Below are 72089 nucleotides of genomic sequence, written 5' to 3'. Positions count from 1 at the left end.
AAAAAAAAAAAAAAAAACCAACTATATGAAATACCTAGATAAATGGATGGAACTTGAAGCTATTATACTGAGTGAGGTAACCCAGTCACAAAGATCACTTACAGTATGTACTCACTGATAAGCAGATATTATTCCAAAAAGCTCTGAATACCCAAGAAACAATTCACAGACCTTATGTAGGTCAAAGAGAAGAAAGGCCAGAATGTGGATGCCTCAGTTCTTCTTAGAAGGGAGAACAAAAGACTCATGGGAGGAAATAAAGGGACAAATAGAAAAGCAGAAATTGGAGAAAAGATCATCCAGGGACTGCCTCACCTGGGGATCCACTCCATATGCAGCTACCAAACCCATGCACTATTGTTGATGCCAAGGAGTGTTTACTGGCAGGAACCAGGTATGGATGTCTCCTCAGAGGCTCTCCCAGAGTCATATAGATACAAATGAGGATGCTTGCAGCTAAACATCAGATTGAACATGGGGTCAAGGAGCTAGAGAAAGGACTGAAAGAGCTGAAAAGTTTACCACCTCATAGGAAGAACAACATCATCAACCAGGCAAGGCACTGAGGTGGAGAGGGTGATTGGTAGAGGGAGCACCTTCATGGAAACAAGTTGAGGGAGAGGATGGAGGGGAGTGGGGGGGTGAAGGGTATAACATTTTAAATGTAAATACAGAGACTATCCAATAAAATTGAAAGAAAAAAAACAACAAATGTTCAAAACAAAGCAAGAATACTAAGAGAAGTAAGGGGGAAAGTACAAGGAACATGACTGCCCACTGTCCCCCTACCTATTCAATATAGTACTGGAAGTCCTGACCAGAGCAATTAGGCAGCAAAAGGAAGTCAATGGGATACATATTGGCAGGAAAGAAGTCAAAACATCACTATTTCCAGATGATATGAAAGTATACATAAGTGACCCCAATATTTGCACCAGAGAACTGCTACAGCTGATAAACAACTTCAGCAAAGTGGATGGATATAAAATTAACTCAAAAAAAAAAAGGACCCTTACTCTACTCAAAAGATAAACAGGCTGAGATCAAAATTAGGGAAATAACACCCTTCACAATCGTCACAAACAATATAAAATTCCTTAGTATGACTCTAATCAAGCAAGTGAAAGATCTATATGACAAGAAATTCAAGTCTCTGAAGAAGGAAATTTAAGAAGATTTCAGAAAGTGGAACGATATCCCATGCTCATGGATTGGAAGAATCAACATAGTAAAAATGGCCATCTTGTCAAAAGCAAGCTACAGATTCAATCAAAATTCCATCAAAATTCCAACTCAATTCTTCATAGAGTTAGAAAGAGCTACTTTTAAACTTAGAATAAAAAAAAAAACCCAATATAGCAAAATCTATTCTCAACAACAAAAGAACTTTTGGGGGAATCACCATCCCTGACCTCAAACTGTATTTAGAACAATCGTTTAAAAAGAAAGACTGCATAGTATTGTTGCATAGATAAGCAGATAAATCAAGAGAAAGAACTAAAGACACATAAATAAACCCAAAAACCTAAAGTCAGTTGATCTTTGACAAAGGAGCTAAAAACATTCAATGGAAAAAGGAAAACATCTTCAACAAATAGTGCTGATTCAACTGGCAGTCAGCATGCTGAAGAATGCAAATTGATCTATTCTTATCTCCTGCACAAAGCTCAAGTCCAAGTTGATCAAAGACCTCCACATAAAACCAGGTACACTGAAACTAATAGAGGAGAAAGTGGGAAAGAGCTTAGAACACATAGGCACAGGGGAAATTTTCCTGAATAGAACACCCATGCCTTATGCTCTAAGATCAAGAATCAACAAATGGGACCTCATGAAATTGCAAAGTTTCTGGAAGGAAAAGGACACTGTCAAGAGAACAAAATGGCAACAAACAGATTTGGAAAGTATATTAACCAATCCTACATCTGATAGAGGGCTAATATGCAATATATACAAAGAACTCAAGAAGTTAGACTCTAGAAAATCAAATAATCCTATTGAAAAATGGGATACAGAACTTAACAAAATCTCAACTGGGGAATACCAAATAGCTAAGAAGCACCTAAAGAAATGTTCAACATCATTAGTTATCAGGAAAATGCAAATCAAAACAACACTGAGATTCTACCTCATACCAATCAAAATAGCTAAGATCAAAAACCTAGATGGCAGCAGATGCTGACAAGGATGTGGAGAAAAAAGAGGAACACTCCTCCACTGTTGGTGGAATTACAAGCTGGTACAACCACATTGGAAATCAGTCTGGCAGTTTCTCAGATAATTGGACATAGTACTAACTGACAACCAAGCTATACCACTCCTGGGCATATACCCAACAGAAGCTCCAACATCTAACAAAGACACATACTCCGCCATGTTCATAGCAGCCTTATTTATAATAGCCAGAAGCTGGAAAGAACCCAGATGTCCTTCAACAGAGGAATGGGTACAGAAATGTGGCAAATTCACACAATGGTGTACTACCCAGCTATTAAAAAACAATGACTACCTTAAATTCTTAGGCAAATGGATGGAACTAGAAAATGGCATGCTGAGTGAGGTAACCTAGTCACAAAAGAACACACAAGGTATGCACTCACTGATAAGTGTATATTAGCCCTAAAGCATGGATTACCCAAGATACAATACACAGACTACATGAAGCTAAAGAAGGAAGACCAAAGTGCAGTTTTTTCAGTCCTTAGAAGGCAGATCAAAATACTCACAGGAGAAAATATGGAGACAAAGTTTGAAGCAGAGACTATAAGGAAAGGCCATCCAGAAACTTCTTGACCTGAGTATTAAACACATATACAGTCACCAAACACAGACAATATTGCTAGTGCCAAGAAGTGCTTGCTGACAGGAGCCTGATATTAATGTTGTGAGAGAAGCTCTCCCAGAGCCTTACTGATACAGATTAAGATACTTGCAGCTAACGATCAGATTGAGCACAGGGATTCCATAGAATAGTTGGAGAAAGAACTGAAGGAGCTTAAGAGATTTGCAAACCCATAGGAAGTACAACAATATCAACCAGTCAGACCCCCTCGGAGCTCCCATAGTATTTGTTCAGTCATATCCACAAAAAGTCAAAGAGGTACCAAAATCTTGAGATTCACTTGAGGGTTTTGTTATAAAACAGCATAATCTCTTATATTTTACAGCTTTTTTAAAAATTTTTAATCATTTTTTACAGTCCAGACTTTGTCCCCTTCTCTGTCCACTTTCTGACTATTCTATAACCCACACCTCCTCCACCATCCCATCTCCAAAAGTATGTCCTCACACCCTTACACCACCAGACCTCCCCATTCTCTGGGGCCTCAAGTCTCTTGAAGGTTAGGTACATCTTTTCTGACTGAGTCAAGACCCTGCAATCCTGTGCTGTACATGTATTGGGGGCCTCATATCAGCTTGTATATGCTGACTGATTAGTGACCCAGTGTCTGAGAGATCCTGGGGGTCCAGGTCAGTTGAGACTACTGGTCTTCCTATGGGGTCACCCTCCTCCTCAGCTTCTTCCAGATTTTTCCTAATTCAGCCACAGTGGCCACCAGTTTCTGTCCATTGGTTGTATGTAAATATCTGCATCTGACTCTTTCAGCTGCTTGTTGGGCCTTTCGGAGGGCAGTCATGATAGGCCTCTATATGTAAATACAGCATAGCATCATTGGTATTAGTGTCAGGCCTTGGGGCCCAAGAAGGCTAACAAGCAGAAGGACTCAAGTGAGGATGCCTCCATCCCACTTGGGAGGGAGAAAAAAGCAATCATAGGAGGGGGAAAAGAGAAGGAGGGACTTGGGTGGGAAAGTCCACGGGAGGGAAAAAGGGAAATATGATCTGGTATTGGGTGTGTGGGAACAGAACTGAAGCCCTCAGGGCTAGCAGAAAGAATGGGAACAGGCAACCTTAGGAGGTAGGAGGTAGGGTGACCCCCTAGAATATACCTGGGAGGTGAGAGAGTCTCAGAACTCAAAGGGAGGGACTTTAGATGAAATGCCCTATGGTAAGGAGAGGGAACTTGTAGAGCTCACCTCCAATAGAAAGACAGGGCATCAAGTGAAGGATGGGGTTGCCATCCCACAGTCAATAACTCTGACCCAGAATTGTTCCTGTCTGAAAGAACTACAGAAAGAAAAATGGAGAAGAGCCTGGGGAAAAGGAGGTCTAGTGACAGGCCCAAATTGAGATAAAACAGCATAATCTTTTAAGGTATCAAATTCTTTTAAACTACAGATACTTTCCCACCTGCGTCTCTCCTGCCCATTCCTATCATTTCACTACAACATCACATTCCAGGGTTTGAAAGATCATTCCATCTTCCAGCCTAGGACTCTTTGTCACTGTGTTATATACAGTTTGCTTTGCAAGACATTATCAACTGGAAAACTGAGTTTCCAGCAGTACAACTGACCTTTCCTACTGAAACTGGAGCTGTGTTGCTTCTGAAATTTTAAACTTTATTTATTTATAACTCTGTTCACATCACTTTCATGTAGACTTTAATATTTTTAAAGATTTGCTTCATTTTTAAATGTGTGTGTGCTTGTGCCAGTGCATGTGTGTGAATTTGCATGTCTGAGGGCAGGTGCCTATGGAAACAAGAAAACATCCTGGAGCTGAAGTCACAGCTTTTGTGATTCACCAGACTTGAATACTGAAAACAGAATCCTGGTCCTGTATGAGAACAGCAAGAGTTCTTAAGTGTTGAGCTAACCCTAGACTGCAGTAGTTAGGAAGAATTTCACCAGGATAAAAATCAGTTTTCTCTTCAAAGTGTCCAGGCATTTATTTAATAGTCTGATATTCAAATATATTACAGTGGCTATAAGATATTTTAAACCCAAATGTATATCAGTTGATTAATACATAAGCAAAATGCAGTGTGTGCATATATTGGGTTATACAAATGTAAAACAATATAAATACTGTCACAGCATGAGAAACTTTTAAAAACACCATGCTAAATAAAGAAAAGAAAAAGCCACATATATAATAGCCAAATGTGACAGCACCTGCCTCCAATCCTATTACTCGGGAAGATGAGACAGGACGATCACAAGTTTGAAGACAGCATGAACTAAACAGCAAGCTCTTATCTCAAACAAATAAACAGAAATTTATTGCTTGGTTTCACTTAAATGAATCTGTCAGAGCATAAAAATCCATAGAAATAGAAAGTGGACTTGTGTTTGTCTGGTGTTGGAGCAAGGAACAAACAAGGAGCTGAGATCTTGTGCAATAATGAAAATTATTCCAGAACTTGATCAAAGTGGTGGCTAGTACCTTTTGGCTATACTAAACTTAAACTTAAAAAAAATAATACTGTGGTATGTGAATTATATTCCAATTGAAAAAATCCTAATGAAATGGTCCTTAATATTTTTTGAAATAACACATACACATCAAGCAATTACACATTTAATCTCAACTAATAATACCTTGGATGGTTTATAACTAAGCAAATAATTAGCCAGCATTATCAAATGCATGGTATTATCCTAGACACAGAAATATAGATTGATGAAATAAAATAGAGTGAATCTACAAACAGCTTGATAAAATAAAACAGAACTAATCTATCAACCAATGCATAAGTAGAAAACTGATGTAAGTAAAGGGTATACTTGACACTATTGCAAAAAATAAATGTTATTCAGAAGTGGCATAAGACTAGCAATTGTTCATTTTGAGAAAAAAGATCTCTATCTTATATCATAGCTTAAGACAAAAATTCTTTTAAAATTATGTCAAAACTAAAATTCACATGGGAACATAATATAAATGGTTCAAGTACTTACATGATATGTAGAAAAAACAGTAAAAGCGTGTAAATAAAATATATCTATGTATTCATATATATCAACAAATACATGCATCTGTATGTATGTATATGTAATATTTATTAGTCTGATTGTTCAAATATATTAGTGAGTGAAGTACAGGATATCATATATTTTAAAACCCAAATATGTATCAGTTGATCAATACATAAGCAAAATGCAGTGTGTCTATATAGTGGGTTATTCAGATGTAAAACAATATTAAATCCTGTCACAACATGGCATGGGGAACTTTTGAAAACACTATACTAAATTTAAACACAAAAACAAGTGTGTGTCTGTGTGTCTGTGTGTGTGTGTGTGTGTGTGTGTGTGTGTGTGTGTGTGTATCATAGAATGAAGATATGTAAACATACTTTTCTAAAGAGTTATATGGCAACCTTTATCAAAGTTAAAATATAATTTCTTTTTACGCAAAAAATATTTAACTTCTTTTTCTGAGGAAATGAATTATACAACTTAAAGAATATTCATCTCATGATACTATCTATCAGTGTGGAAAACTAAAACCCACTAATTTTTCATCAAAAGAAAGACATATAAATAAATTCAATGCCATCATACATTGAAATATTTTCTGTGTTTACATAAAAATGTCCATGGTTTTAAATAAAATATAAAGAAGGAATTCTTAGCGGCACACATGAAAAGATTTATGTAGACAAACCTGTGTGAATAAGATCTAATATTATAAACAAAATAGGCATGGTGGCCACTTGAAGGAAGTGCAGAAATTCCTGATGTACTTGTTACTAATCTTCACATCATAGCTTTTAAAAATAATCTATACATAGTTCTCTGTTAACTTTAAAAGATACAATTTTAAGTAGTAAAAATAGTCAATGGAATAATTTCCCTTGTGAGATTCAGGATACATCATAATAGCAATGCAGCAGTTAAAATAATATATTGCAATAATACTAAATAAATGAAAAAACATAAACCTATGTTATATACACACATACACATACACATTTGGCTGTAGTGGGTTATCTAAAGAAACAGAACTAATATAATGAATATATGTGGGTGGGGGTATAAACGCACATACATGTCTACATGTATGTATTATGTAAAAAAGGGACGTTCAGGTTGCAGTGCAGCTAGTCCAACAATGTCTAGTAGTTGTTCAGCCCATAAAACTGGATGTCTCAGCCAGGGTGTGTGTCAGATCCCTGAGAAGTAGACTCTAATGCCAGTGCAGGAATGAATTTTTCAGAGTGAGGACAAGCAGGTAAAGGGTGACGAAAGCTTCCTTCTTCCGTGTCCTTTTTTTTTTTTTTTTTTTTTTGTAAAAAGGTTTTTTTTTAATTTTTTTTTAACAACTTTATTTTACAAAACAAAGATAAATGTACAGATTTTAAGCATTTTTGCATAAAATTATACAATACATTTTTGTCAGTACTTTTTTTCAGATTTTAAAATAATTTTTACATAAAACTGTTCCGTGTCCTTTATACAGAAGATATGGTCCAGATTAATGGTAGATCTTCCCATCTCTGACTATCAGGAAAAAAAGGTGAATCTTCCCACTTAAAATAAATTATACAACTTAAAGGATATTCATCTCATGATACTATCTAACAGTGAGGGAAACTAAAAACCACTAATTGTTCATCAAAAGAAAGAAAATTAATTAGTTGAGGAAATTCCCTCACAAGTGTGCACAGCCATTTGAGTTTTAGCAGTCAGGCTGACACCAAAGAATAGCTATCTGAAGTCCACCACTTGTCAACTTGACACTCAATCATATCTCCTTATGTCATGCTTAATTTCCATGTCCATAACTAGGTCACAATTACCCTTAACATGATGTGACTAGGTCATACCCTACCACAAACAAATTTTAAAATAGGGACATTCTGTTTTAGTCTCTCAGACTTACTATGATAACCAATGATATTTTCCTAATTGGTGCTACATTTCAAGATAAAGAAATTGAGAAAAAGAATCACAAATGTCTGCACAAACACATTACTCATAAAATATGACAGAAACACTCCTGTCAATTATAATCCTCATTCCAACAATTTAGCATGGCCTTGGCTAGTACCTTCTTCTACTTCCCATTCTGTTTTTCCTCTACCCTCAGCAAGTACCTCAGATCTTGATTCTTTTCCCAGAAGAGTGACCCATCTAGATTAGGTTGCTGTAGTTTCCTATTGACTTTAATCATGGGATGTGGTGGTACCATGAGACACACTAAAGGACCTCTTACTTCAGATGTAATCTTCCTTACCTCCGTTGTGGAGAAGCAGTGCAACTCCTCTACGTAATTTGGATCAGCACTTATTTTTTTCTTAGCTATATGGTTGAAGGGCATCAGAAAGCCAGGTGGAATCTGAGCTCTCGTTTCAATGGACTGCTTATTGTGTATACACACACACACATAGAAATATATAGACATTTCTATTCAGTAAATGTTATTTTCAGAAAACCTATTGTCCTACTCAGGGTTTCTATTCCTGCACAAACATCACAACCAAGAAGTTGGGAAGAAAAGGATTTATTCAGGTTACATTTCTATATCACTGTTCATCACCTAAAGAAGTCAGGACTGGAACACAAGCAGGTCAGGAAGCAGGAGCTGATGCAGAGGCCATGGAGGGATGCTGCTTACTGGCTTGTTTCCCCTGACTTGCTCAGCTTTCTTTCTTCTAGAACCCAGGTCTACCAGCCCAGGGATGGCACCACCTACAATGGGCTGCCCACCCCCTTGATCACTAGTCGAGAAAAATGCCTTACAGCATGGAGGCATTTTTTCAACTGAGGCTCTTTTCTCTGTGATAACTCCAGCTTGTGTCAAGTTGACATAAAACCAGCCAGTACACCCATGTAATGCCAGATCATTCATTAAAACTTAAATCACTAAGGGCAAGAGAATTTTTGATCACGGCTTCAGAGACATTGTCAGCAAAGGAAATTATTACAAATCTGATAGCACAATTTAAAACATTCTGTATGCTAAATAATGAAAAGTGTAAATGCCTTCAAAATGCAGAGTCCTCACAAAATATAAGTACAACTAAGATTGTATTTCTAGTAGCCAGTGCTGTTCATTCCAACAATTCCACAGGCCAGCTCTTCCTGGTTGATTCTTCTGCTATGATTTTAAAACTCACCTCGTACCTGGCTTCAGTGGTTTAGAACAGATCTTCGGCATGCGCTCCTTATTCCTTGGAACTCAAGTTTTCTTTGCCCTTCTTTGTCTTCCTCTGGCAAATTCTATTCTGTGTCACTATGGTTTGTGAGGAAATAAATGCATATACACTCACATGTACTCACATATGTGTTTGTATGTATACCAAGAGTGCCACGTAGGCTCCTAAGTCTCTACCTGCTGGATGCATTCATCACACTTATGACACCTACAGGAGATTAGAGGGAGGACAGAGGTCAACGTAAGAGTTAGTTCACTGGCTTCCTCCCTGTCCCTGCACCATGGTTCCAGCAGGGGCTGGCTTCTCTACCACGGCCAATCTTGTCAGGCAATCCTCTGCTGTGACTCTTTACCTGTATAACATTCATTCCTCTTTTCCATTTCAGATCAAGTGAGTTAACATTCACTTTTGGCTAATGCTGTTTCTAGCTTCTGAGTGCCTCTACCTCCCCTCTGAATCCCCCTCAGAAGATGGTAACTGTGCCCTGATGAAAAGAATTGTCATAAGTATTATCTCCAAAATTCCTGTGAATGTGCCTTTATTTTTAGTGTCTTTTCTTTCTATTTATCCTTCTCTCATACAGTGTATCCTGACCACAATCTTCCCTCCCTCTACTTCTCCCAGCTACCCCCTTGTCTCCTCCTCATTAGATTCACTTCTCTTTGGAAAAGAGCAGGTCTCCCAGGGATACCAACCAAATATGGCATAACCAGATGCAATAAGACTAGGCATAAACCCTCATATTAAGGCTGGATGAAGCAACTCAGTAGGAGGAAAAAGTTCCCGAGAGCAGGCAAAAGAGTCAGAGACAGCACCCACTCCCACTGTTAGGAGTCCCCCAAAAATATCAAGCTAAACAACCACAGTATGTAAGGAGGGGTCATTGGTCAGACCCATGCAGGCTCCGTGATTGCCACTTCAGTATCTGTGAACCCATATGAGCTCTGCTTAGCTGATTCTGTGGTCTGAGTTCTTCTATTAGCCTTGGTTTCTTTGGCTCCTACGATCTTTGCAAGTGTGCTTTCTATTTCCTGCAGTTTCTGACTGAGAGTAGAGAAACAAAAGAGACCACACCCTCTCAAGAAGCTTAGTAAGAAATACCACCAATCCAGAGTGACCTTTGAGAGAAGTACCATGTCAGTCTCCCCATTTCCATCTCTTTTAGAAGTGATCAATGTGCACCAAACATATCCGAATGATAATGAACTGTTGTATTCATACTGTAGTCCCAGTGCACAGGAAACTCTGGGACACTGTAGGGCTTGCTTTTGTAAACTGAGTCTCAATTCAACATTCCTAAATCCTTGATAATGTCACTGAAATTATGGCCATCAACAGACTTAAGAGGCTATAAATATAAAAAAGGAACAAAGTTATGGTGCATTAATGCCCATGAAAATTAATTTTAAACTTTTAGAAGTAGTGTTTTCGTGAGTTGTCAGGATTCATAATAGTAATTTATTATTTTTAGTCACCCTTCTGAAAGTTCCATGCCTATTAAATCTTAAGTTTTACCAATTGTAACATTGCTTGAATGTCTGTATGACATTTGTTTGTTTGTTTGTTTGTTTTGAATCACCCAGACTCTCCAGGTTTCAGCAAGAGTCAGACCTTCCTGGGTGGAAGCAGTCAGGGATGACATCCTGGAATCAGTCAAGAGGAGCAGATAGACTGGAGGTCTACAGCCAGGAGAGACTGAGCTACTGCCTGACCAGATGATCGAGTGCACTGATGGACCCTGTGATAAAGCAGAAAGTACATGAAGTCTGTGTGTGTGCATGTGCTCAGCTTAAGGTACCACACATGCAGAAATAATCACACATTAGGCTACAGAGAAGATCACACTAAATTTCAGATGACAGCACTCAGTACTTACTGAGAAGCCAGAGGTTAATGTAGCCTGTAAGCACAAGGTTGACATGAAAATTCATGAAGCATCCTGTGTTTCTGTAAGATGTTACCAGCTACAGGAGGAAACCCCACTAAACTGAGCATTTACCTTCTGTCTTAAAGGAAGTCAGTTAGGGACCAAACCCAGAAACCATCCCAGGTAGAGACAGAGCAAAGGAAAAACACTTCCTTTTTTCATGGCACCTTCTAGGTGACCCATTAATATAGTATATGTATAATATATGTGTATTATATATATGTATGTATTCTCAATTTTCCTAATGCTGCAGCATTAGAAAAGTTCAGATTTATATATATATATACACACACACACATTTCCAAATATATATATATATATATTTCATTAAAGTGTATATACAATATATTATGCTATATAATATAGTATATTATACATATAGTAATTAAGTATATTATATATAATATAGTATCCATATATAATACTTATAATATGTATTATAATACTGTATAATATATAAAATAGTGTATATAATGTATAATAATATAAATTTATATACTATATCCTATATTACACATAATATAGGGTATATATATATATATACTATATTATATGTAATTATATATATATATATATATACTGTATTAAAGGGTCACAGTATTAGAAAAGTTGAGAACCACTCAATAAATATAATATATATTTGGTGACACTCTTGACACCATAAAATTATTTTCATTGCTACTTCATGACTGTAATTTTGCTATCATTATAAATTGTAATGCAAATATCTGTGTTTTCTGATGGTCTTGATCAACTCCTATAATAGGGTCATCATGAGCCACAGGTTGAGAGCCGCTGTTCTAGGTGGTTGTCCATGTCAAGATGAAGCAGAATATCTCATTCTCAGCTGCTAGCTGTCAGAAACTCATCAAAGTAGATGATGAACACAAGCTTCCTACTTTCTACAAGAAGCCATGGCCACAGAAGTTGCTGTTGAAGAAATGACATGCTAAGAAAAATGAGGCAGAGGCTACAGAATATTCTAAACTTTGGTCCAGAAGAATGAAGAAAACCAAAGAAAACTACCAGTAACAAGTTGCCTAAAGATATTGGCTGTCTTCACTGAGAACTTCTACCTCTAAATTTTTGTCCAGCCAAAACTGTCTTTAAGAATAACAAAAAATCAAATCTTGAATGTGAAAAAAGAAAAACATTTTGTCTTCAAACTTTCAAATGATGAGGTGGCAGAGAATATACACCTTTATCCACACTAAACATGAAAATGTAGAAATCACATAGAGTAATGTTTTACCAAAGTAGACAAAAACATAAATTAAAATAACAGAAAGTACAAAGAACCTTAATCACTTGAAAATCAATATTTCTTAAAAATAGAAAACCAACATACCTCTTATAAATATCTTGACTTTTAATGGTTTTAAGAGTTATTTATTTTATTTATATGAATATACTGTTGCTGTCTTCAAATATACCAGAAGAGGGCATCAGATCCCATTACAGATGGTTGTGAGCCACCATGTGGCTGTAGGAAATTGAACTCAGGACCTCTGGAAGAGCAGTCAATGCTCTTAACAGCTGAGCTATTTTTCAAGCATAATATCTCAACTTTTTAATATAACCTCCTTTCGTGGCATAGTTAGAAATAAGTTACTGTCATCAAATAAAGGCATTTCATTTTTCCTATTTGAGGAGATTGAAATTTTGTATCCTTGTTGTTTGTGTTTAAATGAGAATGATTTACATAATTAAACATTTAATCAAAACACAGAAAATTTTGATTAAATACATTACAAATAATATGGCCTTTTGTAAGTTTTTTTGTAAGTATGCAGCAAAGTAGGCATTAGACTTTGGATCCCCTGGAGCTGGAGTTAGGAGTAGTTGTAAGCAATATGACATAGGTGCTGAGAATTATACCCCAGTCATCTGCAATATGACTGCACTCTTAATCACCCTTTCTTAGGTTCTCCATGTAATGTTTACTGTAGTTCCCATAATGACTTACTAAGATTTGACACATCTGGTTGTTATGCCTCTCTGGTGCCATACTCTAACCAAGTTTTCTCTCTTGGATTTCTTTCTTTTCATCATGAAGTCAGGACTTTGCCACCAACTCTCTGTGAACCTTGTATTCAAATTACAAGAATTAATATAAATACTACTTTTCTAGGCATTCTTCTCTTAACCTCTCAAGCCTAAGGCCAAAATAGATTGGGTAGATGGATAGATAGATAGATAAATAGATAGATAGATAGATAGATAGATAGATAGATAGATAGATGATAGATGGATAGATAGATAGATGATAGATAGATAGATAAATAGATAGATAGATAGATAGATGATAGATGGATAGATAGATAGATAGATAGATAGATGATAGATAGATAGATAGATGATAGATGGATAGATAGATAGATGATAGATAGATAGATAGATAGATAGATAGATAGATAGATAGATGATAGATGGATAGATAGATAGATGATAGATAGATAGATAGATAGATAGATAGATGATAGATGGATAGATAGATAGATAGATAGATAGATGATAGATAGATAGATAGATGATAGATGGATAGATAGATAGATGATAGATAGATAGATAGATAGATAGATAGATAGATAGATAGATAGATAGATAGATGATAGATAGATGATAGATGGATAGATAGATGATAGATAGATAGATAGATAGATAGATAGATAGATAGATAGATAGATAGATAGAGGCATACAGATAATAAATAGTACATAGGTACATTGATAGAACCATTGATTTATGATATACTTTCAAACACACTATCTTGAGTGCTTGTTTACATGATTTTTGCTCTTTATGTGCTTTTGTTCTTTGCCAAGAGTCCATATAGGTTAATATCAATGTCCATTCTTAGACCCTTCTTTTAGGGTCTAACATAAAGTGAAGAAAAAACTAATACTTGGTGAGCACCAGCTGTGGCAAGGGGAGGCTTGGGAAAAATGGGCCTATATTAATTTGTCATTTCAATTCATAGGTTTCCTCATGCTGAAAAGGAACAGTCTCCGGACTATAACACTGAGTTGGGACACGAGGTGCCCAGCCAAGTGCTCCCTCATCGAAGGTGCTCAGAGGCCCTGTCATTTAATTTCTATGCTTTTGCATTTTCTCTTTTTTTTTACAGAATTTTCCCACATAAGCATTTCCTGCATCTGCCTGTGCTCTTCTGGATGTGCTTACACTTCAGAGAGAACTGCTGTTTGCCATTTGAAATGCATAAGAGATTGGAGCATCAACACCCTGTCTGACAAACCAACCAGTTTACAAGGGCTAGGTTTAGCCTACTGTAGAGCTGGGATCCAGATTGTCATGCTGGGTAGAGTTTACCTATGGCCTGTGTGGTGCACCAATATGGTAGAAACTTCTGGCTTGGATACTCTTTCGTCTCTCCCTCTCTCTCTCTCTCTCTCTCTCTCTCTCTCTCTCTCTCTCTCTCTCTCTCTCTCTCTCTCTCTCTCTCAAGTTCTCAGTGTTTTTATTTTCAGAAAAAAAGTGTAATATATTCTGACCTTGTTTATAGATTTGTTTTGTTTTACTTTAGATTCACATATTAATATTACTCAAAGCTTAGAGCAAAAAATCTATTGCCTTTGTTGAGTTGAGACTGCTGAAGGTGTTAGACATTCCCAACTGGCTGAGACTATAAGTCTGACCTACTTCTCCAGGCTTGGCAAGCCTTTGTAAATATTACTGTGGTCAAGGAAACTCCATGAACATATGGATTTAACATGGACCTTAATTACATCTCTTGCCCTTATTCTAGACCCATATTAGTCCCAGGGAGAAACTTGAGAGTGTGTCTTTGTTAAAAATTCAGACATCGTTTTTAACTAATTGCTCCCTCACCATAACTTAAAGATGATGTCTAAACCTTTAAGAATAAACTATGAGTCCCTAATTCCTGACACTGTTTGCTCTTGGTAAGTGTCCCCAAATGACTTGAACACTATTGTTAATTCCAGTAAGTGTTTTCATGATCTTGGCTGTGGAGTTAATGTTTAACAAGTTCCAGAGGAACCAATTTCCTGCTCAAGGAAACTTCCTTGCCAACTTCCCTAATTATTCCCAGATGCTCATTGCCCTATGGAATTGCTAGAGCTAAGGAAGGTTGTTAATAGGCCACAGGTGTCAGCTAAGTTTAGTTACCATGGAAACATGTGCAATAGCAGTACTCAACATCAGGAGACCAAGGAGCCCACAAACATGAATTTCTAGTGTACCTGTTTTCTTTTCCCTTTTTTCTTTCTGAAAATATGGCCAGGAACACAGGTATATCAGAATATATATCTCTTCTGTTAAGCTCAATGAGAAAATTGTCTACAGTGAATTCCCTAAACCACCATCCCAAACATGTTAACCTCAAAACTCTGTTATGTTCTCATCATTTCTAAGGAACCCAAATAAACTTTTTATGCAGGTTATAGTAATTAATAACTGTTAAATTTATTAAGTTATTAAATTTCTACATTAAGAATTTAAATAAGTACTTTATACTGTAACATGATTGTTAGTAGCAATAATCATTGTAGTAAAATTTTGTTATATTTTTTAAAAGCTTAGAAGAGTGTGATTGTATTATATTTCTGTGAATTTCTTTAGCATATGATTTAGTACCTAACAAAATTCTTGTCTCCACTTCTGAATTCAATCTCTTATGACATAGGGGATTATATAGTTTCTGGAAAAATATACTGTATACTCCTCAAAGAATGGAGTGCATAAAGCAAATAATATTTTGATAGTATAAAAGTAATATTGATATTATGGAAGAAAAAAACTCAGGGTGTCCAATGGGGCCCCCAAACCAACTTTGAGAACAATGACTCAAAACACAACGGTGATGAACCATTAAATAATAAATAACTTAATCTGAATGAAAGAAGAAGCCAGACTAAGAGAAAGGCTTTCAAATATTAAGGTTAGACTTTCTGTGCTGTGACCTTCAAATGTCAACTACATTAAGACATCCTTACAGACAAAGGGCTCCAGTCTTCTGTGGAAGCATCGTTTAATGACATCAGAAATGGTCTGCCCTAGTATCAGTTAAAAATTAGAAAAACAGGAGCCAAGCATGATGACACACATCTTTAATCCCAGCACTTGGGAGGAAGAGGCAGCCTGATCTCTGTGAGTTCAAGGCCCTGTTGATCTACATAGTGAGTTCAAGACCAGCCAAGGCAAATCATAATAGTAATAGAAAATAATAAGTAACACAACTTGAGGACTTAAAACAAGATCTACTACAGTTTTATTTTAAAACAGTGATTTAGAACTCTGTAAATGGACAAATATTAAAGTCCACAGAATTTATTGGCAAAGAATTTAATATTAGAAAAAAAATTGTCAAACTTGACAACAATAATACCAAATACAGAATGAATTTCACTTGTGATAAGCATATGTTTTCCCTTTATTAGACGAATTATGCTTTTTGACTTTGCAAAAGCAATTCTACCTTATGCTCAAACTGCACACATCAGCACATGCTCATGATGACAGGATAGGTACCTGAGGAAATGAGGTGCTCACAAGAACAAACTGAGACTCTGTAGGATGACAGTGTGAAATTAATGTCACTTCATTCGTGTAAGGAGCTTTGCAAAGTATATAAGGTTAAAAATTATGAACATAACTTTTTATGTTTACTAACATAAAAGTTCAGCTTTTGAGACTTGATGCACAGGGTCATAGGACATCCAGGGTGGGTGGCTCACACTCTCACAGGAGAAGGGGAAGGTGGAATAAAGGAGAAAATGTATGAGAGGGGAACTTGAAAGGGGGCAGCACCTAGGGTGTAAAATTAATTAATTGTTTGATTAATTGATTAAAGAAGTTCTGTTTTGTTTTTCCCCTCTGTCATATAATCCAATAACATTTTGTGCCTTAAATACAACTGTAAGTTTCTCTGCTTAGATAATAGCATCTTTTATGATCTGGTCTTAGTTCTTGCCACTTAAGTATTGGATGCAGGTATGACATAGTTCTTGAAAGATTGCTCAAATTTTAAAACGTTAACTTTACCTCAATGAAAAATTGTTCTCCTTTTTCTACAATGAACTCTGATTGGTCTTTTACACTATGACCACAATAACTTCCACCAATGATGCTTTCTGGGATTTAGTCTGAAAGCTTTGCAAGTGTTGACAATTATAATATCCAATACACTATTTTTTGCAATTGTTCAATTTTAAGACCCGGAAGTAGATGTGTATGCCTGACCTTCATGTTTGATATCTACTATGGCAATAAGAACATAGTGAGTACCAAAAAGTTGTCCTGAATTCATGAGTGGGATATTCAAATGGGATAGGACACATAATCTGCTTTTTAAAATTCATACTATGGAGGTGTAAATGATAACCATGGTGATGATGATGATGTGGTGGTAGTAGTGGTGGTGATAGTTGTAATGACACTGATTAGAGGTGTATTGTCATAGCAGCAATACTGATGTGTTAGTGAGGGTAGTGATGGTTGTGGTGATAATGGTGGTGACGATAGGTGTAGTACAGTGGGTATGACAATAGTAATGGTAATGATGGTGGTGGTAATGCTGGTGGAGGGTAAGCCTGGGGTGATTAATGAGGATTGTGTTGGTTAATTTGGTTGCTCACAGCTCCATGGGGTTCATTCCATGTCTGCTTGGACCAATCCACGTGGATCCAATCCCCACTTCTGCATATAGAAGAATGCAAATTGACACATTCTTATCTCCTTGTACAAAGCTCAATTCCAAGTGGATCAAAGGCCTCCTCATAAAACCAGATACACTGAATCTATTATAAGAGAAATTGGAAAAGAGCCTTGAACACATTGGCACAGGAGAAAGTTTCCTGAACAGAACACCAATGGCCCAGGCTCTAAGATCAACTATACACAAATGGGATCTCATAAAATTGAAAAGCTTCTGTAAGGCAAAAAAACATTGTCATCAAGACAAGATGGCAGCCTACAGACTGGGAAAAGATCTAATATCATATATACATACACACACACACACACACATATACATATACATATACATATACATATACATATACATATACATATACATATACATATACATATACATATACATATACATATACATATACATATACATATACATATACATATACATATACATATACATATACATATACATATACATATATATATAAAGAACTCAAGAAGTGAAACTCTAGAGATCCAAATAACACTTCTAAAAATAGAGTACTATGGTGGATGCTCACAGCCAACCATTGAACTGAGCATGAGGTTCCCAATGGAGAAGTTAGAGAAAGGACTGAAGGAGCTGAAGGGGTTTACAACCCCATAGGAAGAACAACAATATCAACCAACCAGAACCCACAGAGCCCCCAGGGACTAAACCACCAACCAAAGAATACACATAGAGGAACCCATGTCTCCAAACACATATGTAGCAGAGGGTGGCCTTGTCAGACATCAATGGGAGGAGAGACCCTTGGTACTGGGAAAGCTTAATGCCCCAGTGTAGGAAAATGCCAGGATGTGAGGTGGGGAGGCAGGAGTGGGTAGGTGAGTTGGTGAGAACCCTCATAGAAGCAGGGAGAAGGAGGATAGGATAGGGGGTTTCCAGAAGGGAAACCAGAAAAGGAGATAATATTTGAAATGTAGGTAAATAAAATATTCAATAATTTTTTTAAAAAAATTAGAGTACAGAGCTAAACAAAGAATTTTCAACTGAGGAAATTTAAATGACCAAGAAGTACATAAAGAATGCTCAACATCCCTAGTCATCAATGAAATGCAAATCAAAACAACCCTGAGATTTCACCTCACATCAGTCAGAATGGCTAAGATTAAAACCCATGTGACAGCAGATGCTAGCAAAAATGTGGAGAGAGAAGAACACTCCTCCATTGCTGTTGGGACTGCAAGCTGATACAACCACTCTGGAAATCAGTCTGGCAGTTCCTCAAAAAATTGGATATAGTATTACCTGATAACCCAGCTTTACCACTTCTAAGCATATACCCAAAAGATGCTCCAACATATTACAAGGACACATGCTCCATGTCTTAGTCAGGGTTTCAATTCCTGCACAAACACCATGACCAAGAAGCAAGCTGGGGAGGAAAGGGTTTATTCAGCTTACACTTCCATATCACTGTTTATCACCAGAGGAAGTCAGGACTGGAACTCAAGAGGTCAGGAAGCAGGAGCTGATGCAGAGGCCATGGAGGGATGTTACTTACTGCCTTGATTCCCCTGGCTTGTTCAGCTTTCTTTTTCTAGAACCCAGGTCTACCAGCCCAGGGATGGCACCACCATCAGTGGGCGGGGCTGGGCCCTCCCCCCATTGATTACTAGTTGAGAAAAATGCCTCATAGCTGGATCTCATGAAGGCATTTCCTCAACTGAGGCTCCTTTCTCTGTGATAACTCCAGCTTATGTCAAATTGACACAAAACCAGCCAGTACACTCTACTATGTTTATAGCAGCCTTATTTAAAATAGCCAGAAGCTGGAAAGGACCCAAATGTCTCTCAGCAAAAGAATGAATACAAAAAAATATGGTACATTTACACAATGGAGTACTAGTCAGTTATTAAAAACAATGAGTTTATGAAATAGAATGGAACTAGAAGCTGTCATCCTGAGTGAGGTAACCCAATTACCAAAGAACACACGTGGTATGTACTCACTGATATTTGGATATTAGAAAACATGCTTGGAATACCCAAGATACAACTCAAACACACATGAAGCTCAAGAAGAAGGAAGACCAACGTGCAGATGCTTCAGTACTATTTAGAAGAGGGAAGAAAATAATCACAGTAGGTAGAGGGTAGAAGGAAAAGAGGAGGGGGAGGGAAAAGGGGAAGGTTCAGGTGTGAAAGGAGACAGAGGAGATGTACAGAGGGTCAGGAAATTGAACAGATGTGTGTAGCAGTGGGGGATGGGAAACTGGGGGTAGCCACCTAAAATCCCAAATGCCAAGAAAGCAAGAGGCTTCCTGGACCCAACAAGGATGATAGTAGCTGATATACCCAACAAAGGGGAGAGAGACCCTATAGAGAACATATCCAAAGGTTAGGCATGGCCCCTACCCACACATCTCAAAAATACTAACTCAGAATTGTTCCTGTCTAAAGAAAATACATAGACAAAGTGTGGAGAAGACTGAAGGGAAGGCCATCAGAGACTGCCCCACCTGGGGATGCATCCCATATGCAGCCACAAAACCCAGACACTATTGTTAATGGCAAGAAGTGCATGCTGACAGGAGCCTGATATAGCTGTCTCTGAGAAGCTCTGCCAGAGCCTCATCAATACAGATGTGGCTGCTTGCAGCCAAACTTTGTACTGAGTACAGGGACCCAAATGGAGGAGTTAGGGGAAGGAATAAGGAGCTGAAGGGGTTTTCAATTCCATAGGAAGAACAACAATATCAACCACTAGACTCCCCAGAGTGCCCAAGAACTAAACCACCAATTGAGGAGGATCTCAGAAAATGGAAAGATCTCCCATGCTCATGGATTGGAAAGATCAACATCTTAAAAATGGCCATCCTACAAAAAGCAATCTACAGATTCAATGCAATCCCCATCAAAATTCCAACCCAGTTCTTCAAGGAATTGGAAAGATCAATGTGCAATTTCATATGGAATAACAAAAGACCTAGAATAGCAAAATCCATCCTCAACAACAAAAAAACATCTGCGGGAATCACTATGCCTGACCTCAAGCTATATTACAAGACAATTGTGTTGAAAACTGCATGGTACTGGTACAGAAATAGGCATGTGGATCAATGGAATAGAATAGAAGATCCAGAAATGAGCCCTCATGTATATGGTCACCTGATTTTTGACAAAGGAGCCGTAAACATTCAATGGAAAAAGGACAGCCCATTCAACAAATGGTGCTGGTCCAACTGGCACTCAGCATGCAAAAGAATGAAAATAGACCCTTTCTTATCTCCTTGTACAAAGCTCAAGTGTAAGTGGATCAAAGATCTCCACATTAAACCAGATACACTGAAACTATTAGATGAGAAAGTAGGGAAAACCTTAGAACACATAGGCACAGGAGAAAATTTCCTGTACAAAACACCAATGGCTCAAGCTCTAAGGTCAAAGATTAACAAATGGGACTTAATGAGATTGCAAAATTTCTGTAAGACTAAGGACATTGTCAAGAAAACAAAACGGCAACCAACAGAATGGGAAAAGATCTTTACCAACACCACATCAGATAGAGGCCTAATATCCAAGGTATACAAGGAACTCAAAAAACTAGACACCAGAGAATCAAATAACCCTATTAAAAAATGGGGTACAGAGCTAAACAAAACGTTCTCAGTTGAGGAACACCGAATGGCCGAGAAACATCTGAGGAAGTGCTCAACATCCTTAGCCATCAGGGAAATGCAAATACAAACAACCCTGAGATTCCACCTCACACCAGTCAGATTGGCCAAGATCCAAAACTCAGATGACAGCAGATGCTGGCAAGGCTGCGGAGAAAGAGGAACACTTCTCCACTGTTGGTGGGGTTGCAAACTAATAGAATCAGTCTGGCGATAACTCAGAAAATTGGATATAGTACTACCTGAAGACCCAGCTATTCCACTTCTGGGCATATACCCCAGAGACACTTTAATACACAACAAAGATATATGCACCACAATGTTCATAGCAGCTCTATTTATAATAGCCAGAAGCTGGAAAGAACCCAGATGTCCTTCAGAAGATGAATGGATACAAAAATTGTGGTACATTTACACAATGGTACATTTACTCAGCCACCAGAAACAATGACTTAACCAAATTCTTAAGAAAATGGCTGCATCTAGAGAATATCATCCTGAGTGAGATAACCCAGTCACAAAAGAACAGTCATAATATGCAGTCACTGATAGTGGGATGCTAACCCCAGAGGCTTGCACTCCCCCAGAAACAACTCACAGACTGTATGAAGTCCAAGAAATAAAGTAAACAAAACAAAAAAAAATTTACAAAACAAGAAAACTTTAACTATTTCCATGTTACATTTTGTTTTACTTTAGCTCATTGTAACTATTAAGTTTTCAAGGCATACAATCAAACCTTGAAAAAAATCAAGTACTGACTAAAAAATATATTCATATATTTTTATGTAAAAATTATGTTAAAATCTGAAAAAAAAGTACTGACAAAAATGTATAATTTTAAGCAAAAAATGTTTAAAATCTGTACATTTATCTTTGTTTTGTAAAATAAAGTCGTTTTAAAAAATAAAAAAATAAAAAAAATTTTAAAAAATGTAAATAAAATAACCAATAAAAATTATTTTTAAAAGGGAAGTTCATGGGTGCATTTTTCCTGTGATGTTTATTGGACAAGATAAATCAACAGATATTCTTAGCATCTGGCTCTTATAATCTTTCTACCAACTTTTTCATGGTTTTTCCTGGGCCTTAAATGTAAGAGTTGCATTACACCTGTATCAGCTGAGGTTGGTTACAACACAGTCAATTGTTTTCTGCATTTTGATTAATTGTGTATCTCTGAGCTAGTCTCTATCTCTTGGTTATTTGAACAAAGCCAGAATAAATGACAACACCAATTACCACTCAATGCAGGCAGGGGAAATTCTACATGGTTCCACTCCTAGATAAAGAGCTTCGGGTGGCTAATAGCTGTTGAAAGAGAGACAATTGTCTCCTAGGACAAATACCAACACAGGTTGTCCAATCCCAAGTAGTCAGCTCTGGACACATGCGCATATAAACAAAGCTAAGGCACGTGGATTGTAGTTCGGTCGGTCGACGAGATGGAGACAGCCCCCAAGCCGGGTAGGGGTGTCCCACCCAAGAAAAACAAGCCTCAGGCCAAGAGGAAGAAACTGTGGCGCTACTGGGAGGAGGAGACCACCCTGTCCGCCGCTGGCGCCTCCCCGGTGCGCATCGGAAGAAGACGAGGACTGGGGAGCCGCGACCCCCCGAGGTCCAAGAGCGCGCACATCGCCCAGAAATCTTGGTTCTCCAAGAAACCCCCCGATCCCAAAGAACGCCTCAGACCGGAAGAAGCCGCAGAGGACCCTGTCTGGGGCTCCGAACCCGTTCCCAGGACCCGTCCCCGCCCCACTGGAGGTGGCCCGGAAGTTCTGTCCAAAAAGCTCCCACATTCGAAGCCTAAAACCCAAAGCAGACTCGAGAAGGCTGAAGCTCAGGAAGAAGAGGCGAGCATCAGAGCCGCCCGCGCTGAGCTGCTACTTGCACAAGAACCTGGGTTTCTGGTAGGAGAAGATGGGGAAGACAAAGCAAAAATACTCCAGACAGACATCGTGGAGGCCGTGGACATCTCGAGTGCTGCCAAGCACTTTGACCTGAATCTGAGGCAGTTTGGAACCTACAGACTGAACAGGGAGACACCTGGCTTTAGGAGGGCGTCGGGGTCACGTGACCGCTCTCGACTGGGTGACAAAGAAGCCCAAGTGTGAGATCAACGTCACTGAAGCAGTGCGGGACATCCACTTTCTCCATTCCGAGGTTTTGCTCGCGGTCGCTCAGAACCGCTGGCTTTACATCTATGACAACCAGGGCATCGAGCTTCACTGCATCTGTCGCTATGACCGCGTGACCCGGCTTGAATTCCTCCCCTTCCATTTCCTCCTGGCCACTGCTTCAGAGACAGGGTTTCTGGCCTACCTGGATGTGTCAGTGGGGAAGATCATGACATCTCTGAATGCGCGGGCTGGACGGCTCAGAGTCGTGGCTCAGAACCCCTACAATGCTGTTATCCACCTGGGACACCGTAATGGCACAGTATCTTTATGAAGTCCAGCCATGAAGGAGCCGCTGGCGAAGAGTCTGCGTCACCGTGGTGGGGTGTGGGCTCTGGCAGTGGATTCTACAGGCACTTACATGGCCACCTCCGGTCTGGACCACCAGCTGAAGATTTGTGACTTGTGAGGGACATTCCAGCCCCTGAGTTCCCGGAATTTGCCCCAGGGAGCATGGCACCTGGCCTTTTCCCAGTGGGTACTGTTAGCTGCAGGAATGGGTGACTGGATCAATATATGGGCAGGGCAGGGCAAGGCTAGCCCACCCTCCCTGGAGCAGCCCTACCTCACCCACCGGCTCTCAGGCCATGTGCATGGTGTCCAGTTCTGCCCCTTTGAAGACGTGTTGGGGGGTGGGGCACAGTGGAGGCATCACCAGCATGCTGGTCCCTGGGGCTGCTGAGCCCAACTTTGATGGTTTGGAGAATAATCCTTACAGGAGCCAGAAGCAGCGCCAGGAATGGGAGGTGAAGGCCCTCCTGGAAAAGGTATCGGCAGAGCTCATTTGTTTGGATCCTCGAGCCCCGGCAGAGGTAGACGTGATTACTCAGGAGCAGCAAAAGAAGGAGCAGACTGGGCTACGAACCCGATGCCAAGGCTGTCTTCCAACCCAAGGCACTGCAGAAAGGCCGAAGCTCTACAGCCAGCCTAGTGAAGAGGAAGAAGAAGGTCATGGACCAGGAGCACAGAAACAAAGTCCGGCAGAGCCTTGAGCAACAGCAGAAGAAGAAGCAAGAGATGGCCAAGCCTGGAGCCTGTCTGTCTGCACTGGATAGATTTGTACAATGAGCCAGAGACAGCAGTCTCCACGTTGACCCTTAGGAACCATAATGCTCAGTAGCCAAAGGCACTTGATGCCAAACCTGAGTTCAGTTCCCAGAAGACACAAGTTCCTAGAAGACACTTGGCAGAAGAAAACACACAAGTTGTTCAGCTTTTCCATTCTCCCATGGACCATTTAGGACATCTCACACTAAACACACACACACACACACACACACACACACCACTGTAAATAAAACACAAAAATCTATAGGGGAAAAATAAACAAAGCTAAATGAGCTTAATAGGTTACATACATATATAAGCACATATTATATCTAGTATACATTTATATGCACACATGAATATATTCTTCATATGCATATATGTATACAAATACACATAGTATACATGTATAGACATATATAAATATACAGCTGTAAAAATACTGAAATATAAGACCATGAATTTGAGAGGGGTGACATAGGAGGAAGTTTCAGGAGTCAGGAATAATGTGTGATGTAGATGTAGTACCCATGTATTAAATTATCGAAAAAAAATTAACTTTCCTATTATCCTCAGTGGAATGCGCTTGTTTTGTTTTTAGTAATCTTATCTGTCCCGCGCAACCGTCTCGCCTGCAAGAACGACGCGGCACACAAAATAGAATCCTTCTGCGGTAAACTTTATTAATCTGGAAAAACCGGTACTTGCTTCACGTAACGAAAAGGACGGAGAAAACCAAGAGATCCAAAGAGACGAACAAGACGAACAAGCTCCACGAGACGGCCGAAAACCAACGGGAGAAAGAAGAGGAAGAAGAGAGGAAGAGAGAGGAGAGGAAGAGAGAAGAAGAGGCAGAAGAGAGAGGAAGAGAGAGGAGCTATCCAGCCCTTCCCCTATAAAGGGATCAGTCCTTGCCTGGGACGCGGAGCCCCCTGATTGGTTGAAACTCACCAGGCCCTATGACGCCACGGGAAGAGGCGGAACTCATGAAGCGGAAGTTACCCAGCCTGTGCGCACATGGCTTGTTTACTGCTAACTCCAGCCAGATATCAGCGCCATCTTGTAATGGCGAATGCGTGGGAATGTGTGGGCGGCGCCCCACATCTCCCCCTATCTTTTATACTTTGAGCAAAGTAGGACACCCATATTAGGAGGGCGGAGATAGAGGTCAAATCCTCATTAAGGTGTATAAAGACCATGTACAGGAGTAACCGCTAGGCCTTTTGTAGCCCGCAGTACACCTGACCTGTCACTCTGCCGTTTTTCTGAGGGAGGGACACTGGGGCAGGAAACCCTCATACAAATGGCTTATCTCCCGGAGAATACCCCGCGACCAGGGGTTTCTCAGTGCGATGCTAAGCTCGGCATCCCTCATGGGCTGCTCAAACCAGACACTCTAATCCTGTGCAATGAACCGAAGTTCTAGGAGTGCAAGAGCTGTCTGGCCGGCGACCTACTGCTTAAGCAAAGACAAACAGATATCGGCTGATGCTGCATGTTCTAGAGCGACAGGCGCTTGGGCAGTAACCACCTTGTCTCTTTTTTGTTTGGGCCTCGAGCTTACAAACCAGCCAGAGAAGCAACGCAAGTCCGAAAGCAAAGGATTGTTCCCAAGAGTCCCACCCCCACCCAAGTTAATATCAGGGGTGAAAAGGTTAGGGAAGACTGTAGCATCAAGTTCCGCTGGAATTGGTTTCAGGAATGCCGACAGAATCGCCCATCTCGTCTCTTCTCTGGCTCTCTGGTTCCACCGCGTCAGGAGCAGGGCTGTCATCAGGAGTCTCTGCCGTTTTTCGCGTGAGCCTCTCGGGAACCCAGAAAGGATTATTTTCATCCTGAGGAAAAACACAAACAGCTCCCCTGGATCTTATCAACACAAGATCCGGTCCTTTCCATTCGTTAGTTATAACATCTTTCCATTTTACCATCTCTTTTGGTGTATCCATGGGTAGGCAATGCCTTTCAGCTGCCGTATGGCCATGGTCATCAAGATTTAAAAAATTTAAGGTGAACAGTGCCATGGATACTGCGGTCCTAGGCACGGGGGGCAAGGCCTGCATAATCCCACCTTTCTGTTTTATTAGATATGATTTAAGAGTGCGGTGAGCACGTTCCACAATACCTTGTCCTTGTGGATTATACGGCAAACCTGTAAGATGAGTCACAGCCATCTGGCTACAAAATTGTTGAAATTTTTGTGAGGTAAAAGCCGGTCCGTTGTCTGTCTTTAAGAACTTTGGCTTACCCCAGGCACTCCAAGCCTCCAAGCAATGTTGGATGGCATGTGAGGCCTTTTCTCCAGATAAGGGAGTGGCTACAATTATTCCTGAACAGGTATCAATGGATACATGTACATATTGCAGCTTACCAAAGGCGGGGACATGGGTAACGTCCATTTGCCATATTTGAAGAGGCTGGATGCCCCGAGGATTAACCCCCGAGTGGGGCGCAGGCAGAAACTGACTGCAATTTTGGCAATTGACAACAATATCGCGAGCCTGTTTTCTGGAAATGGAAAAGCGGCGCCGCAAAGTTTCGGAAGTTACATGAAAGTTTTTGTGAAAACTTTTAGCAGCCTCTAGCGGCGAAGACATGGCTATAGCAATTATTTTTGTAGCCCTGTCTGCCAAATCATTGCCTTGAGCCATAGGTCCTGGCAATCCAGAATGAGCTCTAATGTGAGTAATATAAAAGGGCGATCTTCTGGCTAGAAGGCAATTTTGAATTTGCGCAAAAATTGAGGCAACTCTGCTAGACGGTTTAATAATGCCAGCCGCCTCAAGCAAATTGACAGCATTAACAACATAAGATGAATCAGACACTATATTTATAGGCTCTGAAAAAACGTTGTAAAACCTCAAGAACCACTAAACATTCTACCACCTGTGGGGAGGTTTCTGCATATTGCCTCGAGTAGACCTGACCGTTAACCACAAAAGCCCCCAGCCCAGTTTTGGAACCGTCAGTATAAATAACTAACCCTTCTTTTAGGGGACTACAGGACGTTACTTTGGGAAAAACTACAGGTTGAGTTAAAGCAAACTGTAAAATTGGATGTTTTGGGTAATGATTATCTATTTTTCCTGAAAAGGAAGTGACTAAGATAGCCCAATCATTTGAAGTGGCAGCAAGAGTGGAAACCTGCATGGCATTATAGGGAACAATTAACAGCTGTGGCTCACTGCCAAAATGCGTGATGGCAGATTTTAGCCCCCTCAGCGCTAATTGCGCCACAGCATCTGGATACCAGTCAATTATTTTAGCTGGCGAGGCATTAGGATGCACCCATAATAAGGGCCCTTGCTGCCAAAGCACTGCAGTAGGGAGCCGGTTTGTTTTAAAAACACATAATGAGAAAGGTTTATCATAATCCATGCGAACCAATTGTGCATCCTGTATAGCTTCTTCTACCAACTGTAACGCTCTTTCTGCTTGCGGGGTCAAACTTCTAGGTGAGGAGACATGCGGATCTCCTTCTAAAACATCGAATAAGGGTTTAAGTTCAGCAGAAGGAATCTTAAGAAAAGGTCTAAGCCAATTAATGTCTCCCAGTAATTTTTGAAAATCATTAAGAGTGTGGAGGTGATCCCTTCTTATCTCGAGCTTTTGAGGGACAATCCTATCAGTGAATAAATACCACAGACCCTAGGAATTGACCAGTATCAAAAATCTGGAGCTTTTCTGTGGCAATATATAGGCCCTTACCTTTTAGGACCTGTAACAATATAGGAAATGCCTCTTTTAAAATCATCAAATTTTTGTGGCATAATGCAAGACGCACCTGTTTCTTTACTCTCTCTGGGAGGAATGAGAAGGCTTTTAAAGGTGCGCGTGTCTCATAAGGAAGAGGGGCTGCTGGTAAAGGAGGTGCTGTTGGAACGGCTGGGGACAAACGCGTGGGCCTGTACTGCTCGTCAGGATAATATCTTTTTTCCTCATAACTAGCTGCTTCTTTATCTACCCCTGCCTCCTCTTCTGGGTCTAAGCCTTCTCGCTCATAATCATCATTATCTGAAGTCTCGAGGCTACCAATGTTAAGGGCCTCAAAGTCTTCTACAGGGTACAAGCTGACTCCCCTTTTCCTAACATTAGAGGGCATAAAAGAATGAAAATCTGAGGGTTTCTGGGTTACTGCTCTCCCGCTGTACAGCGCTTCTGGAGGTCCTTTTTCCTTAGGGGGATAATACCTTTTCCTGCGCGCGCCCATTCTCTCACTCTGTTCGGCTTCTGATAGCCTATCCTGCGCTTCACTCAATACCTCTTGCCCCGCAGCGACGGCGGGCCTACAGCTCTCATCTCTTAAACAATTTTGTACCATCGACCAAATGGCCATGGTTCCGGGCCCGAGGTTTCCAGCATTCTGTGCACAGTTTAATTCTCTACCCAATCTGTTCCATGAGGCTGGTGAGAGAGACCCAGAAACTGCAAACCAAGGGGCCGTTCGCTCAACCTCTCTTACAAAACGCTGCAAGATGCGGGTGGGCAATTCTAAATCTCTCTGCTTAAGAATTGACTGCAGGGCTGTAATGGTCGAGTGTGAAGAGCCCATCACAGCGATGTAATGCCCGCGGCTTATTCGCGTGGCGGCCCAAGGCGAAACTGAAAGGCAAGTCTCAGCGCGTTCTCGCTTTTTTATCTACAAAGACTTATGGAACGCAGGGGTGCCTCTGCTTATCTACGTCCGACTTAAGCACAAAATTAACACCAGCCCCGTTGGACACAGAGGAAATTAAGAGGAAGAGAATAAAAACTGCACTGACGAAGACCGGAGCCTCTACAGACCCTTCACACGGCCGTGGAGGATTTAAACCAAATTAAAGAAAGATCCAGGATCAGACATACCTTGCCGAACTAATCTCCCCGCAGTTCTGAATTCCGTGGTGCAGACGATGGAGTGGTCGAATTTCCCGGGTTTGAGGCACCAGATGTCCCGCGCAACCGTCTCGCCTGCAAGAACGACGCGGCACACAAAATAGAATCCTTCTGCGGTAAACTTTATTAATCTGGAAAAACCGGTACTTGCTTCACGTAACGAAAAGGACGGAGAAAACCAAGAGATCCAAAGAGACGAACAAGACGAACAAGCTCCACGAGACGGCCGAAAACCAACGGGAGAAAGAAGAGGAAGAAGAGAGGAAGAGAGAGGAGAGGAAGAGAGAAGAAGAGGCAGAAGAGAGAGGAAGAGAGAGGAGCTATCCAGCCCTTCCCCTATAAAGGGATCAGTCCTTGCCTGGGACGCGGAGCCCCCTGATTGGTTGAAACTCACCAGGCCCTATGACGCCACGGGAAGAGGCGGAACTCATGAAGCGGAAGTTACCCAGCCTGTGCGCACATGGCTTGTTTACTGCTAACTCCAGCCAGATATCAGCGCCATCTTGTAATGGCGAATGCGTGGGAATGTGTGGGCGGCGCCCCACAGCCGGATATCAACGCCATCTTGTAATGACGGAAGCGTGGGAATGTGTGGGCGGCGCCCCACACTTATCCATCTTTCTTTTCCACAATGTTTGTTGCACGTGTTCTGTACAAATTATACTTTTCAAGTCTCTTTTCTCTCCTTTTTGATCTTGATTCTCAGTGTAAATCTGTCTTAAGGTAGAACTACCAATAACCACGCCACATCTCAAAAGCTGAGAGACATTTAAATTCCTATGCCAGATTAACTATCCCCACATCTCTAAAATCAGCCTCCCACAAAGTTTCTGGGCGTAGATAAAATGTGGGCAGGATCTTGGCTGCCGTGAATAAATACTGTGCTTATTCCCATCTGAACTTTCTCGCTGTCCATGTTTCTATTGCTATTAGGATCTCTCGAGCTCCCATAAAAATGCCCCAACATATTAATTATGTTTATCATCTCTTTGCCAAAACACAGAAGCAAGTCAAGGGACTAGAGGGAGGTGTGTTTAGCTAATAATTTTATAGCAGAGAAGACATGGTGGTTACAGTATTGTGGGAGCTTTCTGCCATGGATTCTAATATGGTGCCACCAGGAAATGGAGAGCTCAGCCAAGAAGCAGTTCTGGGATATAATCCTTGGGGATTATTCCTAGTGACCTAAGAGTCAGGAGGGTCATATGTCCCAAAGCTATCACACCTTGAAAACAGTGCCACCAGCAAGAGACCAGGTATTAAAACACGAGCCCATGTATGGGATATAAAATCACGCCAGGAAGATTGGGGGGTAGAGCAGGTTGAGACCCAGGAGACTCGGTGGGCACACATCTGAGACTTAAGTGACTCCCTGAGCCCTGCCAGACTCCTGGCCCAGAACATGTGCCCTGCTTCTCACAAAGAAGAAACATGCCCTATGGCCCAAAACAGAGGTCTCCATGCTAATGAGGTATCTAGAGGCCCTGAGGGCTTAGCTAATAAGCTTTCTTTAGAGACATTCCTTTCTGCAAAAGGTACTAAATCTCAGGGAGGTCTACAGACCCTCTACAGGCCAGCCGTTGGTTTGTGTCCTCCAGGAAGTGCTTGGCTGCGTTTCCCCATGGAGCTGCTGGGCAGGGCTGGACTTCAGGGGAGTACCGAGACACAGCTCTGAGAGGTAAGAAACATAGTCTAAGGTAGTAGAGAAGCCAAACATGGTTCCAGGGACCCTGAACCTAATGAGGCCAGGGCAGTGGGGCTCTCTGACTCTGGGAGTCTCAGGAGAGCAGAGAATGGAGTCAGAGCCAGCAGGGTAGAGACTGGCATCTAGCCTGGCGGGGGCGCTCTGGTTGGCTCATGAGGGTCTGTAGACAAAAACCTTCCCCAAGTTTCTCTCAGTGGGTCTTGAAAGCGATAGTCCACGTTGAACCATATTCTTTATTGGCTGTTCAAGGTGGATAATGGATACATAACCCCTTTCTCAGGGTCTGACCTGAGGTTAAGTACCTTTTGCAGAGAGGAATGTCTAGAAAGGAAGTTTATTGGCTAAGCCTTCAGGGCCTCTAGATACCTCACTACCAAGGAGAACTGTTCTGGGCCTATGTGACCATAGGACACGTGTCTTTTATGTGAGAAGCAGGGCACACGTTCTGGGCCAGGAGTCTGGCAGGGCTCAGGGAGTCACTTAAGTCTCAGGTGTGTGCCCACCGAGTCTCCCGGGTTTCAACCTGCTCTACCCACCAAGCTTTCTGACATGGTTTTATGTCCCACACCCATGTGATATATTCTACATTCAAGTCATATCATTCAGGCTCATGGCCATCTTATACTGCCAAATTCATTCATTCAGACTTCAAAGACCCATAATCTAAACGTCCCCAATATTGTTTAGAAATCCAAAAGTGAACTCTTCACTGTGAGTTCCAGTAAAATAAACATTTTAAAGTTACATAGACCCAGTATTCAGTGACACAGGGTAAACACTGACTTTCCAAAAAGGAAGCACAGGAAGAATGACAAGGAAATGCCAGACCAAAGCAAGAACATATTCTAAACGGGTAAATGTCAAACCCTGCAGATCTGTATCCAGAAGCTGGATCTCATGGTGACATCATCTGGGCTCTTGTGGGCTTCTGTGGCTCCACCCCTGTAGCATTGCTTCTCTATTAAGCAAGGTCCATATGTGTCTACAGCTTCCCCATTCAGATGTCCCACAGTATTGATATCTCCAACATTCTAGGATCCTGCGCTATGTATTTATCTGGCATCATTAGCTTTTTTTTTGTTCTGTTTTGTTTTTTGTTGTTTTGAATCTTGGTACAAGTCTCAATAGTTCTTTCATTCTTTGTTCTTGTATAACAGTGCTATATAAATCATGATTATGTAAAACACTATATAAATCATATAAAATGATATATAAATATATATCATATATAGATATTATATCATATATAAATTTACTGTATATCATATATTTTATGTTATAATTATATATTATATGTTTGTTACATAGTATGCATTACTATGTGATATATGATATACTATATGCTATATTCTATATATTACATACTATATACTATATATCACACATTATATCTATCACATATTACATACTACACACTACATACTATATGTTATATGTTGCCTATTATAATGTATATTATATGTTTTATATTATGTTATGTGTTACATGTTTTATGTTATAGGGTATGTTGTGTATTTATTATTTATTTATTTATTTATATTTATTATATAATGTACTACATGCTATATATACATCATATATCATATTAAACATTTTGCATCATACTATATACTCTACATATTATATATTATGGATCGTGCATTGTGTATTATATATTATATATTTTACATTTTATAATTTATATTTATATTTTATTCTATATGTTGTTATATGCTATAGGTTATATGTTATGTGTGAATATATAAGATTATATATGTAAATATACACTATATATAAATATTTTGTATAATATATATCACATGTACAATCGCCACATAAATCATGACAAATTCTGCTTGACCCTTTTTTACCAAACCTGCAGTAGTAGCCTTAACGTGAGTATGTGTCTAGAGTTGGGCACCCTGTAGGCTTTATTTTCTTAGGCTCTCTCTTTTAAAGGAAGCACTTCCTAATGGGTGTTCAGTTTCATATCATGGGTCCTTTTCTGTTAGTGGTTCTTGTCCTCAAGACAGCGGACAGTTCCCATATTATTTAGTATGAAGTGAGGAGCGTGGTCTCTCTCTACTAGTTCTAATCTCTTTAACCACAGCAGCCACTCTGTCTGCATCTGCTTTATCTCCAGTGTTAAGGGATTAAAACTTCTTTCCTCAACAAACTCACATTTTTCGGATCACTCTGCTCCATTTTTCTTACTATAAATCTGCCAGCAAAATGGCTCATTTATTTCTGCTTACAGTGCCCCAGGGCTTCCATAGCTCCCATTTCTGACAGTTCCATGCTCTTTATAGGAGCCATCCGCAATGGCTTGCTAACACTGTGGTCAGGCTTACCACAGTGCAACAGCTCTGCTTGTCAGTACCAATTTTCTGTTTCAGTTGTTTCTGTTCTCACTATGATAAATGCCTGACAGGAGTCATTTTAAGGAGGGGCCTATTTGTACCACTGTTTCTCAGCAGAGAAGGCATGGAGCAGAGGCAGCTTGGTCCAGGGTAGTGGACACTTGCAGAAGTGACTTTTCATACAATATCAACAAGGAAATTAGAGTCTTGCTCTAGGAGGGCCAGACTATAATCTCAGAACTCATCTCTAGTGGCTTACATCAGCTAGGCCCTATGCCCTCACAAAATAATGGCACCTACTGAGGACCTGGGACGCTTGCATGGGAGACATCTCACATTTGTACTATATGACAATGCTAAGATACGCTTCCAGCATTCGAGAACTTCTGCAGCAACAGGATTCTATCCCACGCAGTCAGATTTTCCCAAACTCCTTACAGGATCCAGTTCCAAAGGCTCGTGAGCCACGTGATCAGAAAGTCACACCAGTAACTACATCTCTCAGTACCAAATTTCCCATGTTTGTTAGACATTCTGCTGCTGTGACAACGTACAATAGAGCAGCTGAAGGAAAACAACTCAAGAAAGGTATTTGTTTTGTCTCAGAGTTTCAGATCTGCTATAAGGAAAGTATGGTGACGAGGCCCACAGATCCTGGAAAATATGCCCTTTCCACACACACACACACACACACACACACACGTCTGTTTACTCCAGTTAGGTGCCACTTTCCAAGGTTCCCATAATCTTCAAAATTAGTGTCATCATCTGGGGATGATGCATTCAGCACATTATGATAATATTGTGATGACAGTGATGGCTGGAGTAATAATAGGCATGGTGATGCTGATGATGTTGATGATGTTAGTAATGGTGGTGATGATGGTGATGAAAGGCAAAATGCTGGGAAAGGAGATAGCAAAATGAAGATGACGGCAGCCATTCTGGTCTTAAGCCTAACACCTACTAAGCACATTAAATTTGCCTCTGAATTTTTCGCTTTCCTTTTTTTTTTTTTTTTTTTTTTTTTTTTTTTTTTTTTTGAGTCTGAAACTGGTGTGAATGATCCTAGATGTTGAAGGCATGAGCAATTTTAATTTTCTGGACTTTCAGTGCAAAGAGTACATCAATTACATTCTTGAGCCACTAGGTGGCAGTGAGAATTCAATCCATCTTCTGCCCTACCGGATTTGATAGGAACTGTTCCAGTTTTGTTTGTTATTGTTGTTCCTGGGAATTGCTTGTTTTTTAAACGAAGTCTCACTCTGCACTCTTGGCTCTCCCGGAACTCCCTATGTAGACCAATCTGACCTGGAACATAGAACCTAGAAGCTTCCTTCTAACAGTTTTCCTAGATTCACTTCGTTTGTTTGAATACCGTGACCCCTGGTCTCTTAATCCAAGTCGACCAATGTCTAAAAACTCAGCAGTCTCTCAGGACTCTATTTCTCCCCATTATTTGTATACCATTTTATCTACTCACGTTCTCTTTTACCACCCCCCGCCCCCCAAAAAATCAGCGCAAGCCCTGTGTTAAATGGATTTACTCTTTCTCCTGTATTGAATTTTTCCCAAAGACTGGAACCCTATACAGTAACTATACAGTAATTTAACTTAGTCTGTCTAACATAGTGGGCCCTACTTTTACAATTCCATTACTTAAAATTGCACACAAAATAACTATATACTTATAGCATACCTAGACTCTTTTTATCATAATCTCCTCTGTGGAGGGGGGAGGGGTGCACCCGCGCGTGCGTGCCCTGCTGAAATGGAATACAACATCTTTCATGTGAAATGAACTAATGAGAAAACTTTCCTTCTAACTCCCATTTTGCACTTCATGGTAATAGCAGAGAGAACATGTATTTGTGGACCATTTCTAGGCAAAGCTCATGGCCAACCTCTTTCTACTGATACCCAATTTCTCTCTTTTACTAGAAATGGGAATAACTTCTCTTTTTTTATGAACGAGGCAATGTATTAACCCAGCATCCTTTGTTCTAACGCTTCTTGTTGGCAGCTGCCACCTGTCCAGCGATCCTGTCCAGATCTCTCTGTTCCTGAGGTGTCAGCTTGCAGTCCCCATCTTAGTCCTTTTCCACCATTTTCAGCCCCTCCAGGACTTGGAGGACCTGGCGGGCCACACTCTTAGAACCTCTGCTGAAGTTCCTGGGCCGGACACCATTTCTCTGCTGTCCTCCATAGATCTTGGTCATGGAACCAACCCCTGCACCACCGCGCCGAGGTACAAGTACCGCGCTGTGGCTGCAGAACCAGTTCTCATCATTGGGGCAAGCTCTTTACGTTTGGCCAGCTTGACCATGTCCAGCCATTCAGGGACGTTCAGCTTCCCGGACTTTCTGAGGAAGGCTGCCAGAGCTCTGATGAACTCCTGCTGATTAACATCTTTTACCCTAACTCCAGGCATCCTGAGCCCTCCGTGCTGCCAGCCGGGGGCATAATGACTTCTTGAAAAGAAAAGGAAAAAAAAAAATAACTCACCGTTCTGCATTCAGTTCTATCCATCTTTTACTTTTATCATAAAAATTTACATAATAAACAATATTTGTGGTATTTTCAAAGACTCCTTCCCGGAGACTGCATTCCTCCCTTGTTTTTTTCCCTATAACCCTGCCTCCTCGTCCTGTTCCCAGTCACCACTCTGAGCCTGGCTAATAAATATCACTGATTTTACCCAAGCATTTTAGGTGAAATCCAAACTGGATTTCAACTCCCCACAAAGATTCTTTCTCATCAGAGTGCCGTACCTCAGTAATTAGAGCCTGCAACCTGAAATGTAGACATTCCTGACACTTCATTTTCTCCTGTCTGCTCCCGGCATACAATCCCCTGTCAGGTCCAGTTGGATGGAACCATTCTCATTTGGCGCAGCCCCGTCCTACTCTGAGCCATCATCACTCCCGCCTGGGTGCCATCGCCTCCCCCTTGCTCATTTCCGTCCCTTCATCCTGTCAATTCTTCAGCACAGGGAACATCTCAAAGGTTCAGATGTGGTCATGTCTCTCCTTGGCTGAAAGCCTTCCACTAATGAACTACAGCTATTGGATGAAATTGAGCGTTCTCTCTGCCCACGAGTTTTTACATGATCTCTTCTCCTCGCCTTTCCATCCCACATTTCCCATAACCTCTACAGATCTTCCGAAAAAAAAATCACATCAAGACCCTTAAAGACTCCACCTGTCTTCCTCCTGTATTGTTCCTCTGTTAGTGCCCCTGCTCTCTTCCTGGTGTCTCTACAGTCCTTAAGCATCATAACAAGGTTTAAAGGCTCGTTTTCTCAAGGAATCTCCCTCTTCTGTCCAAACTGTGTGTTTAATTTGTTAAGCGTGGTGGGTTGATGGTGATAGAACACACAGATCCATAGGATGGGACACTTTTGCGGGTGTTTATTTACGGGACACCACCAAAAATGTGATTGCTTTAGGCCTCCACTGCTGGGTCAATAGGCTGTAAGGGCGTGAACACAGCTAATTGATGAGGGGGAAAACCACTTATGGTTGTATGAAGGATAGCCTCCCAGTGAGTTGAGGGTCTTCTCATTGTTCTAGGGCAGCAAGGAAGCCACACTTTGTCATTCCGTTTCACCAGAATCATCAGAACGGAAACAGCAATGACAGCTACGTTGGAAGAAACAAAACAAAAAAATGAAATTTCACATTGTAAGCGTTTGTGTTCTCAGCAAACACAAGTAGGGATGGAAACCTAGACATAACATATGCTCAATATTTATAGTTGATAATTAAAAATATAGTTGACTTTTAAGTCATAGGTTTACAAAAGGGCTTCTTTAATAAACATTATGTATCATAAGGAATAAAATTAAACACCTCTAAAAACATCTACACACTGGTTTCTATGGTTTTCATATATATATATATAAAATGAGTGTAATATAACATATATAATATAACATATTACAGACCAGATGGCTTAAACAAAAGAAGTTTTGGTTTTTTTTTTTTCTGAAACCTGGAAATTTAAACATTGTTGCAAAACGTCTATTCATTCTTGAAAAGATGGAATGCAAACATGATTCAAGAATAAAATAAAATAAAAATAATTAAATAATCATATTTGTATCCCATGGTGGATGGTAAGGACCTACCCAACCTTTGATCAACAAAGAGATATATTTTCTCTATAAAAAAAAAAATTCCACCAGGTTCCAAAAACAAGTCAGAGGATCAGAGACTTTGCTATGAGAGTGTGTGTCCTCATGGAACAGAAGCCAAGCCAAATCCATAACCCAAATAACCTGATAATGCAGTGTAGTGGGTGTGGTCTAATGCTGCTTGTATTATGTTAAGCTGGGGCCCCAAAGCTGCTCACACAAGTGTCCGAACCTAAGACACTGAGGGATTGAGCACCCACTTGATTCTGCTTGGTAAATAAAGATGCCAACAGCCAATGACTGGGCAAGGCAGAGAGAGGCAGGACTTGGTCAAGGGACCTAGGGGAAAAGGAGGAGATCTGCCGTAGCCAGGAGAAAGCAAGGAACTCCACCCCTGAGGGGTGCCGGACAAAACTCAGCTGAGATGTATAAACTGGGGAATAGCTGACCCAGGAGGGCTGCCCAAATGGATCCAGGACATCAAAGATGGAACATAGGATTTAGTGAGTAATTACTTGATATATCAGACGAAGGTGGGTTGGCCACATGGAGGTTCAGAAGTAGGTTAGCCTTTTAGCTGTTTAAGAATTATCAAACTATAAAGTGTGTGTGTGTGTGTGTGTGTGTGTGTGTGTGTGTGTTTCATTCCATAACCCAGAATTTTGGGTAGTGAGAAATGCAGATCCACTCACACTGCCGGGATCACTTTAAGTAATGAATTGGGTAACCCTATAATGCAACTCTGAGGAACTTTAGATCCTTCATTCAAAATACGAATTACATTCAAAGTGAATAAGATGGTATGTGACAACTAAAGGGGACAACAATGACTCCAGAATTGGGCTTTTTCTGAAATCTCTGTAGTCACGTGAAATTGAAAAGCACAAAACCAAATAGCTTACTGATCTAGATATTTTCCGTGTTCTCTTCTATACCATCCCTGTCACCACTAAAAGTTGGAGGAGGAAAACACACACACTAGAGTCAGAAGGTCACACGACAGCACGGGTCTAAAACAGCCTACTGGTATTCGTGTAATGTATGAGAAGCAGAAAGGGTTGACAAGACAAGAAGAGGGAGCTAAGCAGACACAGACCAGCGAGCTGTTAGGAAGATACTGTGCATGGTGCGTATCTGTAGAACATGAACAAACAGTAGACAGTTGGATTGTTCCTATGGTCCATGCTCATGTGTACAAGTCTTCTGCCTGTGTCTATCCCAATGCATGCACATATTGTGAATGACAAATAATCCCAAAATAGGTTTAAAAAATATACACACTCTCTATTGGACCAAAATATGGATTAGTTTCTAATGAGAAGAAAAGGAAATAATATGTACACCTTTCTAAATATATGAATGTGGCCAGATTGAATGTATATAGGTGTTTTGCCTGCATGGCTGTGGACCACATGTGTGCAGGGGTCACAGAGGCCAAAAGAGGGCGCCATATCCCCTAGAACTGAAGTTCCATATGGTTGTGAGCTGCTTGCTCTGTGGGTACTGGGAATTCAAGCCAGGTCTCTGAGAAAATGACCAGTTCTCTTAACTCCTGAGGCATCTCTCCACAGACATCTCTCCTCAGATATCCTGATTATACATCTTATTGCACATGTTTTGTTGTTACTGTAACAGTGTTACATATGATAAATTTAATTGACATGTATTAGTTGCCTATAATTATGAGGTACAATCTGACATTACTTATTAAGAATAAAAATTAAAAATGACTATTAACAGGACAGCTAGCATTCCTGTTACCTCACCTTATTACTTGGAACTGGGGCATTCAAAATCTAAAATACTACTTATTTTTTAATATAGACCAAGTTGTCAGAAATGACCCTTTTGCTAGTCTTTTATGGTACTCATGAGTTGGTACCAACCAACAGCTTTCTAATTGGACATAAGGCCCACTCAACCGCACAGAAATCACGTCTGGTACTGGGAACCAAGCCAAATTTCTGGGTCTACTGTGATCATGTACCTTAGAAAAGAAGCAACTTCTGACACTTTGCTAGACCATCATAATTCCTTACTACAATCAAAATACTTATGCTTATACCCACAGAAAAGTTTAGTCAACAACCCTCATCAAAGATGTCTCTCTTTAAGCAAATGAAGACTATAGTCAAGATGAGAGCTAGTTTGGACCTCCCAAATAAATTTTTGAGTATTTCTTTAAACTCATACATTTTCGCTTCAGAAACAACAAATGTTACTAATACATCTATTGTTTCCTTTTGCTTTTTGACATTCTAAAGATTAGTGAGTCTCAATAGGCGTTTGCAATCAATTAACAAAGTGTTTCTGCAATGGTTATTCAGACCGATGAGCAATGGGCTTGGGTAGAAGCATGGGGACAGAGCAGCTGCTTAACTAGAGTATGGCAGTGAGCTGAATTCTCAGAAATGGTCAGAGAAGCAAACACACACATAATATCAAACTAAATGAAATGGTAAGCAACTGATTAGAGAGAAAGACAGAGAGATGATACATGGAAAGACATTCACTCCATCAGAGGTGCAGAAAACAAAGCATCAACATGTAAATATGTGAAATCAGATTTATTGAAGCATCATCTTAATAACAATGCTGTAGGAACGAACTGGATATCCACAATTCACAAATATATAAAGACTGGTACATCATACTATAAAAACAATATATACATTAAAAGAAGTGACTAAAGTACTGAGACAGAAAACCCTTTTGTCATAATTTACTAAGTTAAGACAGAGTTTCTATGGGTAGTTCCAAATCCCAAATGGCTTCTCGGGAAGTCAAAAAACTGCATTTCTTTGCCATAATTTTAACACAGCCCTTTTCATCTCCTTGTTCCTCAGGCTGTAGATAAGTGGATTCAGCAGAGGGGTGAGCAGAGAGTACGCCAGTGACATCAGTTTCTTGGTGTCTGGTGAGTACTTGGATTTAGGCTGGAGATAGGTCATACATGCTGTGCCATAAAAGAGGGTGACAGACGTGAGATGAGAGGCACACGTGGAAAAGGCCTTCTGCCTCCCTGTAGTGGATGGCATCCTCAGGATGGCAAAGAGGATCCGAGTATAAGACAAGAGTATCAACAGGAAGGGGACCATGACAACCAAAATGGTGCCTGTGAAGGCATAAACTTCAAACACAAAAGTGTCTGCACAGGCAAGCTCCAGAACTGCTGGGGTTTCACATGATATATGATTAATTTTTCTAGAACCACAAAAAGGAAAACTAAACACCCATGTGGTCTGCACAGTAGCCACCATGAAGCCTAAGACCCATGAGCACATCACCAGTTTCACAAAGACCCTTTTGTTCATAATCACTGGGTAGGATAGAGGGTGGCAGATTGCAGCAAACCGGTCATAAGCCATTGCCCCCAGAAGGAAACACTCAGTCCCGCCAAAGAGAAGAATGAAGTACATCTGCGCAAAACAACCCCCAAAGGAAATGGTGGCTTTCTCAGTGGTCAGGACCACCAGCATTTCAGGCATAATGGCTGTGCTGAAGCCGGTCTCCACCACAGACAAGTTCTGCAGGAAGAGGTACATGGGGATGTGCAGGCTGTGGTCCAGAATGATGACAGTGACAATGGTGACATTTCCTGTCAAAGTCACCAGATAAACAACCAAGAAAGCTCCAAACACGTGTACTTGGAGTTCAGGAAGGTGAGAAAAGCCCAAGAGGATGAACTCAACCACAGAGCTGTCATTCTGCCCCATCACTGCAGGAGTAGAGTCTTATATTTTCTCAGGGACATAGGATACAACAAATGAACTTCTGGAAAAATAGCTCCAGCCTGCATTCACCCAGCACAAAGCATGAAAGGAGGAGACCAACGTCACAATTAGCAATTTGAAAGATGTCTGACCATTGTATTCACGAAGCCTTGCAATAGAAATGGAGGAATGGAGACTTTTTGCTAAGAAATATGAACTGACACATAAAATACCATTTTCTATCACGAGTTGTATATTGTGTGGTTTGAAATGTAGACAAAACTTGAAAGTTGATAGAAATGTCTTCTAAAGGTATTCTAAGTACACCATCTTATAGAATCACTTGCCTTATGTAATATTATATAAATATAACAGTTATGATCATAAAAAGCAAAGTATATAAGTAAATACTTATGAACCTAATCCAAACTTTTTCATAAAAAAATGTAGTAATTCAGTTATGAGTTAAAAAGTGAGATTTTAGATACACTTTTAGTACTTAATGGCTTCATTTTTTCATTGGTAGATATATATATATATATATATATATATATATATATATATATATATATATATATATATATATATATATATATTTCATAAATAAAACCTCCTTCTCAAATGGTATAATGTTATTTGTATCTGTGTTAGGTAAATTTTTTACTATTCATTGCATTGGACTAGTACAATGGGATATAGCTGTTTAAAGTAGCAACACTGTTTATGAACACACAGAGGATGTTGTATTTTTGTAGTGGGTGATATCTACAGTTTGAATAAATTGCTGAAATCCTACTAAATTCTTCCCAGAGTAGAACCAGCCACTTCTACCAGAATTTACCCTGACATGATATTTTAAGGGGTAAATATCAACGCACATTCAGGTGACCATTATGGCGTAAGAAAAAGCCCACTTGCGGGTCATCACAGAGCAATGATTTGAGTTTCCACTCTTCCCTCTCTGTTCTCTCTCTTCTCTTTCTCCGCTCCATTCCTATTTCAAAAGTTTATGAAATCACTAATTACTCAACAAATGACTATCAGCAACCCACTATTTTCTAGGCTCTGTACAGTCTCAAATTCGAGTCCAAGACTTTGAAAAACTTAGAATGCTACATGAGACAGGTATTTCTTAACAGATGCTACCCCAACATACTTCAGAACTCTACATATGACTTTCACCCTTTCTTATTACAAAATGTATTTCCATATACAAAAATGTAATCCATTATAAAAACACAGCTATGAGAAACAAATATTTGTTTGCTTCTTGGAGATATGCACACCTACAATAGTTCTTGGTTCATACGACATATTGACACAGTATTTCTAACACAATAGAAGCACTGTGGCTCACAACAGCCTGCAGTTCATTCCAAAACAGATAGTAGGAGTTTGAAATACCTCCAGCACAAAAAAATGAACACCTCAAGTAATGCAAATGCTAATTGTTTTGATATATCCATTGTACACTCTAAAAATAAATTGAAATCTACTACTATAGTTCGTAAGTATATGCAATTACTGTGTATTAATATCCATAAAGAATATGCATTGAGAAATATGTGTGTATGTGTGTGTGTGTATTTAAAACTTAAGCAAAAATAAAAAGCATACTACCACATATGACAAAAATTGAGCAATTGTTTTCTCAATAAATGACATACGCTAATGTCTTAGATAACTCAAACAGTGCCACAGTGGGCACTTCATTCATTAGCCTTCAGCCTCCAGCCGAAAACATTCTAGTCAGACATTCTAGGCTGTGATTAGTGCAACAAAGTATTGATCCGTAAAATTATAGTTGCTCTTCTCTCTGAATTAAAGCAAATAAACTTATCAAACACAAGCCCAAAGAGGCAAAGCATTTGGCTGTGCCTTTTGATCTCTGAACACTGGGCTGTATGTTCCTTGCGGAAAGTCTCCAGCAGAAGATACCTTGCAGAAGATTGGTGATGAGAACTGTAAAGAAAAGAATAGGGACAAGCACATAACTCAGGCAGAGCCCATACCTTCTTACCTAGCCTTTTTGCCCATGCCCCAAAGCCATCTATTCATAAATATGACTTAGGGCACTGATTTTGGAAAATTACAGACACTCATATGCTGCAGTAGTCTCTCTAAACAGAACTTGAAATCACTGTGTGTGCATATTTTTTCTATTTTGTAATAACTAAAAAGCCTTGAACTCAGACTCTTGGTAACAGAGCTCAAGGGAAGAAACTAGGAGTATCACTCCTCCTTATTTCCACTGGGGGCTTAACCTCTCTTACACAAGAGACTTCCCCATGAGATCTCCCTACAGAAATTAAAAAAGAGCAAGAGGGAACGCTGTAAACAGTGTAGCGGGGAAATGTGGATGTGAATGCAATGTCAAAGATGTCATTAGACAGTAGACAATCTGTGTAATGATAGAAACAAATTTAAAGCAAATAGGCCCACCAAGCCTGTGCAGTTGAAAGCATGGATGTCACTGACCCAAGAATTTCTACATTTTCCAAGATAAAAATGGAGAAGCCATAGTTTGGGGGGTAAAAATATTCTCATAGATTATCACTTCTGTAGTCAGAAGTCTAAACTGGCTGGCTTGACTTTGAGAGCCTCATTGAGCAATGCTTCTTTTAATTTCTCTACAAAAGTAACAATCATGCTCTAGATCACCTGCATCCAACAGTAATGGTATCACATAACCTCGAGAAAGAGATTTTCATTCTCAGAACTCAATCCAAGCACCCCTTCCTAAATCACTCCCGTTAATGGAATGACATAGCCAGGCATGTGGTGAAAGCATTTCTCAAAAATAGGATGTACTACCATACATGACTTTTCATTGCCTTCTCCAACATATCTCACTATGGCTTGTCTCATCCCTGTATCATCTGTGTCAGCATCTTATCGTTGCTATTTTGCTAAGTATGAGCAATTTTCAAGAAGTCATCAAAATTTAGAATGATTTGTGCTTTTTCCATGTATATATTAGGTTTCCATGAAAAGGTGCATGTGGTGGATGCATGCACTTGTGGATGGAAGGAAAAAGGCAACAGTATCAAAGCCAGCATAGCATTTATCAGTAGTTTTGTGATATGCTATATGTAACAGTCTAAGTTACATGTTACCGTGTGAACATGGGCGTGCACATGTAGACCGTACCCACATCTTATTTAAGGTCTAGTCTCCCTGCAGTTCTGTCTAAGACAGGGAGTTAAGGAACAGACTGTAATGTGAGATGGCATCTCTTGGTGTATTATGCCTGGCTCCTCAATGCTTTTTTTCATATATGGAGATTGAACTAAATCAAGTGAAGTAAAGCTCCCCACCGTCCAAAAAACAGTATTTAAGGCAAATTTTGTTCTCTGTTTTAAAACTTGTTAGACTAGGGTACATTGCTTAGTGTTTTAAAGGTTTTTCTCTGTTTATCTATAACCTGTCATCTATCACCTATCTATAGTCTACCTACAATCTATCTATTATCTAACTATTTCTCTTATTTTCCTTTTTTAATTATCTTTAATGTTTTTTTTTACAGTCCATTTTTTATACCTCTCCTGGTCGGTCCTCTGACAACTCCTCATCCAATTCCTCCTTTCCTCTGTCTCAAGAGGATGTCCCCACACGCTCCACCCCTCCAGGACTACACACTTGCCAGCGCCTCAAGTCTCTCAGGGGGTAGGCAAATCTCTTCTCACTGAAGCCAGACCAGATAGTCCTCTGCTGTATATAGGGGCCTCACATGAGCTAGTGCATGCTGCCTGGTTGGTGGCTCCATGTCTGAGAGATCTTGGGAATCTAGGTTGGTTGAAACTGCTGGCCTTGATATGGGGTTACCCATATCAACAGCCTTCCACCTCAACATCTTCCAGCCTTTTCCTATTTCAACCACAGGGGTCCCTGACATCACTCCATTAAATGGGTGTAAGTATCTGCATCTGTCTCAGTTAGGTGATGGTAGAGCCTCTCGGAGAGCAGCCATGCGAGGCTTCTGTCTGTAAGTACACCATAGCATCAGTAATAGTGTCAGGCCTTCAAGCCACCCCTTGAGATGTGGCCCAATTTGGGCCAGTCACTGGACTTCCTTTCCCTAAGTCTTCTCCATTTCTGTCCCTGCAGTTCTTTTATACAGGACCAATTCTGGGTCAGTGGGATAGCAACCCCATCCCTCCACTTAATGCCCTGTTTTCTGCTGGAGGTGGGCTCTACACATTCTCTCTCCACATTGTTGGGCATTTCATCTAAGGTCCCTCCCTCTGAATACTGACAGTCTCTCAACTCCCAGGTTTCTGGTACATTCTATGGGATCTGCCCACCTCCTATCTCCCAAGATTGTGTGTTCCCACTCATTCTGCTGGCCCTCAGAGCTTCACTTCTGCCCCCCCTTCAATACCTAATCATGTTCCCCTTTCTGCTCTCCCTTCCATTTTCCACTCAGGTCCCTCCCTTGCTCTGCCTGCTGTGGTTTCCTACTTTTTCCTCCCAAGTGGAACTGAAGCATCCTCACTTTTAGGTCTGAGGTACCACACTGAGGATGATATTTTTTAGTTCCATCCATTTGCCTGAAAAACTCATGATACCCTTGTTTTTACTAGCTGATTAATATTACATTGTATAAATGAACCACATTTTCTATATCCACTCTTCTTTTGTGGAACATTTCGGGTTGTTTCCAGCTTCAGGCTATCACAAATAAAGTTGCTATGAACATAGTGGAACATGTGTCCCTGTGGCATGGTGGGGCATCTTATAGGTATATGCCCAAGAGTGTTATAGCTGGGTCTTCAGGTAGATCTATTTCCAGTTTTCTGAGGAACATCCAGATTGATTCCAGAGTGGTTGTACCAGTTTGCAGTCCCACCAGCAACAGAGGAGTGTTCCTCGTCCCCCACATTCTCACCAACATGTGAAGTCACCTGAGTTTTTTAACTTAGCCTTCTGATTGGTGTAAGGTGTTTTGATTTGCATTTCTCTGATCATTAAGGACTTTGAACATCTTTAAGTGCTTCTCAGTCATTTGTGATTCCTCTGTTGTGAATTCTTGGTTTAGTTCTATACCCCATTATTTAAATTGGGTTGTTTGAGTTTTTTGAGTACTTTACATATATTGAATACTAGTCCTCTGTCAGATGTGGGATTAGTAAAGTGTTTTTCTCAATCTATAGGTTGCAAATTTGACCTATTGACTATGCCCTTTGCCTTACAGAAGCTTTTCAGTTTTATGATGTCTCAATTATCAATTCTTGATCTTACAGACTGAGTCATTAGAGTTCTGTTTAGAAATTTTCCCACCATGTCAAGGCTCTTTCCCACTTTCTCTTCTATTAGAGTCAGTTTGTCTGGTTATATATTGAAGTCCTTGATCTACTTGAGCTTTGTGCAAGGTGACAAATATGGACATATCTTCATTATCTACATAAAGTAAGCCAGTTAGACCAGCACCATTTATTGAAGATGCTCTCTTTTTTGTATTGTATATTTTTGGCTTTTTGTCAAAGATCAAGTGTCCATAAGTGTGTGGTTTTACTTCTGAGATTTCAATTCTATTCCATTGATAAACCTGTCTGTATCTGTACCAATACTATGCAGTTTGTATCACTATTTCTCTGTAGTAAACCATGAGGTCAGGGATGGTGATTTCCCCAGAAAGTCTTTTATTGTTAAGAATTTTTTATGCTGTCGGGTTGTTTTGTCTTTCCATATGAAATTAAAAATTGCTCTTTCTATGTCTTTGGACAATTGTGTTGGAATTTTGATGGGAATTGCGTTCAATTTGCAGATTAAATGTAAAATGAAAGTGAAAAATGGCCATTTTTACTATTTTCATTCTACCAATCCATGAGTGTGGGAGATCTCTCCATTTTCAGAGGTATTCAATTTCTTTCTTGAGAGACAAAGTTCTTGTCATACAGATCTTTCACTTGTTTGATCAGAGTTACCCCAAGATATTTTATATTATTTGTGACTATTGTGAGGAGTGTTATTTCTCTATTGTCTTTCTTAGCCCATTTATCATTTGTATAAAGGAAGGCCACTGATTTGTTTGAGATAATGTTATATCCAGTCACTTTGCTGAAGTTGTTTATCAGCTGTAGAAATTCTCTGGTAGAATTTTTGAGGTCACTTAGGTATACTATCAAATCATCTGCAAGAGTGATACATTGACTCCTTCTTTGCCAATTTGTATCCCCATGATCTCCTTTTGTTGTCTTATTGCTCTAGCTAGAACTTCCAGTACTATATAGAATAGATAAGGGGAGAGTGGGCAGCCTTGTCTTGTCACTGATCTTAGTGGATTGTTTCAAGCATCTCTCCATTTAATTTGATATGGGCTGTTGGTTTGCTATATATTGCTTTTATTATGTTCAGGAATGGGTCTTGAATGCCTGATCACTCCAATATTTTTAAGATGAAGGGGTGTTGTATATTGTCAAATGATTTCTCAGCATGTAATGAGAGGATTTTATGTTTCCCCCCCCCCCTTTGGGTTTGTTTATATAGTGGATTACACTAATAAACTTAAATATATTAAAGCAACCTTGATTCCTGGGATAAAGCCTAGTTGATTCTGGTGAATTATGGCTTTGATGTGATCTTGGCTTCTGTTTGCTATAATTTTATTGAGTATTTTTGCATCAATATTTATAAACAAAATTGTTCTGAAGTGCTTTTTGCAGATTGTCTTGAAGCTGTTTGTATTTTAATGTTAATTCCACTTCCCCAAAAAGGGCTGCCCAGTCACATGACTCCGACGGAACCTTCCCATTTTAATTAGTAAAATAAAGGAAAGCCAGTGACTGGGTGGAGCAAGGGAGGTGGAGAGGGCTGAGAGGTTGAAGGAGGTCAGAGGACAGAGGGTGAAGGTCGAGGCAACATGGAGTTTCCTAAGGACCAGCTAAACCCAGGTGATATTGATTGGCATTAAATAGCTATGAATGTTAAGGATTTTATAGGTCTAATATCTCATATAGAAGGGCAGTTTGTATCTTGGTTTATTTGATGTAATGTTTAGAGGGCTTGTAGATTGAGAGTTGAATATATAAACCTGTATTAAAAGCTATCTGTAGAGTTGTATTTATGTGGGATTTTGCAGTAGAGAAACACCCTGGGACAGAGGCAGAGAACCTGAAAAACCACCAGGAAAGGGAGTTGCGTGTACAAGTTGGGCTATGGTGATGTTTCAGACCAGGCGCCAGAGGTGCTCACAGCTCCAAACTAAAATTGGGCCAGAGGAATGAGACCTCAGGGCCAGAAAAGAGATAAACCTATTTTATTTTTCTAATATTTACTGCAATAGTTTTTTATTTGTTGGGTCTTCATGTAGATTAAGTTTAAGAGTAATCATGTCTTCATAGAATGAATTAGGTAGTTTTCCTTCTGTTTTTATTTTATAAACATAGTTTGAGGGGTGTTGGTATTAGCTCTTCTTTGAAAGCCTGGTAGAATGATATACTAAAACCATCTGACCTTGAGCTAGTTTTGGTTGGGAGACTTTCAAAGCATGCTTTTTGTCAGTTACTCTATTTTATGAACAGGCGTAATGAGGCTCCGTCAATATCTCATAAATACTTGTCAAGTAAAAAAATAAATAAATAAAAGAAGTTAGCCATATGCTTTGCCAAAGTTTCACAGGAATGGCTTCCCATCCAGGTGCTGTTAAATTCTTTGCTTCTTTCTGTAATCTATTGAGCCAAAAAAAAAAAAAAAAAAAAAAAAAAAATAGAGTATATATTTCTTAAAAACAAATAGCTAAAGTACTGAGAGAGGGGTCCCTTTTTCAATGATTTAATAAACTAAAGGTAGAGTTTGTTTGGGTGTTTCCAAATACCAATGGCTTCTCAGAAACTCAGATGGTATATCAAGATACTTTGCTATAATTTCGAAACAACCCTATTTATCTCCTTGTTCCTTGGACTGTAGATAAGTGGATTCAGCAGAGGGGTGAGCAGAGTGTACGCCAGTGACATCAGTTTCTTGGCATCTAATGAGCACCTGGATTTGGGCTGGAGATAAGTTATACTGGCCGTGCCATAGAAGAGAGCAATAGAGGTAAGATGAGAGGCACACGTGAAAAAGGCTTTCTGCCTCCCTGTAGTGGATGGCATCCTCAGGATGGCAAAGAGGATTCAAGTATAAAATAAGAGTATCAACAGAAAGGGGACCATGACAATCAAAATTGTGTCTGTGAAGGCATAGACTTCAGGAAGTTCATAGACAACAGGAAGGTGTCTACACATGGGAGCTCCAGCACAGGAGTCTCACAGAAGAGATGGTTAATTTCCTTGTGGCCACAGTAGGGGAAGCTGAATACCCATGTTGACTGCAGAGTAGCTACCCTCGTGCAAAGACCCATGAGCACATAACTAATTTCACAAAGATCTTTGTGTTCATAATCACCAGGTAGGACAGAAGATGGCAGATTACAGCAGATTGGTCATAAGTCATTGCCCTCTAATATATAGCCCTTTAAGCCCTGCTTACAGCAGAATTCAACCACTTTTCTACACTCAAGTTTCAAACTCATCTCATCTACAGTCCTTCAAAAGGCAATATGGTCAAGTTCTTCACAAGACCCCACTCTCTGGTACCAAATTCTGTGTTAGTTACTTCGCTGTAGCTATGATAAAATACAGTGACCAAAGAAACTTATGAAAGAAAGAGTTTATTTCACCTTACAGATCCAGAAAAGGATTAAGAGTCTATTTTGGCAGGCAAGTATGGCAGTAAACCACAGGGAGGACAGAAGGAGCAGGAAGCTAAGCGCTCACATCCTCAACCAGCAGCACAAAGCAGAAAATACTCTTTTATATCAAGACACAAGGCTTCCTTGAACATATTATGAGAATAGGCTGGACTTGAACTCCACAGCTTCCCACCATGACTTTCCATGTGCTTGGATTATAGTTATGCACCATCCCACAGCGGGCCCCATCCAGTCAACTGCCATCCCAAGAATCTTCCACAGAACAGTTAGTAAGATCACCAAGCATGAACATTTGGAACTACATGTTTATGAAAATATTGTCTTAATAACAATACTCTACAATGGCTTGTATGTATCAACAAAAGAGAAATAAATCAATAAGTGGTTGTATTGTGTGTTGTAGAAGCATGTATACCTTAAAACCAATAGACTACCAGATTAACAGAGAGAGATAACTTGAGATGTTTTAAAAATAAAGAGTTTAAGATTAAATTTAAAGAATTTTACATTTTTTTAAAAAAATGAGGATCGTTTTATTTAGAAATAAGGAATTTAATTTTTATATTAAAAAAGCAACATGAGGGTAATCAGGATTGATGTGTGTATTGAAGGGTCCGTGGGAGGCATACAGAGAGCCCTTCAGACAGGTAGGAAGGCCAAGGACATTATTAACACAGCTCAAGTGAGCCTGACCAGGATGATAGAGGAAAAACCTCAGGACATCATCTTTACTTCCGGGGACAATGAGTCAAATTTAGTAATCCACTCTATGGTGAAATGTTTCCATGAACAGCAGACTCTGGTTGACCAGCACAGCTCTGAGGAGGGGACCATACCCCATTTTATTACTTGTACAGTGGAATATGACTCCATCCAACTGTCCCTGGAGCACTTAAAAGAAGGACAAATGGCAGAAATCACTTTTGTCCTGCTTTGACACTTTTGTGTTGAAGGTGAATGGGCAGACATAGGTTGAGGATCTCCTGTCAGCCTTACCACAAGCATCATGACCATCATATTGGCCAATAACAAGACCAGCATCATTATGCCTGTCCCCGGGACCAGTTGACATACTAAGGCACAGAACCAGATCCTGGCTGCTTCCGGGTTGCCCCAAGTCTTCATGCACACAGATGCTGTTCAGGCACTGGGAAGAGGCAAATGGATGTAGAGGACTTAGTTGTGGATTTCACAGTTCCAGGATTGATGCTCTATATGAATGAGGGATCAGTAAAGTTAACCCCTGCATCCCATGCTGTTTGGAGGTGAACAAGAATTTCAGGTCAGGGACTGAGAACATTCCCAAGTTTGATGGCCTTGGGAAAGTGAGTGAAAACTGTCAGGCTTATGAAGCCTTCATGAGAGACCCACATGAGAGATGTCTGGGGTTACCCAGAGGACAGACTGGAGGCTGAATTTGGTAAGAAAAGTCCATCTGAACAGCTGGTTTCCAGGGGGTGGAGAGGTTTTCAAACACCTGCAACCTTTCCATCCTGGTGTCCCAGCTTCAAGGGTACATGCTACTTGCACAGTGCCAGACACTACTGGCCAATGTGGGTGCTTCATGCCAATCAGATTATGAAGACCAATCACCTTGGTGGTGCTGAGCTGTGGTATCCCTGTGGACATAGCCCAGAATGCACTGGTTCAGTGTGGCCGCAGTACCACCACAGCTGAAGTGGACATCATTATACAGGACCTAAAGCAGGCCATGGCTGAGCTGGAGGGCCTGGTCTAGGGCTAACTCTTTCCCTCAGTGGTCAGCTGGACTTTGACCATAGGAAAACCTTGACAAAGTCCCTGCCCACTAAGCTGTACCTTCTCAAGAGCTGCACTGAATCAACCGTCTTACTCTGGTGTAATGTGAGGAGATGATGAGAGGATGCCCATCTCACAGAACTGAAACATTCTCTCCAAGAAATTTAGTGTTTTCATCTTGTTAGTTTACACACAGTTCAGTTGTGAACTATATGAATATCACACGACTCCTCAACATGTCAGGTTGTGTGCAGAACCACTTTTCTTTCCCATAATTTTACCACAGCCCTTTTCATCTCCTTGTTCCTCAGGCTGTAGATAAGTGGATTCAGCAGAGGGGTGAGCAGAGAGTACGCCAGTGACATCAGTTTCTTGGTGTCTGGTGAGTACTTGGATTTAGGCTGCAGATAGGTCATACTGGCTGTGCCATAGAAGAGGGTGACAGAGGTGAGATGGGAGGCACAGGTGGAAAAGGCTTTCTGCCTCCCCGTAGTGGATGGCATCCTCAGGATGGAGAAGAGGATCCGGATGTAAGACAAAAGAATCAACACAAAAGGAGTCAAAATGATCAGAACAGTGCCTGTGAAGGCATAGATCTCAAAGAAAAAAATGTCTGTACATGCAAGCTCTAGTACTGCTGGGGTTTCACATGAGATGTGGTTAATTTCATTGGGGCCACAGTAGGGAAAACTGAACACCCATGTGGTCTGCAGAGTAGTCATCATGGTACCTGAGAGCCAGGAGCATGTCACTAATGTCATAAAAACTCTTTTGTTCATAATCACTGGGTAGGATAGAGGATGGCAGATTGCAGCAAACCGGTCATAAGCCATTGCCCCCAGGAGGAAACACTCAGTCCCACCAAAGAGAAGAATGAAGTACATCTGTGCAAAACAGCCCCCAAAGGAAATGGTGGCTTTCTCAGTGGTCAGGACCACCAGCATTTCAGGCATAACAGTTGTGCTGAAGCCGGTCTCCACCACAGACAAGTTCTGCAGGAAGAGGTACATGGGGATGTGCAGGCTCCGGTCCAGGAGGATGACAGACATAATAAGGGCATTTCCTGTCAGGGTCACCAGGTAAATAACTAAGAAAGCCCCAAACATTTGCCTCTGGAGTTCAGGATAGTTCGAAAAGCCCAATAGGATGAACTCAGCCACAGAGCTGTCATTCTGCTCCCTCATTGCTGTAGTGGAGCCCTGTGTCATTCTTAGAAACACAGTGTGGAAGAATAAAGTCTCAGTCCTGGCTCCAGCTTCCACTCACTTGAAGAATTCTGACAGAGCATTGCAAGAGAAGACCATCCACACAAAATTATCTGTTTTGAGTTTGGAAAATAGCTAAACGTTTGAGTTAATGAATCTTTTATACATAACAGGGAAAAATAACTATTCTGGCTTATAAATTTAGTCTGAAAAGCATTAAATATCATAGAACACTATATACTTTGAATTAAATCATAGCCCTAAAGTAAACACAAATAATTTAAAATTCTATTTCTGCCCCCATACTATTGTTAGAAACATATCTTTTGCTTAACTGTATTGAATATAAACTTTTAAAACACAGAAGATAACATGTAGAAAGAAAGGTTAATCATTCAATTATAACAGTGCATTTGTTTGAAATATTCATTACAATTAAAATGATTAGGGTAGTTTTGACCAGTAATGATCAACATTCCATAGAAACATAAGAAAATTGTTGTATATTAAATTTATCTATATTAGGTGACACCAATATGTTTGAATGAATTTCAAGATTACTGGTTTCAGCCTAGAATGGAAGTGATCAACTCTCTTGAAACTTACCTAAGTGTGACTTTATTTTATTTTTTAGGACTAAATGCTGGAGTCCCTCCTTGTGTCCAGGATAACAAAAGAAAAGGTTTATCTGGGGGTCATTATGAAACATTCTTCTAAACATAGTCACTCTCTACTCCTCTTTATCTTTTATCCATCTTTCCAAACTCTATCTCAGGAAATTCACGAAATCATTAATAACTTACTCAGCAAACCCTGAGCAGGTAGATATCATTTTCTAGGCACTACATAGTCACACTGTTCTGATAGTTTTTAGAATTCAGTATATGCATAAAACAGGCATAATCCTCTAGAAGTATGATATATAAGATATCCCACACACACCTCAGGGCATTATCTCTCACCTCTACCTCTATGTTTCCTCTTATTAATAGCTGTCATAGTAGTTCTGTATATTAAAATCTTACCCCATGCAATAACACAATTATGAAGAACAAAGATTGTGTTGGTTTCTTGCATATGCACAATGCCTGCAATTGTCCCAGGATCATTAAGGCAGTGTTTCTAAAATAAAGGAACTTAGGACAATCTAGGCTCTATCTTTAATTAAAAGGAGTGTTTAAAAGAAAGGAGAAGCCAGTGCATAACAGAGTATGGAAGGAATTGAAAAGTAATAAGATATGGCTTGGGAAATTAAATGAGGAAATCTCAGTGTGTACATGACAAGGAAAGATAGCATTCATAACTATGGGCTGTCATGGTGGAAGGGCCACAAGGGTAGGGAAAGAAAGATGGAAGGATGAAGACTGATTTGTTCAACTCGGAAGGCAGAGACCAGAATTTACCTGGGACTCACTGGTCAGCCAGACTATTATAATAATCAGACCCCAAGCCTCACTGAGAGTCCTTGTCTCAAAATACAAGCTTCTAAAAAACACACAACATTGGACTCTGACCCCCACATGCATGAAAGCATACCCATGCTTACAGGTACATGTGTGCATGCACACACACACACATACACACACACCTTCTACAACAGGTAATATAGTCTCTGAGAAAGTTGAAATTTTGTGTGTACTCAAATCTAAATGTATGATAGTGATTGATTATTAATTTAATAAAAATTATTTTATCTTTAAAACCTTTATGGAGCCAACTAACAATGACAAATAGAATAAAATGTCTTTAATAGCACTTCACTGTGCACTTCAACACAGCTTGTAAAGGTTTGGAATGTCCCCAGCACAAAGGAAAGATAAATGTCTAAGATGACAGAAATGCTAACTACCCTGGTGCAATCAGCACACTGCATACAAGTACTGACTTGTGACTCTCTTCTTCCTAAGTACATGAAAAACAAACATATTTAAAAGCTAAAAGCAAAAGAACTATCATGAAGGTTAAAATGAACTGACCATAAATGCTTTCTCAATTATTAAAACACTCTAGTATCGTCCTAAGTAAGTGTAACTGGGAGTGGCAGGCAAACTTTCTTTTGTTTAAGCTTCACCTTGCACATGGAGAAAAGTAAGTATTGGCTCACTGACCTAATACACCAGTCGGAACCTTCTAAAACTTGATAGTGCATGCAAAGTACTTATTCCTGAAATTGTTGTCTGTTCTCCTCTCAAACAGAAAAAGAAATCAGCAGGTCTCAGGACAAAAAGTCTCTTGATCCAAATGACTCAGCCATGCCTAGTGACCCTGGAGCAATGAAGTATCTCTCTTACTCATCATCTCCAGTCACCAGTGACAAGAACCATGAAGAAAACCCTCTATTAGGCACACAGCACAAACAAAGGCTGTGCTCTATTACCTCACGCTGTCTCTAGGATTTTCACATAACATTATCAAGTCATGTGCTGTGGAGGCTCCCCCCTTGAAGAACTTGGAAGGGATCTGCTCATATTTGATATGATGACTTAAGAGACTAATCGCTTGGCCTCTTGGGTGAGAAAGCTCAAGAGAACATGCTTGGTAGTTACTCTTCAAATGTCCCTGGGGAATAAACAGCTCTTACAAGAGAGACTTGACTCCAACATGGCATCTCCTTCTAGGAAATGATAACCAGAGGCAGAACACAGAAGAAGCAGGGATTGAGGGAGTTATAAAACACTGAGTCTGCCTGTCCATGCACCCAGGAGGGGGGAACTGTCCTCCTGGAAACTGCACAAAAACAAATGAATGAGAAACTAGAATCTAAATTTCATATGTTAAATACCAGGGTATAATTTATAGTATAACACAGGTTCTGTGTGGTCAGAAACAGTGGAAGGGGGGAGATCAGAAAAGATGAATCAAGGTCAATGAGACAAAGACAAGAGCCTTTATCTCTGAGTGGGGTCCTCAGAGTGGTGCTCCCTGTCATCAGCATCAGAAACACAGAGGACCTGTACAGAAGCATATTACCTCCATCGGATGTAGGATTAGTAAAGATATTTTCCCAATCTGTTGGTTGCCGTTTTGTCCTATTGGCAGTGTTCTTTGCCTTACAGAAGCTCTGCAATTTTATGAGGTTCCATTTGTCTATTCTTGATCTTAGAGCATAAGCCATTGGTGTTCTGTTCAGGAAATTTTCCACTGTGCCTATGTATTCTAAGCTCTTCCCCACTTTCTCTTCTATTAGTTTCAGTGTGCATGGTTTTATGTGGAGGATTTTGATCCACTTGGACTTGACCTTTGTACAAGGAGATAAGAATGGATATATTTGCATTCTTCTGTATTCTGACTGCCAGTTGAACCAGCACCATTTGTTGAAGAGGCTGTCCTTTTTTCAACTGAATGTTTCTGGCTCCTTTATTAAGTGACCATAGGTATGTGGGTTCATTTCTGGGTCTTCAGTTCTATTCCATTGATCTAGTTTCAAGTCAGAGATGGTAATTCCCCCCAGAAGTTCTTTTATTGTTGAGAATAGTTTTCACTATCCTGGGTATTTTTTTTTATTCCAAAAAAATTGCAAATTATTCTTTCTAACTCTATGAAGAATTGAGTTGTAATTTTGATGGGAATTGCATTGAATCTGTAGATTGTTTTTGGTAAGATGGCCATTATTATTAATCCTTCCTATCCATGAGCATGGGAGATTTTTCCATCTTCTGAGATCTTCGTCAATTTCCTTTTTCAGAGTCTTGGAGTTCTTGTCATACAAGTCTTTCACTTGCTTGGCTAGGGTCACACCAAGATATTTATATTCTTTGTGACTATTATGAAGAGTATCAATTCTCTAATTTCTTTCTCAGCCTGTTTGTCCTTTGAGTAGAGTTAGGCTACTGATTTGTTTGAGTTAATTTTATATCCAGCTAATTTGCTGAAGATGTTTAATAGCTGTAGGAGTTCTCTGGTGGAATTCTGGGGGTCACTTAAGTATATTATCATTTCTTCTGCAAATAGTGATATTTTAACTTCATTCTTTCCAATTAATATCTCTTTGACTTCCTTTTGCTGTCTACTTGATCAGGCTAGGACATCCAGTATTATACTGAATAGGTAGGGGGAGAGTGGGCAGCTTTGTCTAGTCCATAATTTTAGTGCAATTGCTTCAAGTCTCTCATCATTTAGTTTGATATTGGGTACTGGTTTGCTGTATATTGCTTTTACTATGTTTAGGTACAGGCCTTGAATTCTTGATCTTTCCAAGGTGTTTAACATGAAGGGGTGTTGAATTATGTCAAATGTTTTCTCAGCATCTAGTGAGATGATAAACATAGTTTTTTAACCAATATATACAAAGAACTCAAGAAGTTAAACTCCAGAGAATTAAATAATTCTATTAAAAATGGGGTACAGGGCTAAACAAAGAATTCTCAACTGAGGAATACCGAATGGCTGAAAAGCACAGAAAGAAATGTTCAACATCCTTAGTCCTCAGGGAAATGCGAATCAAAACAATTCTGAAATCTACCTCACATCAGTCAGAATTCCTAAGATCAAAAACCCAATTGACAGCAAATGCTGGCAAAGATGTGAAGAAAGAAGAACACTCCTCCATTCTTGGTGGGATTACAAACTGGTACAACCACTCTGGAAATCAGTCTGGTGGTTTCTCAGAAAATTGGACATAGAACTTGAGGACCAAGCTATACCACTCCTGGGTGTATATTCAAAAGATGCTCCAACGTATAACATGGACACATGCTCCATTAAGTTCATAGTAGCCTTATTAATAATAGCTAGAAGCTGGAAAGAATCCAGATGTCCTTCAGCAGAAGAATGGATATAGAAATTGTGGTACATTTACATCATGCAATACTACTCAGCTATTTAAAACTGACTTTATGAAATTCTGAGGCAAATGGATATATAATAGAAGGTATCATCCTGAGTGAGGTAACCCAGTACAAAAGAACACACATGGTATGCACTCACTGATAAGCATATACCAGCCCAAAAAGCTCTGAATACCCAAGAAACAACTCACAGATTTTATGAAGCGCAAAAAGAATAAAGGCCAGAATGTAGATTTCTCAGCCCTTTTTATAAGGGAGAACAAAACACTCACAGGAGGAAATACAGGGACAAATGAAGGAGCAGAGATTGAAGAAAAGATTATCCAGAGGTAAATCACCTGAGGATTTACCCTATATGCTTCCATCAAACCCAGTCACTATTGCTGGTGCCAAGAAGTGCATTTTGGCCGGAGCCTAATATGGATGCCGCCTCAGAGGCTCAGCCAGAGCCGTACTGATACAGATGAGGATGCGTGCAGCTAACCATTGGACTGAACATGGGGACCTCAATGAAGGAGCTAGAGAAAGGACTAAAGGAGCCGAAAGGGTTTGGAACCTCATGGGAAGAACAACATTATCAACCAACCAAACTCTCTGGAGCTCTCAGGGACTAAAACACCAGCCAATGAATATACATGGAGAGATTCACAGCTCCAGTTGCATATGTAGCAGAGGATAGCACTGTCTGGAATCAATGGAAAAAGAGGCATTTGGTCCAGTGAAGGCTCCTTTTCCCAGTGTAGGAGAATATCAAGGCACTGGGGTGGGAGAGGGTGGTGGGGAGAGGGAGCACCTTCATGGAAGCAAGGGAAGGAGGAGGGGAAAGGTATATAACATTTGAATGTAAACACAGAGAATATCCAGTATAAATGAAAAAGAAAGAAGCACATTAGCAGACCCACCACAGACACCCACACCTCCAGGGTGAAACACAAATACAGATGTCTTTGTATTAGTCTAGGAAATTCTCAAAGGGGTTAAAATAAGCTGGGCCCTCCTGCTGAGTTTTAAAATACAGTTGAATGTCAGCTGGTACAGCATCACTTCGACCTTCACCATGACCCTCAAGGCAGGAGATGGAGTCCTCCTGGGGAAGATGCAGCATCCTTGTTCTCAGGGATGAACACATTGACTATAAAGATTCCACACAGAACCTGTTTTGTTATTTTTTTAAATCATTCCGTCTATATGCTTCCTACATAATCCATTTGTTTCTTCACAACTCCCTACTGCCAGTCCTAACCAGTAGGTAGTTGACTAGCTGTGCTTCCCATTTCTTCATTTCTTCCCCCCAGAATCTAAATTGTGTCAGTCTAACTAATTCTCAGGTCTGGAAAGTCCCTGTGGAGACGCCAGCAGAGCCTTCAACTCCTACATCTCATGCACACCAAACCATGACAACACCATGCCCCTGAGGGCAGAAGCCATGGTCATCTTGTTCCAGCAAGGAGAGCTGTGTGGGTAGATGATAATAAAGGTTTCCCTGGACCTGTTTTGACAGAAGAAAGTAGGTGTGGAAGACCACAGATCAGTCAACTACTGTAGTTTCAGGGAAGCCTGGGTGAGTGAGACCTTGTGTTCTGTGAGCCTCAGGGTTCTGACAGCAGGAGGGCAGAGGAGAGAAAACTCTTCAGTCTGAAGATGAAATCTGTATCATGGGCAGCAAGTTTCAAGCTTCAAAGTGTGTGCACATCACCTGAGCTCTTAATGAAGTGCAGATTGGAATCATGAAACTTGCCTGACGAAACACTGAGTGGTGAGTTAGTGGGGAACGCTTCTGCAGGTCCTGAATTATCCCTGCTCACAGGGAAATGTGGTTCCTCTCCTTAGACAAACACCACAGATAAAGAAATGGTCAAGAGAGGATACATCCTTCCTCGGCATGGAAGCTGTCCCATGGAGATTGCACATTGCAGTAATATGAACACTAGATGATGAAAAGAATGAGAAAAACAAAAGATATATAAAGATTATTCAAGAAAGTATCAAAGAGCACATATAAACTGTCACCAAAAAATAGAGTTAAGAATATGTTTTCGTGTGTGTGTGTGTGTGTGTGTGTGTGTGTGTATACATGTCTGTGCATGCATCATGCATGTATGTCTGTATGTGAGTATATGTGCGTATATATGTGTGTGCATGTATGTGTGCACATGGTACCACTTTGTGCACTTGAAAGAGACCACTGACTATAAGTTTATTCCTTCTATCGTGTGAGTTCTGGTGATCAACCTCAGGTTATCAGGCTTGGTGGCCAGCACATTTACAAACTAGCCATCTTATTGGCTCAACATCTAAAAAATTTTAAAAACCTATGGAGCAGCGATGATTTTACAAAAGAAAATCAAAACATAGATAAATGCTCATAGACAATGTTACAGGACAATAAAATGAAGAAAAATAGTAACTATTGGGGTTTAAAGAAGATTAATTTAAAAAAAAAACACAATGTCAAAGGACAGGTTAACAGAATAGTTGTGAGAAAGTGGAGCTAGAGAGAGAACAGAACAGTTGGACACAGTAAAACAAGAATCAAAAGAACTGAAAATAATTCAGGTGAAAAATACACTCGGCCAAAAGTGATGGGGATGGAGGAGGAAGGGTCAGAAGCAGCTGCTGATCACATTTGAAGCCTGACAGGGCTACAAAAGACCCATTAAAAAGGGAGAAAAGAAAAATACAGAGGATAGAAAGCTATTGTTTCTCCATTTCTATGTCTGTCATGGATTTTTCTGGGTTTGGTGGTGGGTAATACATAATAATATATTTGATAGTAAAAGTGTCAAATACTGCATGCAGCTCAGCAGCTTCAAAATGACTGGCTAACCACGTAGAACTTCGCTGAGCTATATAACTGTTGGGTCTTGTGAATTTAACCAATGATATTTTTATTGTCTTTTTATACTAAAGTTTTAATAAAATTACAGACTTATGGAGCTAGAAAAAGGGTCCAGCACATACCTAGCAAAAGGGGAAAGTAATCAAAATATTGACTCATAATCTGATCTGAATAGTGTTTCATGGAGTATGAGGGAGGTTGAGAAAGAAGGTAGAGATTCTGAAACAGTTACACATCTCTTCATTAACAGCACTGTGATGGCTGTTCTGGAATCTTTTTGTTTTTAATTTTATCTTTTTCTCTGTTCCCATTTTCTCTCTTTTCCTAGAGTAGTGTCTCATTATGTTTCTCATCATACCATCCCTGAATCCTGAGCTCGAGGAACCCTCCTTTCTCATCGTGAGGAAGCTGCCAAGCACTGCGCTCACCCACTAATAGTCTCAGAGCTGATCCTCAAGTGTCTCTAATAAAGTCGCATTCCCGGTGTCTTATCATCACTGCATCCTCTTATATAGAACAGCCCTATTCTCAGTGAGGACAAGAAAACTTCAAAGAATGAAAAGACATCAGAACCAGCATTAAAATTGGGATTTTCTTTATGTTTTCTCTTGTCTTTTTCTATTTTGTGTGTTTGGTTCTATCTGTGTTTCAGCATTTGGTTTTGAAAAAAGGAGTTGGTTTTTATATAGCCTGGACTGGCCTAGAATTTATGGTTCTCCTATTTTGGCCTGCGAAGAGCTAGGATTATTAACTTCCTTGATAGTCAGTTAATTTTATTTCATTCATTTGTTTAATTTGTTTTAGTTTATTTTAATGCATTTTTTCACATTACATATTCCAATTTAGTACAAATTGTGCTTCTGTATTGGAAGTCTAATAGTTATCACCTTATCCCATTGGGAAAGGAAATAACACATACACACACACACACACACACACACACACACACACACACACACAGCACAAGATAACACATGAGCAGTTTTGAGAGAAATCAGGAAGGAATAGATAACACACTGGAAAACATGGAAAGAATCATAAGCTCTGGCTTGATAGACCTGATTATTCCCAGGATAAAAAGATGGACAAACAAAAAAAAAAGTCAAATTCTTTCATAGTTGTCCCTGCTTTCTGTATGATACTATAAGAGATGCCCATGGAATCACCAACCCCAGCTCAGAGTACAGCAAACAGAACCATGGGATAAGTCAGCCCAGCATGGGAAAAGTTAAGCACAGCAGGTCTCCGCCTTCCTTGGCTGCTTCACAAAAGGTTCTGTGTCCATGTGTGCCTTTATGATCAAAGTAGGTCATGGAAAAGGTGGTGTTAAAAGTTGATGCCATTCACATTAGTAGGAGATGATCTCAGCACAAATACTGCAGAACAGACCGCCAGGAGCCAGAATGTAAATGTAACAGAAACTGCTGATGCCCAAACAAACACTGCAGATCCTGTGAAATGTCCTGGGCAACAGTGCTGTCCCTGCTGCCCCTGCAGCTGTCCTGTCCGGCCAGATTCTCCCACAGACAAGTTTGCTGCCCTGAATTTCCGGTTTCTCCTTGAAGGCCAGAACTACATTCTACTTTTCCTTAGCATCAGCTGCTATCCAAGCTCATTCAACGTTTGCTATACACCACACCACTTCATAACATATGCATCTTCCCATCTGCATACTTACTTGGGTTCTATTTCACCAGCCTGGAAGTTGAGTGTGTCAGAATAAAGGTAAAAAGCTGTCTGCTTGATCTTTATGACATGCAAGAATAAATGCTTGGAACTTCAGTTCTCAATCATGGCCCATTAGGTCTGACATAGCTGCTTCTGGGTCAATCCAATACCCTGGTACATGTATTTCACAACCAATCTCTCCATGAGGGATATCATCAGAGTTCGCCTCCATTTCAAGAATGACATGTCTGTCCACAATCTCCCCTTTCTTACCCTCAGGAGTGTAAGTGAGCTGGGACCAAGAGAGGTTCTGATAGAACTAGTAAGTTTTTTTGGTTTGGGTTGTTTGTTAGTTTGTAATTTACTAGAGTCTGATAATTGTCTGGAATGCAGGGGATGTTGCAGTCTTGAATGATCATCAAGCCATCTGGCCTTCTATGGCAGATGTTGATACTGGTGATGTAAAGAACGTTCATCAAGCTGTGGGAAACCAGAGAGGATGCCATGGGGCACAAGTCACACACAAAGCCAATGCCAACATCATTTGCTTTATAAAGAGCTAGGACATGAAAATAGAACTCTTACAAAATAAGGAAATTTTCCACTATGTGCATTTAGGATTTTATGTAAACCCTACTTCCTAGCAAAGGACCTGTGGCCTTCACATGTACCATGGCATGCCCACAAGTCTGCATACACACAAATAATAAACAAATTCAACTTTAAATTTTTAAATATAAAATAGCAAAATGACTCATTCTATCAGTCACTCTTTGAAAAGTCTAACATGCAAAAATAAAATTACGAAGCATATTAGCATAAAAAATTAGGTGTTTATTGAAGAATCACCTTAATGGCAACACTGTAACAATGATTAGTACGTCAATAATAGAAAATAGATCACTAAACTTTGAATTGTGTTTCAGAAGCATAGACCTCTTTTAAAAAAAAAAAACAATTGGCTACAATATTAAAAGAGAATAATGTAATATGTTTTCAAATATGAAGATATCAAGATATCTAGCAACAACAAAAAATACTCTATTTTCACCACATAAAAATTCATACACATCAAAAACATGTTGTTTAAAACATCAAGTTTATTGACAAATCACCCTGTGTGTAAAGCCACTTTTCTTTGCCATAATTTCAACACAGCCCTTTTCATCTCCTTGTTCCTCAGGCTGTAGATAAGTGGATTCAGCAGAGGGGTGAGCAGCGTGTACGCCAGTGACATCAGTTTCTTGGTGTCTGGTGAGTACCTGGATTTGGGCTGGAGATAAGTTATACTGGCCGTGCCATAGAAGAGGGTGACAGACGTGAGATGAGAGGCACACGTGGAAAAGGCCTTCTGCCTCCCTGTAGTGGATGGCATCCTCAGGATGGCAAAGAGGATCCGAGTATAAGACAAGAGTATCAACAGGAAGGGGACCATGACAATCAAAATGGTGCCTGTGAAGGCATAGACTTCAAACAGGAAGGTGTCTGCACATGCAAGCTCCAGCACAGGAGGAGTCTCACAGAAGAGATGGTTAATTTCCTTGTGGCCACAGTAAGGGAAGCTAAACACCCATGTGGTCTGCACAGTAGCCACCATGATCCCTGAGACCCATGAGAACATCACTAATTTCACAAAGACCCTTTTGTTCATAATCACTGGGTAGGATAGAGGATGGCAGATTGCAGCAAACCGGTCATAAGCCATTGCCCCCAGGAGGAAACACTCAGTCCCACCAAAGAGAAGAATGAAGTACATCTGCGCAAAACAGCCCCCAAAGGAAATGGTGGCTTTCTCAGTGGTCAGGACCACCAGCATTTCAGGCGTGATGGCTGCACTAAAACTTATTTCCACCACAGATAAGTTCTGCAGAAACAGGTACATGGGAATGTGAAGGTTTTGGTCCAGGAAAATGACAGCAACAATGGTGGCATTTCCCATCAGGGTGACCAAATAAATAACCAGGAAAGCCCCAAACATCTGCCCTTGGAGTTCAGGAAAGGCAGAAAAGCCCAAGAGGATGAACTCAGCCACAGAGCTGTCATTCTGCACCCTTGTTGCAGTAGTGGATCCCTGTGCTGTTTTTAGAGGCATAAAATATAAGAAAGGAATCATGATCTCAGATCCAGCCTGCATTCACACCAGGAGTTATGGCAGACTATAATAAAAGGAGACCATCCCCACAAAAACATCCATTGTAAATTTGGAGAGCATCTACACATTGGCACTAATTAATCTTTCAAATATAAAAAAAGAAATAAAAAATTCTATGTTAAATATATATTCTGAAATATACAAAATATTGTCAATTTTCTATTTATGCAGTAGTGTTAAAATTAAATATAATATAAAGTAAAGATAAATTACATGTTTCTGGGTGTTTCCACAATAGGTTTTATTTATTTTACTTATATTTACTTAAGTTTAATACAAAATTTAAAACACCCAAAAATTAAAATTTAAAAAAGCAAATAGATTTTAAAAGCTAGCCACAAAATTTTATAATTTTATATATTTATAATGATATGCATATTTTAAATTACATATTTGTTGAAAATATTCATTACATTCAAAATAAAAATGGAGTTGTTTAGACAGTTAAACTCTTCCATATTTTATAGGAACAAACAAAGCAGGTATTTGTAGAATGTACCTTTATTAGGTGACACTCACATATATTTAAACTGGTTTCAGATTTATGCCCAAACTCAGAGCTAGTAGGTTCTATTAAAATGAGCCCAAATTTGGCATTTTTAGAGATAAGTGTCCAGGAATCTTCCTTGTGACCATAGTAGATATCTCTAAGCCCATTTGAGGGTCACTATGGACACGATCTGAGACTTTTTACTCAACCCCCTTTGTCACGTTCTTTCTTCTCTCCAATCCCCTATTCATGAAGAAGTCCATAAAAATATTAATTCCTCTTCAAGTTCTGATTAAGTACCATTTCCAAGACTTTGCATGGTCACAAACACATTAGAACCCCAAGGTCAACCGAAGCTACATGTGCTGCATGAAATTGGCATGCCCCTGACCAATACGCAACAGCAAACAGTCCCTGCCAGAATCCATAGCTTCTACCTTGCACTCTTGCCTCTATTCAGCCCGGGTATTACCAACTGACATTTATTTTCATACAGAAAAAAACTAACCTCTAGAGCAGAATAAGCAAAGAACACATGTTATGTTTACTCTACACACAACACCTACAACAGTTCTTGGCTCATAAAAGACATTAATACAATATTTTGAGAGTAAAAATCTTAGAAACATCTGGACTTTATCTTTAATTCATAATATGCATAAAAGTGAAGCCAGAATATATTACAGTGAGAAAATAATTTGGAAGTTCTGAGGTATAAAATGGGGAGTGGGGCAGAGCGAGAGTAACAGTTCTGACCTCGGGATGCTGCAGTGGAAGAACCCCTGATTCAGGAAAACAACTATGCCAGAAGACTGACTTCCCCTATTCATAGATCCTGCTCATGCCATAGCAGTAGAATTGGCCTGTGTGTGATGTTCTGCAATCCAGAACAAACTCATTGGGAGTGGTGAGGAGGTCAGGACCACAGATAGACACCATCAGCAATAGATTATGCCTTCACTGCTGATCTGGAGAGCACTGGCAAACAGAGTAAGTTTATTATTGATTTGGACCATTTTCTTATATCAAAGCCTGAAGCAACCCCAATGCTCACACATACTTAGCTTTGAAAATAAGTATTTTCAAACTGGAAAAGGAGACTCTGCTGATCAAGATTCAAATTTCTTTCCAACAGCATAAATATAACAATATAAACTCAGCTCTAAATATATGAAATTGACTAGGCTGTAACATTACACAAACTGAGAAGGTTATATTTAATATATTTAGGAATACACACGTTAAAGAGAAAGAGGCCATGAATACTAAAGAGGGGAAGAACGTAAAGGGGGAAAAAGAAGAGAGACATTATGTAATCATACTATAATTTCAAAAAGTAAAAATAAAATAAAATAAAAATATGAAATATTTATGGGACTCAGTAAAAACACTTTATGAGATGAAATTATCTTTAATAACAGTATATATGTATATATAATAACTATAACTGCCAACAACTACTGTATATTTCAAAACAACTAATAATGATTTGAGATGTTCCCAGAGCAAACAGAGATAAGTGTCTGAGAACTGGAGAGATGACTCAGTGGTTAAGAATACTTGCTCCTCTTCCAGAGGACTTGGGTTTGGTTCCCAGCGTCCACATCAAAAGGGTCATAGCCACCCATAACTCCAGCTACAGGAAATCAAATGCCTTCTGTTCTCCTTGGGCATCTGCACTCATGGGCACACATACACACACACACACAAATATGCATACACACAATTAAAACTAAATCTTTTTCCTAAAATGATATAATTATCTGAGGCAACATAAATGCCTTTATATATTACATACAACTATAGAATCTAATCTTTATATATTACATACAACTATAGAAATGTGACTCTGTACCTCATAGACGTGAAATAACTGGAACAAATAAAAGACAAAATGCATACTAAAAGGCTAAATTTTCCACAAGGGGAAAAAAATACCTATCATGAATGCTGCGGGAATTTCCAACCCCAATAAGCCTGTATAAGAATCACACAATCCAGTTATAATCATAAGCTATGTGCCTAGATGGGGCAGATCTAGCGTTATGCTAACTTATTCTCCAACTATAAGAACCTTTGCTACTTGAAGTTTTTCTTGGCCATTTGGTTCTGCTCCATCATGGCTTCCTTCTCCTCTTCTTCTGTCTCTCTATCTCCTACTCCTCCTTTCTCACTCTCCCAAACCTCTTGTCCCACCTTTCCCCTCCACTGCCCAATCACAGGCTCTAGCCTTTATTGACCAGTTAGAATGGGGAGAAGGTTCACGTGAATCATCTGAATATGTGATCGATTGCTCATCAGGGACAACCCCTCTAGAGGAAGCAGAATTAACATCCAAATACAAACAGTGTCAGGGCAACCCACAACACACGAGTGGTCAAAAAATAGCTATGAATGGCTGATCAATTATTAAAAGACCCTAGTGTTGTCTGAAATAACTCTCCAACAGATAATAGGCAGACAGTTCTTTCCTTATACTTCAGCCAGTCTGTTGAGAAAAATAAGTATTGGATCAAGCTACTTAGTCAGAAATGTCTAGGATTTGATGGTTAGTTGTGGGCAAAGTACTTATTCCTGAAATTGTTGCCTACTCAGAAAAGAAAAAAAAAGACAGGAGCAAACACAAAAACAAAATTCTACTGATGATTCAAACAACTGAGCTCTACGTTGTGACCCCCGAGCACCAGGATGTCCCTTCCAGAGCATCTCCAGGCATCAGTAATAAGGACAGTGAAGAGAACTTTGAAACTGTCACACAATGCAAGCAGAGGCTGAGCTTCCTTACCTCATGACTGTCTCTAGGATTCCCATCCATTGTAATTGTTTTAATAATCAAAACCCACGCATTCGTGGTTTAGTGATCCAGTGCTGGTTTTATAACATTAGATGATACCAGCTCTGTGCCTTAGAGAGTCTCTCCCCGAACAGCTTGGAATCAACCTCATAGTTGATAGGATGACTCAAGGGGCTGTGACTTGTCCCCTCAGTGGGGAACACTCTAGAGAAGAGATGTGGAGCATCACTCCTTTGAGTGTCCGCGAGGAATAACCTCCCCTCACACGAGAGATCTGAATTCACATGAGCACTCTCAGAAGGGGATGAAAGCAAAGACTGGGTGACACTGTAAACAGAGAAACAGTGAGGGATGGAATGAGAGTGTGCTCTAGAGGGAGGGGAATTGATCTGACACAAAAACAGTTTGGACAAGAGGGCAGGTAAATTCAAGATTCTGGATGAAAAACATTCAGGTTCCCATGCCCAGAATTTCCCTTTTTCTAGAGAGAAATTTTTAATAGAATCATTAAAATTAGAAAAAAGAAAAAGAAAAAAAAAGTACATCATTATATTGGATCTTCAGAATTTTTTTCAAAATAGTATTTTTATTGAGTCTTTGGGGGTTTCACATCATACACCTCAGTCACACACATTTGCCAGTTCTCTCATTTCTGCCCTCCCTCCCCTCACTCAACCCTGTGACCACCAATTAATATTTTAAGGTCCAATTTGTGTTGTCCATACTAGACATACTGGAGCATGGTCAGACTCCCAGTGGCCTCTCCAAAAAAAAAAAAAAAAAAAAATCCTTCTCACTTGCATCACCAAAAGCCATCATTTGTGGAGAGCTACATTTCAGCATCCTTATCACAAGTTTTTAAGAATTCTCTTTGATGGCTTCCTCTTTAGGCTATTACTTTTTGGGGCATGGGGGTGGAGTTAGGGCTGGGGTTGTCACAGAAGCCTTCCATGTCCCCCTTTCTCAACTGTGCATTTGTAGGTATCAATATCACTGCCAAAGTAGCTTTCTTGCTCTTTACCATCAGCTGCAGCTCAGATCAGGGGCTGCCTCGTGGTTTCTGAGGACATCACGGACCACAGACATGGTCCCTGGCTGTTTTAAGACCGAAGACAAGACCTTCAGAGGCAGCCCAGACCCCAGACATCACCATGGCTTCAAGTGGCAGACAGGCCCCTCACATCAATATGGCTTCCAGAGGCAGCATGGCCCACAGACATCAAAATGTTTTCAGGTTGCAGAACAAACTACAGACATGCATCTGCATGAACTTCAGTGGTAATACAAGCCATTACCCAGGAACATTAACATGGCTGCTCTAGAGACCGGAGACATCTGCATGGTGTTAGGTGGAAACATGGGCCATGGACATCAATTATGCCCCCAGGCACATCACAATCACTGACCTACAGATGGTCCTCAGTGGCATCATGACCACAGTGGTCCTCCAAGGAGGTCCAATCCTGAAAATGAACCATTCCTCATCTTTGGCCTCCATCGAGAACCAGGATGACCATACTCCTTGTAAAAGAGGAAGCTCATTAGAGCAAATAAACACCATAAAATAAGTGCAAAGTGATTTACATAATGTTCAAGTTAATATATAACAATGAAAGTAAATGGGAGACTAAAAGAGCACATTGTGGTTTCCCTAACTATATATTTTCATTCTATGATGTTTCTGCAATATTTTATGAATTTCTTTTTTCAGAAAGGAAATCTCAGTAAGTTTCAAAATCATAGAAATTATTCAAGAAACGTTATGTCACTAAAGCGGTACAAAGTCAAAAATCAAAAAGGAAAACTAAAAGCTTAGGAGTAAGAAAAAGAAGCTAAGCCCAGGGTATAAATGCCCTCCCCAACTTCATAAGAATACTGCACATTACACAACACCTGTGTTGTCAGACCACAGGAACTGTTGTAGAGGGAGCATTTGCAAATGAACTTAAAATGACTGGTTTTTAGCAATGGAATGCCATTGGCGATGAACTTTGAGAGACAGTTTGTATTAATTCATGCATCTCCTGCTTAATTTTTTTATTTTTTGAAATGAATACATGGAAGGTTTATTTAACGAGAATGGAATCTGGAACAAATCTGTAATCTCAGCCTTTCCAAGGCTGAGATATTAGGATTCCAAGCTCAAGGCTAGCCTAGTCTACACAATGAAATCTCAACTGAAAAATGTCAGCCTGGGCTACACCTGATCTGAAAAAGACAAACAAAAAGGGCAAGAGGAAAATGTCACCATGCCACCAGGCACTATCCAAGTAATGAGATATGGGAATCTAAACTTTACTTTTAAAAATCCCAGGGCATCACTAGAACAATATGGGAGGTATAGTGAGGACAAGGCAAGTGGTAAGGGTGGAGAGGGCAGTTAGTAGGGACACACCAAGCCCAGCTGGGACCAAAACTAGAAGAACCTTGGTCTCAGAGCTGTGTTCTGGGAGTGATACTCTGTCATCAGCATCAGAGAGCCAGGGGGTCTGAGAAGAAGCACATTAGCAGACTCACCACAGACAGCCACACCTCCAGGATAGGACACAAATATAGATGTCTTTGTGTTAGTCTAGGAAATTCTCAAAGGGGTTAGAATGAGCTGGGCCCTCCTGCTGAGTATTGAAATTAAAGGCAATTGAAAGACAGCAGGTGCAAGGTCATTCTGACCTTCATCGTGACCCTCAAAGCAGGAGATGGAGACTTCAAGGGAAATATGCAGCATCTTTGTTCTCAAGGATCAACACATTGACTATAAGGATTCCATGCAGATCCTGTTTTGTTTTGATTTCTTTAAATCACTCTTTATGTTTCTTCACAACTCACTACTGCCAGTCCTAACCAGTATGGAGGTGACTAGCTGTGCTTCCCATTTCTTCATTTCTTTCCCCCAGAATCTAAATTGTGTCAGTCTAACTAATTCTCAGGTCTGGAAAGTCCCTGTGGAGACGCCAGCAGAGCCTTCAACTCCTACATCTCATGCACACCAAACCATGACAACACCACGCCCCTGGGGGCAGAAGCCATGGTCATCTTGTTCCAGCAAGGAGAGCTGTGTGGGTAGATGATAATAAAGGTTTCCCTGGACCTGTTTTGACAGAAGAAAGTAGGTGTGGAAGACCACAGATCAGTCAACTACTGTAGTTTCAGGGAAGCCTGGGTGAGTGAGACCTTGTGTTCTGTGAGCTCAGGGTTCTGACAGCAGGAGGGCAGAGGAGAGAAAACTCTTCAGTCTGAAAATGAAACCTGTATCATGGGCAGCAAGTTTCAAGCTTCAAAGAGTGTGCACATCACCTGAGCTCTTAATGAAGTGCAGATTGGAATCATGAAACTTGCCTGATGCAACGCTGAGTGACAAGTTAGTGGGAAACGCTTCTGCAGGTCCTGAATCATCCCTGCTCACAGGGAAAAGTGGTTCCCTTCTCTAGACAAACACCACAGATAAACAAATGCTCAAGGGAAAACAAGGGATCTGACTCAAAGAGATCACACACATTGTCTGGCATCAATAGAAGGAGAAGCCCTTAATCCTAGGAAGGCTTGTTTCTCAGTGTAGGGGAATGACAATAGGATGAGGTGGGAGTGGGTGGGTGGGGGAGGAGCATCTTCATAGAAGCCCGGGGAGGGGAATGGGAGAGGGGGAAACCCAGAAAAAGGATAACATTTGAAATGTAAATACATAAAATATCCAATAAAAAATACAAAAATTAATCAAAGTACAAACTTAAGATATATAATATATTAATATATTTTTAAATACCAAAGGTAACCTACTCTATGATTATAATCTTGGAATCTAGGAATTCAAATGCATGTTTTGCTTTTTCTTGGAATGGATTTTTCTCTCTAGATAAATCTCACCATATTATTGGTCTCCTGATGCTCTAGACAGGAGTGGTGCTTAGTGGGCTCCACATCTGCCTGATGTAAACAGACACATGTGCACAGTGATTCTGCTATAATGTTTTTCTGCTTGCTTCAGGGGCCTAGTGCATGTTAAACAAGCATCTATCATTGAGTGATACCCTCAGTCTTTGTATTCTCAAGGTTTGTACTCTCAGGTTGAGTCTCACTTTATACATATCTCACAGTGCTGCAAAACACATGCACCCCAGGCTGAACTTGAATTCTGAGTTTTCCTGTATTGTCCTTGACAGTGCTGGGATTGAAAGCATGCACCAATTCAGTCAGTATCTATAACACCTACTTAAGTATGGAAATGGTCATTTTTCCCCCAGAAGATTTATTTTATTGTTGAGAATTGTTTTTGCTGTTCTGGGGTTTTTGTTATTCCAGAAGAATTTGCAAATTGTTCTTTCTAACTCTGTGAAGAATTGAGTTAGAATTTTGATAAGAATTGCATTGGATCTGTAGGTTGCTTTTGGTGAGATTGCCATTTTTACATTTTAATCCTGACAATATATGAGCATCAACTGGCAGTCTA

At 40.0% G+C, this 72089-nt stretch overlaps 3 protein-coding genes and 4 pseudogenes across 7 annotated transcripts; 2 read left to right on the top strand and 5 right to left on the bottom strand.

Moving 5' to 3' along the window:
* The first annotated feature begins 22717 nt into the window (after nucleotides 1–22717).
* On the top strand, nucleotides 22718–24517 carry LOC308417695 (WD repeat-containing protein 46-like; annotated as a pseudogene). The gene has a single exon. The product of its transcript is annotated as a WD repeat-containing protein 46-like (transcript).
* A 10878-nt stretch (nucleotides 24518–35395) lies between these two features.
* LOC308417199 lies at nucleotides 35396–35843 on the bottom strand (annotated as a pseudogene). The gene has a single exon. The product of its transcript is annotated as an uncharacterized misc_RNA (transcript).
* Nucleotides 35844–40330: 4487 nt separating this feature from the next.
* Nucleotides 40331–41263, bottom strand: LOC308417694 (olfactory receptor 10A3-like; the record flags this gene model as incomplete). Its single annotated transcript, XM_080913026.1, has 1 exon — nucleotides 40331–41263. One exon carries the CDS (start codon nucleotides 41261–41263, stop codon nucleotides 40331–40333), a length of 933 nt encoding a protein of 310 aa, XP_080769152.1.
* A 7856-nt stretch (nucleotides 41264–49119) lies between these two features.
* LOC308417693 (olfactory receptor 10A3-like) lies at nucleotides 49120–49693 on the bottom strand (annotated as a pseudogene). The gene has a single exon. The product of its transcript is annotated as an olfactory receptor 10A3-like (transcript).
* Nucleotides 49694–50529: 836 nt separating this feature from the next.
* LOC308417692 (selenocysteine lyase-like) lies at nucleotides 50530–51690 on the top strand (annotated as a pseudogene). Its single transcript has one exon. The product of its transcript is annotated as a selenocysteine lyase-like (transcript).
* A 259-nt stretch (nucleotides 51691–51949) lies between these two features.
* On the bottom strand, nucleotides 51950–52894 carry LOC308417190 (olfactory receptor 10A3-like; the record flags this gene model as incomplete). Its single annotated transcript, XM_080912345.1, has 1 exon — nucleotides 51950–52894. One exon carries the CDS (start codon nucleotides 52892–52894, stop codon nucleotides 51950–51952), a length of 945 nt encoding a protein of 314 aa, XP_080768471.1.
* A 10426-nt stretch (nucleotides 52895–63320) lies between these two features.
* LOC308417172 (olfactory receptor 10A3-like) lies at nucleotides 63321–64322 on the bottom strand (the record flags this gene model as incomplete). Its single annotated transcript, XM_080912327.1, has 1 exon — nucleotides 63321–64322. The coding sequence occupies one exon, from the start codon at nucleotides 64320–64322 to the stop codon at nucleotides 63321–63323; it is 1002 nt and encodes a 333-aa protein (XP_080768453.1).
* Between the last annotated feature and the right edge of the window lie 7767 nt (nucleotides 64323–72089).

The sequence above is a fragment of the Micromys minutus genome, assembly GCF_963924665.1.
Source record: "Micromys minutus genome assembly, chromosome: 2".
In the NCBI taxonomy this organism is placed as follows: domain Eukaryota; kingdom Metazoa; phylum Chordata; class Mammalia; order Rodentia; family Muridae; genus Micromys; species Micromys minutus.
Note: the sequence above shows the minus strand (reverse complement) of the source record. Positions and strands in the feature narration are given on the sequence as shown.